Here is a 64,448-nt window from a genome sequence, read left to right as displayed (position 1 = left end):
ATCTGTTCCTTGTAACACCCTACCAAGGTATTCAACTTTCTCTTTACAAAACTGCAATTTCTCTCGGCTGACTTTATGGCCATTTTCTGCAAGCATGTTAAGCACTGCTAGTGAGTCCTTCCTGCACTGCTCTCTGGTTGGGCTACATATCAATAAATCGTCAACAAACTGAATTAAAATGCTAGAAATGTCAATCGAGGCCAAGTCTTCTGACAACACACGGTTGAAGATAGACGGGCTTTCACAATACCCTTGTGGGAACCTTGTATATGTATACTGCTTACCTTCGTATGTGAACGCAAACAGATGTCTTGAATTTGGATGTAAGGGCACACTAAAAAAGGCTTAACATAAATCTATTACTGTGTACCACTTTGAGTCTTCTGGGATATTTGACAGGAGAGTGTGCGGATCAGGCACTACAGGTGTCTCCGCTTGTACTACTATGTTGACTGCCCGTAGGTCATGCACAAGTCTCCATTTGTCAGAGTTGGTCTTCTTGACAGGAAATATGGGGGTGTTGCAAGAGCTGTTAGTTGGAATTAGGACGCCTGCTTCAAGTAACCCTTGAATTGTAGGTCTAATTCCCTCTCTTGCCTGTACCGACAATGGGTATTTCCTTTGGAAAGGTAACCTAACATTGGGTTTAACCTGAATTTGGACTTGACCTGCTGATTTAACTAATCCTACATCAGTCTGATGTTTTGTCCACAATATATCTGGCACGCTTTCTAGCAATGATTCATCTTCATTGGCTTCATTCTTTGTCCTGAGTGTTAATGTATGTGATGACAACGGCATGTGCCTCTCTATCCATGTGTGTGTAGCTACCAGAGGTGGGAGTAAGTCACACATGTGCAAGTCACAAGTAAGTCTCAAGTCTTAACCTTCAAGTCTCAAGCAAGTCTGAGTCATTTTTTGTAAGAGTCAAGTCATATCAAGTCAAGTCATAGCTTTATGTCAAGCAAGTCAAGTCAAGTCGTAGCTTGAGTCAAGCAAGTCACTGGCAAGTCATACAGATGTTTGATGATTTAACTAAATGTATATATTAAACAAAGTTATAACTACAGTATTTATGGACTATGAGAGTTTTATTTGCAACAAAAATGATTATATGCATTTATTTTTAAAAGGTGTCCACATACAGGTGAGTTCTAAATACAATAAAAATCTAAAAATGAATAAAAATCTAAAAGATCAAAACTACAAAGAATAAGATGTAAATGTAATTGAAATAAGGCCAACATAAAAGCATGAAAAGTTTCAATATGCCTCAAACATGGCAGAAGACCATGGAAAAGCATATATAAAAAAGTACAATGGTTTCTATGCAACCAAATGGCATTTTTTGTACAGGCATTCACCTTTTAATGGGACATGAACACATCCTTAAATTAGATCCTTCCTTTTTAACAACAGAATAACAACAACAATCAATCACGTCAACCAAAAAATGTAAATTATTGAATCCCACAAACCTTGAAGTGAATTAACTATGGGGGGGGAGAGAGAGAGAGAGAGAGAGAGAGAGAGAGAGAGAGAGAGAGATGATTGAAGTGAGTGTAATTTATTAAAGGGATAGTTCACCTAAAAATGAAAATTCTGTTATCATTTTCTCACCCTCATGATGTTACAAACCTGTATAAATTTCTTTGTTTTGATGAACACACATGTAGATATTTTGAGGAATGTTTGTAACCAAACCATTTATGAGCCCCATTCACTTCTATAGTGGGAAAAAAGAATACTGTAAAAGTGAATGGGGCTCATGAATGGTTTAGTTATAAACATTCCTTAAAATATCTTCCTCCGTGTTCATCTAAACAAAGAAATGTGTACAGGTTTGTAACATCATGAGGGTGAGAAAATTATGAAAGATTTTTATTTTTTATTTTTGGGTGAACTGTCCCTTTAAATTGAATGTGTGTGCGTGTGCATGCGAGACAAGAATATGACTGTGCTTGCAACTCTCAAGTTTTTTTTATTTTTTTTATTTTTATATATGTGCATCCCCATATACGATCCATACGCTTTTCACTCAAAGCCTAACACTGAAGACCAATTACAAGTGCTATTGCAAAACAGCTGACATTCCCAACCATTTACACTACATTGTGCTTGCAAAAAAATTTACTTTGATAGAACTTTGTCATTCAATTGTGAGCGATGTGGTCGCATTCTGCTGTTCTTCTCTTCTCCATCTCGCACAAAATCCCGATACCTGAACTTAATTATTTTTGGTGTAGCGCCTTCCATGTTTCGTCACAACTGTTAAGGTTTATTAGTTAGTGCGCGCGCTCCCTCTGCTTGCCTGCTGTGTCACGTGGTTAGATTACGTTCTTGCGTGCGTTTAAAAACAGATTTAAAAACAAGGTAAAACAAAAAAACAAGTTATTTCGAGTCATTTAACTCAAGTCCGAGTCAAGTCTCAAGTCATGAATGTCAAGTCAAAGTCAAGTCGAGTCTTTTTTTAATATTTGCCAAGCAAGTCTCAAGTCTCAAATGTGCGACTTAAGTCCGACTCGAGTCAAGTCATATGTCTCGAGTCCCCCATCTCTGGTAGCTACCACGCTATCTACTGCCTTTTGTGAGATTCGTGTGTACTTGCCATCTGGCAAGATGTGAATGTAGGAATTATGCGTCGGTTTCCACTCTCTGACCTGCGTTGCATCCCTAATCATTGGTCCTAAATCTTTTGATTCAAATCCTTCTGCTACCATGAGAGAGATATGTGTTTGGAATGTGATGCCATGCCTCTAGCTCATCCTTTAGGATTACCATGGCGGCCACTCCTTGTGGGCCTATTATCACATCTGTTGTCGTTATCTCGAACTGTTTCGTCTCCATCAATCCATTCCACAATTGTCCATATTCTTCATTCTCGCTGTCATAGTCATAGTATAGGGTACAATGCAATTGGCTTCCTTGCAGTCTGGCCGCATGGCCTGTATCCACATTTTCTATTTCATGTAGGTCTGGTTTAGTCCAGATGTGTCAGGGGTGATGTATTCCAGCCAATACATTGTATCCTGTGTCCTCTTCTTGTTCGTTTCTGTTAGTAAGTGTTGACCTGCCAACGTTTCATCTGGGAAAGTTACCCAGACTCCTGTTGGGCTGCAGTGTATTTTTGCTGCTAGTCTGCACAGTAAATCTCTTCCCAGTAAGTTCACTGGGGATTGGGGTGAGTACAAGAGTGGTGCCACTATCGTGGTGTCTTCAACTGTTAAGGTCTGAGGCTCCGTGAATTTCAATATCTGTGTTGTCCCTGAGAAGCCAGTAGTTTTTATTGAGTTGCATGAGAGGGGGAGTCCAGAGCCTTCCTGTCCTATACACGAGAAAGTGGCACCAGTGTCTATCATAAAGGGAACTGATTTCATGCCGTTAATAGACACCCAACTTGTTGGTTCCTGCCTTGGATGCAGTGTGGTGATGTACTGCATGTTCTCCCCCTCCGGCTTCTCTGGGCATCCTCAACTCCAATTCGCTGCAGGCCCTGTCCAGGGTCCTGCTTGTCCTGACCATTGGTTGGAACCTGATGGTGTCCCTTGCTGACCTCTGTGTTCCGGCTGTCCTGGTTGACTTTCCCATGGATTGACCCGACAGTTTCTTCTAGTGTGTCCTTTTCCGCCACACCCCCAACATTCAAGTGCCTGTGCTCGTGGGTTGTTTCCACCAGCCTGGGGATTCCCGAACTGTCTTGGCCCTGGGCCTTCGGGCCATCTTTGCCATCTTCCTGGTCCTTGTCTCTGGCCCGGTCCCCTCATAGGACAGTTTTTTGGTGCCCCCTGTTGAGTGCCGAGGTGGACATGTATTGGGGGCATAGCTGCTTGCGATAGCATTTGTTGTTGCGCACTTGGGGGTATTTGTGCTGGAGGCAGCATAGGCTGTTGCACATATGTCTGTGTTGTTACTTGGGGTGCTCGGGTCGGTGTCATCTGGGTTACATTTGATGTAGCAGGTACCATTACTGCTGCTTCAATTGTTGGGGCTTGCAGTGAAGCTTGTACCTTTCCTGTTTTTTCTTTTTCTCTTCTGGCTTTGGTGAGCTCTCCCAGTTGAGTTTTGTATAGTTGTGTCATTAGTGCTTCAGTTGCATCTTTAGCTTCTCTTTTCTTTTTCCTGTGTTGTTCTATGTGATGTACGAGATGAGCTTGGAATGTTTGCCAGGGTAGGGTATTCAGGCCGACCACATTTTCTAGTGCTTCTTGTACTGCTGCTGGCATGCATCTTTTCAGCATCATTTTGAACAAGCCTTGGTTTGTCTCATTCAGGTTCCAGGCTGTACCCGTCTCTTCTAGCCATTTGGTCTGGAAGTTCTGGATGAACTTTAATGCATTTTCTTCTTCGCCCATTGTTGTGGCTTCTAGTTTACCTGGGTCCATCTTGGTGGGGTACATGTCACGTATTGCATCCCACACGCGATTTCTGTAGGCTCCAAAGGCAAGGTCGTCGTCTCTTTCTGAGTCCATCACATTCTTCAGTCCTGCTTCTGACAGTATTTCAGTGGCCTTACTTTTTCCTATCACTTGGGCCAGTATGGCCTTGATATCTCCGATTGCCAGCAGGTGGCCAGTCATTTTTTTCTTCAAACTTTGTTATCCATTTTTGCCCTCCCTGGCATATGTCTGGGAGTTGGTTTGCTAACCCAGTCATATCCATGAATGACCAGGGCACATAACGCACTTCTCCTCCTTTGGCTATTAAGGGGCACTGGCTCACTTCCGGTTCTTCCATCACAGTCGTTGGTAGGTCTTCTTCTGTCCCATATCTTCGTGGAGCCCTTATCATTCTTCCTGACTTTCTCTGTTGTGCACTCTCCGGCTTCTCCTGTTGGCCTTTCCGGCGTCCACTACTGGGCCAGTTACTCTCCCAGCGCCTGCGGTTCTCTTTCTTTTCCAGTTCGGCTAGGTTGTCGTCTTCTTGTTGAATTACTTCTTCTATTTGTCGCATTCTTTCTTCCATTTCTGCAGTACTTCTCTCCAGTGTCCTTTTAGCATATGCATCAATTTCCTCAGTATGTCTCAACTGTTGTTCCAGTCGGTTGAGTGAATTTACCAGTTCTTCATGCAGCCGTTGATCTTCTTTTCTTCTCAACGCTGTGGCTTCTGGGTCTATGTACAGTGTTCCCTTCACTCTTCTTTCAACAAGTCCACTTGTGTTTCTTTCGCCACTGTTATCTGGTGTTGTCCTGATTCTGATGTCTTCTTCTTCTGATAGTTCTCTCCATCGTCCTTGTTCTGTGGAGTGTTCTCCATTTCTGGGGTTGTTAGCTTGACATTCTTCTTCCATCTCGCTTTCCTCTGGTGCCGAGGGTGTGCTGGTGGAGAGACCTATTTCTTTCAGATAATTGTTGCTTTCTTCTCTTAGTCCCTCCAGCTACAACTTTCTTTTAGCTATTATGGGTGCATCTCGATCCTCTGTATTACTTTCCAGCTTCACTCTTCCAGTTATTGTTCCTTCAATTTTCGTCCATTTCCCATCGTTTTCTTGTACCACCATTTGTGTTGCATTTGGATACAGTTTTCTTGTGTCTGCAGTCCATGATGTGTCGCATAGGGTGGGGGTTTTTCCTCGCTGCACCCGTCTCCCTCTTGTCGTCTCTTTTCTTCCTCTTCTTCTTTCTGTATCACTTTCTGTATTTCTTCTTCTCTTCTCTCTATTTCTTTGCCTTCTTCTTCAAACCAGCTAAGTATTTCGAGCCTCTTTATCCTCTTTCCTCTCGTCTTATCATCTTCTTTCCCTACTTTCCAATGTCGCAACATTTCTTTCACTTCTTCACACCTTTTTAGTCTAAATGTCCCTTCCTTAGGCCATTGCAACACTCCCTGCGTCCTGTCATGCCATTTCATCATAAACTTTTTAATGTATTTCTCATCTGTTTTGTGTTTAGCTATCACCACTTCTGCCGGTGTTGGCTGACTTGTTTTTATTACTTTTCCCATGACACACCCTTGTCACGCCCTGTGGGCACTGCTTCTTTCTCCTAAGTTTTGGTTGTGTCTTGACCAAACCAAATGTATGTTTATCTGCTTGACAGTTATCGCTGGCCTGACTGTTTTTTTCCTCCTGTATACTTCTGATATCTTAATGATGTCTTTATCTTATCTATCAATGCAGATACTGCCAATCCTCTTTCCAAATTTACACTCCTTAACTCTACAGTAACTATTGCTGTAAGTCCTGAGCAGTAGTTGTTTTCTTTCAACCCCACACTTATCCTTAAACGCTCGTTCGTCCCAAAAGTGTGTTCTTATGCCTTTCGTCTCTATAAGTATATCTTGTGGTGCCATCAACTATTTAGCTTGTCCGACACAAGACCCTCAACCTCCAGAGGGAGCCAACAGTACCCAGTGAGAATTACTCTCACAGGGGCTTTACTCTGCCCGTCCTTTAGATACTAGTTTCTTCCGGTGTCTCACTATTTCTACAATACAGGCAGTCATAAAACTCAGTAACTACCACTATGTAGCCACCTGGAAAATACTGGAGCTTAAATCTTCTAACATGTCGGCCTTCGACGTAATACTGGGTGATTATTAAGTCACGACCTGGATTGGTAAGGAGTAGTAACACTAGTGGGCTGTCAGCCGACACCATCAATATTCTTGGGGAAACCTGGCTCCTATATTCTTCCTCAAATCTCAAGAAACTTGGGTATAATGCTAGGACGGTGTACCACCATGTAGTCATACATAGGGGACTTGATTATTCTATGTTCAATGTGGGTCCAGGTTCAACCATACGTTTTTTATTGTGGAGTATTACCTTAGGGGTTCTTCTTCTGGTTCAATGATGCTTTCAACGTATCTTATCACTAGTCTATATTGATTGTGGAATCTAATTAATTTGTATCTTATGAGGTGTAGCTTATCGCCCTCTAGTCTGTTCTCCATTAAATCATAAGTTGAGTTTTCCAACAACAGCTGCACAATTGGATGATTAGGAGCTACTGTGCGATAGATTTCTGAGGCTACGTTAACGTTATCACCTTCTTCAATGCCTACACAGCATGGAACCAACATGTGAAGCGTCATTCGGGGCAGTTTTTACTCTATCTTAGTCCTATTAAATGTATTTTACAGTATTATATTCAACACGTATTTTGTTTAATCTTTATATTTTTTTCACTTTTTCTACAATCTATTACTGGGGCTCTTTCAGGAGTCCCTTTGCTCAGATTGCTTTGAGCACTTAAATGTGTGTTATACAGTTCTATGGGCCACTATATGTTAAGCAAGGGCTATTTCTACAGCAGCCAACAGAACTGACAATGCTAGGCGGGGGCACTGGTAATACACCAACACCTACAAAAGCAAATAAGACAATATTCCTACGCTAACACACATTAGGAAATGCACTGGTAATACACCAACACCTACAAAAGCAAATAAGACAATATTCCTACGTTAACACACATTAGGAAACACAATGCAGGGAAATCAGCTTAGCCATACAAAATCACACACAGCAGGGAGATCAGCTTTTTGTCATAAAAAATCACACACAATACTCACACATGGCCATGCACATCCACTCTCCTCACATAAACATACACACAGTAATGCAGATCTGCTTTTGTCACATAAAATCACACACACAGCAATACAAATCAACTCCAGCTCTTTTTACACATAAAATCATACACAGCAATGCAATTCCACTTCAGCGCTCTCTCGCGAGCTTTTTTAACACAATATCTTCACACTGGTCTGACCACACCGTCCTGTGCCTTTCACAGCGGTATTTCAGACCCTTCCGACCATGCAGCCCTGGGACAGCTGTTTATACAGAGAAGTAAACACTCAGATTACTGTCTCGCTTGACAGTCCGCAATGAGCCTTTTCACACACTCCTTTCTGCTTTGCTTTTTCCTTCTCTATATAAAGACAATGAATCTATTTTTCTCCTCTATTCACCATTGTGCTGCAACGTACCCCAGCAATATCTTGGGAAACCTTAACTCACACTATCTGCCCGTTCAGACCTGTCTTTACTCAAAGACAGCGGTAGCCACAGATTAAACAATCACGCAATCTGCCCGTTCAGACCTGTCTTTACTCAAAGACAGTGGTAGCCACAGATTAAACAATCACACAATCTGCCAATAATCTCAATTCTCAATTATCAATAATCTCAATTCTCGAGAAACCTTAACTAACTCACACAGCCTGTCCGTTCAGACCTGTCTTTACTTCAAAGACAGCGGTATCCACAGGTGAAACAATAATCTCAATGTGCACATACATTTATCACTCGCGATCTCACATATACTTTTCCACCAATCAATGTTTGCAAACTTCACACAGTCTCTCCCAAATCCAGTCTTTATATCTTCATGAAAACGCGCAGTAATTTTGGTTTTATGAATCAATCACAACTTTTAGTAAAATCTTTTGGATCTAATTAATTAAGAATTTCTTTGTTAAAATCCTTTGGATACTTTTTAAGTCAATCAAAACTTTAATACATCTTTTGGGTTTTTTATAAAATAAAACTTCTTACTAGGTTCTTTTTTAGGAGAGTCACGGAGCTGATCCGTCCCAAACATGGGGCCGCTCCGACCGTACAGACCACACAAGACTATAGCAGAAACTTTGATCTAACAGGCCAAAGTTGTCTGGTCTGGACGGCGGCGCTACGCTTCCCCACGTTCAGGGTTCGGGGTCCCCGTGGACTCTCCTGGCTGGCTCGCCAAAACAATGTAGGAGAAAAATCGCCTCCACCCTACATCGGCCCAGGCTAGCTCCTGCAATCTGACTATAAGTTTAAACAATAATTCTAAGTTAAAATTCAAAGAAGAAATGATCAGCCAAACTCAGGAAGACTGGATTCAGTTGAGGTAGGTTTATTGACAGTCGTATAGACAGCAATCAACCAGCTGGTACCAGGGATACAAGTTTGTCCAGTAAACTATTCTTGCACCGAAGCACTGCTGATCCAATCCTAATATCCAATCATAATACAGCTCACGTACGCAGTTTTGCTCGCTTTTGGAAAAATACCATTATCTCCAGATGGTCAATGTTTACCTATGCATTAGGCTATGCATTAGGCCATCTAAGTTCCCATTATCTTCTAACCGAGGGGCCCCATTCCTATGTCTCTTAGCTCACAGCCTACGTCATCAGGTCATAAAGCTTTTAAGTTTTGTGTGCTTTTAGACTTTATTCTCCTTCATGAGGTCTTTGTCAACACAACTCACTTTCTCCATGGGTATGTATGGGTTTCTTGTACTTTTGTTCTGTGTGCATTAGCCATTAGTTTACTTATTAACCCAGTGGCCAGAGGCTGTATGTGCTTACTGAGGCCTTATGGACTTGTGTGATGTGTTCTAGCTTCAATCTCTGCATGGGTCGCCCAACTTTTGGATGAAACCGACCTTTCTACTCCATCACCTACTGCTGATCTTCTCACTGAGGTCATTACTCATTATATCCAGGATATGGAGAGTCGTGGTCGACCCAGTGACACATCTGCTGTTAAGGGGGTCGAGGGGGCCTTTTACCTTTTAGGGAAGACGTGCTCGCATCTAATGGCCTGTGCATAATATAACATTTGACTCTTAATGGATGCTTCTTCTCCCCCTCTCACCTTTCCCCTAGTTCGTGGTGTATTTAGCATTATTTTACTAAAAAATTCCCACACTTGAAGGTGAAGTCAGTGAAACAGGAGCCAATATGATAATCAGATTAATCTCAAAATGTTATTTTTATCTTTTAGCTTTATTGCTTCTGAACCTTTGCTTAACTGCTAAACTATCCATTTTGTTACAGTGAATCATTTTTGGCATATTTATGTGCTGGTACTTCTTATGATGTGCACATGAGATAATTCATGATAATGTTTGATATTTCTTAGGAGGTGCACATATTAGGGGCATGTAATGAGAAAATTCAATGCAGATTTTGGCCCAAATAAATTTTCTTTTTACATAAAATCAGGTCTGGTTTAGGACTTAAGCTTAGGATCTCTTGCTCCTAGACCAATTCCCCTTGCTCCTAGACCAATCTACAGTGCCCCTACTTGCATAGTTGTAAACTGAGGGAAGTTCACTGTACACTTCGAAAGTATGTCCATGCTATTCTGTGGGTTTACGTTAAACTTTTCAGTTCACAACTATTGCAATAATTTCACTAGCTACATTCTGAAAGGATACATCAACAAGCAACATTCTTGGGTAAAAACATAGCTTCAGTATCCCTGCTTTGATTTTGAGCACAGGATATTTCATGTGTGTAGTTTTGCACATACATTGTAAAAATGTCTGTAAAAAAAAGTTATGGTGAAAAGCTGTCAAATAGCAACAGTAAAATATTGTATAAGTCAAAAAAGTACATTACCGTAGCAGATTTCACTAAATTGCACTAAATTAAAAAACAGTACATTTCTTTCATTTTTACTTTCATAATATTTAGGAAACACAGAATTTTACTATAAAATATAATATGTTGCTAAAATTAATGGTAATATACAATAATGTCACAAGTAAGTAATTGAGTTCGTCCCATTTTTTCCCACCAAAATAGCAATGCTATTGTTGTCAGGACAGTCTAGCAATCGAGTGTCCTGACACCTTTCTATTAGTAACAGTGTTAGACTTTTCAGCAATTTGAGCTACAGAATACACAGGCCAGCCTTTACCCCCTCACATACATCAACGAGCTTTGGCCACACTTGACCCTGTCACCAGTTCACCGGGAACATATCCTACAAGAGCTGCAGTTTTAGATTTTCTAAGGCCACGTTCACACTGCAGGTAAAAGTGGCCCAAATCTGATTTTTTTGGGGTCAAGTGACCAGGTCAGACTTCTTCAGGAGTAGTGTGAACACTCAAATCTAGCCCAGATCTGATTTTTTCAGTCCCAAATCTGATTTTTTCCAACGTGGCCGCAGTGTGAACAACCAAGGCGGATTTGATGCGACTTTTACGTCAATCTACATCGACATTCGTCACAATTATGCGCCAGCGAGTACGCACACAAACGTGACTACGCCTGCAAAATGGATCAAATAATCAAAAGTTGCCCTCGACATCCGAAAATTTTCAAAACTCTACGTCTCTGTGCTGCCATTACACAAAAATTTAGAAAGAAAAGCGAAAATGCTTACTTCCTCCATAACCTCGCCAACTTTAGCGCAACGGCGTGCTGCGTGTGACGTCATTGTTATTGTTCGTTTGCGCATGCGGGCCAGTTCGAAACAGCAAACAGTTCACACTGGTATCTGATATAGGCCACATTTTAAAAGGTAATGTGAACAGCCAAACAAAAAAATCAGATCTGAGCAAAATATCCGAATTGAGCATTAAGACTTGCATTGTGAACGTGGCTTTAGATCCAGTAGTCTAGCCATCACAATTGCAATATCTTGTTTCAGTGGAACCTGGAAGTCAGTGGGATATATTAGTCAGCAAATGAATATTTTTGATGTTGATGTGTTTCGAAACAGAAAAAATAGGCAAACATCAGGATTTTACTGACTTTGACAAGGGTCGTATTATTAGGCCTACATGATTGACAAAGCACACAGTGCATTACTGTTTTGGTCGCAAAAGGGTGGACCTACTCAATATTAGGAGGGTGGTCATAATTCTATCACTGATGGTGTATATAAATTAACATTTACTGTATATTTATATTCCGTTATACTCCATATACACAATCCATAGTGTTGTATCTCTGTGTTTGCAGTGTCAGAATACCAAACTAGGGTAAAGTATTTTTTATAGAGTTTGTCTACACCATTTCTCGTTATCACACTAAGGTGAGGTCAATTTTAACCAGGTTAACATACTTAAATTATTGTAACTATTTAGGTTATCAGGGCATTTGGGACCTAAGCTGGTAAGTTGGCTGCTTATTTAAAATATATTTCATCACAATGTATACCTTATATTTTCATTGTGAAATTCAAATATTGTTTCCATTCCTGCAGACTGGGCCAAACACGTCAAGTGGTCCCAAGATTAAGGTGTCCTCAATCGAATGCTTCTCAAAATTAATGCCTTTCCAGGTAATTATACTTTTTTATATAAAGTATATGTAACCAGGTTAGAAAGATACAGTTTAAATTTGATACATCTCGTGTGGTGTGGAAAAGCACGAGATTGTTTCTCAAAGAAGTGTAAGTGATTAAATATAATGAATATAAGAAGAGTTTTAAGACAGTTTGGTGTATAAATTTATGTGGACCAGTGATATTGAAACGTGTTTATTATGTTTAATCAAGAGCTGAGAAAGTGCTTCGTAAGCCTTCTGTGTGTTTCTGGGTGAGCGTGAAGCATCAGAATAAGTGTTGTTCACTTTTAGTAATTTCACAAAAGGGGTTCATTTGTCATGTACATGCATGTTTTATTGAAATGAGTGCAATTATAGTAATGCTTTAATGTCATGTGTTCCAAATGTAAAAGGAAAGTTCTGTATTCTGTTTCTTTAATATATGCAGAGAAAGAATGAGTCCGTCATATGCAGTGATAGTGTGTGCATGTGCCAGAGTGGTGATAAAAAGTAAGTTTGAGACATTGTAATTAATTTCATTTAATTAAACTAATTCTAAACTCTCTATAAACTCATTTTGAAGTTGAAGTATTGTGTTGTAATACCCAGGTTTAAGTGGGTTTAAGTGAGCAAGTGTTATGTTGTGTAATGATATTTGTAATGTTTGAGCTGTATTGTTCATTAATCACACACAATAATGTAACATGTTATAAAGGACTGTATTTTCATGTACTCTCATGTTACTTAAGCAGCCTTATTTAGTCTTCTGTGCATTCAGAGGTTATATTCATGTGTCTGTTTTCTAACATCAGTGACTGCTACCGTTATCTATGTCAGTTGGTTGAAAAAGGAGTTTTGTGCCTTACTGTTGGGACTGGGAAAAATGATATACGCACTGTGATGAGGGAAGCTGACTTTTTGATTGTCAACAAGTTTATTCACTAGTCCTACCTTTCCAGCTCCATCTTAATCAAATGTAGTTTAATGTAGCTTAATGTGCAGTCTGAAATAAAAGATCCCTGTTTAAATTATATTTCCTTTGTCCGGTGTCATTACTAATCCATCTCCCAGGCTACATATAATACTAAGTATAATTAAGATATATTCCTGTAGAAAGTAAATCATTAAATTGGGAGAAATTGTCTGACTACTACTTTCCTAACAGCATAGTCAAAAGCTACTATGTTTCACTCAGCCCTGTCCTGCTGCTGGATGTTCGCTCTGTGATCCTTCAACGTGGACCTTTGTGATTGATCTTATACAAACAGGTTTGCCATCAAACTCATTTCAGTACATACTGAACTTATTGTAGAGATGTCTATCTAAAAACTAAAGTAAAACTTGCTCCAGTTTGACTTTGTAAAAGGTAATTCAACTGTTTATCATAGATATGAACGTTTTCATAGCCTATTGCCTCTATTCATTACTGACTTAACTGGAAACAGTGCTGTAATTGTTTTGTAGGAGAAGTAATTATAACCCCATGACAGGATTTATTATAATAAAAACATTTAACTAGGTGCTTGTACATGTCATTCATTCATTCATCTTCTACCGCTTATCAATCCTCATATTCACAGATTGGAGTTTCCCGAGTCAATAACTCCTGAGCTAAGCGCTCTTTTTACATAAATAATACCTCTTTTATAGTAGTAATGTATAGAGGCAGCTACAACTCAAATTACCTCAAAATCAGCTTTCCTCCACGTTGGACAAAATACACAAGTCTCTATGTGCAAACACCTAAGAGACAGATTCCAAGGGACCATCTGCAAAGTGCAAAACCCGAAAAGCGTATACAAAAAACAGTAAATAACTGTTTTTTAATATTCACTGTAATAACAAACAGTCAATAACTGTTTTTTAATATTCGCTGTAATACACTGTACTGTCACCAGATTCAGATCACACATCACTGATGTCCTGACATCACTTACAGTGTATTACAGTGAAGTTATTGATTTTTTATTATTATGAAAAATCATAAAAATTAAACAAAAAGACATTTCCCCCAAATAAGTGTTGTATAACTAAGGACATCATTGATGTGTGATCTGAATTTGGCCTAAGCCTAAACAATGAAAATATAAGAATAATATATATATATATATATATATATATATATATATATATATATATATATATATATATATATATATATATATATACACACACACACACTGTAGAATGGAAAATAATGTGCATGAATGTAAACTGTAGTTATAAATATAAGATACACAGGGATGTACAAGAGGCAATGTGCATTTGTGCATTAAACTGTAGTCTTAAATATTAAGATACACAGGAATGTGCACGAGGCAAATGTGCAAACAGGTTGGCACTTTCAGTATGTCAATGTGAGGTAGTGAGAGATGAAAATCTTAATGGTAAAGTGAATATTAAGTGGAGACATGAAGATGTTAAGAGGCTGGTTTTGAGTTTAGGAGCCTGATGGCCTGGGGGAAGAAACTTCTTGTCAAGGTTATGGTTATGGATAATAGACCTGGAGCAAAGGAAGAGCATGGCTTTAAAGAAGGTGTGGGTGCACATTTGCTGGAAGGCTAGTTGGGGTTGGTTTAGTTCATTGGTAAGTATTATTAGACAGAGCTGTCTAGATGTTGAGAATACTACAATTACAATTAATTTTTAATATCATTTTTGGTTAGGGTGCAGGTGGCAGTGAAATGGGTAATGTGCATAGACATAAGCAGGTGATTAGTGTTAGTTGATTACTTTCTATTAGGAGTGAAGTTGGTGTAGGAGCCATAAAGTCAAATATGTATTTAGTACTGTAAATATAATGTTTACAATCTCAACGTTCATGTTCACTTGTTTATGGTGTTTTGTGCTCCCCCTGTGGTGAATGGGAAGAGTTGCACCTGCCTTGGCACTTGCTGTAAGTAGCCATATTAGACAGGAAGTGATGTGGGAAGGGAGACTGTTTTTTGACCTACATACACAATATGGTGTTGGATGTATCTTTTTGACTGGAAATTAAACTCTTTTGAATAAATCATCCTCATTTCAACTATGAAGTAGTGTCAATTTTACTTTCCCACCAGAAATGGCTAAACTCAAAGGAAGCCATTACAGTTGGATTAGTAAGTAAATGCCTGCAACTACTATTATACATGAGTTGAATAGGGCAGAGGCTTGGGTTGGGCCTTCTTTGGCTGAAAGAATTCAGAAGTTTAGACCAAATTGGGTGGATTTTCCAGTGGTGGCTAAAATAATTCTTATTAGGGGAATAGTTATATCAAAGATTTTTTGCAGGGTTTCTTGGGAGCTAAACTTTATTGCAATTCAGTCTATGGCTAGCATTAGTCCCACATCTACAACTTGATTATAAATAATGGCTTGGGGGGCTGCTGTATTAGCGTCAGCTCAGCCGTGTCACCACCCAGTTAGTAGGAAAGACATAATTCCAACTCCCTCTCAGCCGTTAAATATGTAAAAGCCATTAAATGTAATTATGTCTACTAGGAATAGTAGTAAACATTTGGTTAAGATTTGGTTAAGGTAAAAGTCAGAGTGTATACAGTGCATCTGGAAAGTATTCACAGTGCTTTATTTATTCCATATTTTGTTATGTAAAAGCCTTATTCTAAAAATGGATTAAATTCATTATTTTTCTCAAAATTCTACAAACAATACCCCATAATGACAGCATGAAAGTCATTTGTTTAAAATCTAAAAAACAAACAAAAAAAAAAAATCAAATGTACATAAGTATTTACAGCCTTTGCTCAATACTTTGTTGAAGCACCTTTGGCAGCAAATACAGCCTCAAGTTGAGGGTCCCTATGAATTCAACCAGAGAAGCGGCATGGGGTTATCTGGTTTGTTGTAGGATCCAGACATTCTGGAGCCAGTCGTGTGTGTGTGTGTGTGTGTGTGTGTGTGTGTTTTATGGTTTGAGGGTCCCTGTGAATTCACCCAGGAAGGCCAGGGGTTATCTGGTTCTCAGGGTGGTGTATGTGTGTGTGTGTGACACTGTAGAATGCAGCCCCCCCTTCAATAAAATTGTAAACTGGGTTGCTCATCGGTTGATTGAAGGTTAAGAGGGATGCCTGGGACATGAAATCTAAATGACCTGTACCAGACGCTACACTTTGTTTATAGGTGTTGTGACGGCCCGTAATTATTCCAGTCGGCATGCTATGCATTGTGTATGGCTGCAGTGCTGTCCTGTCTCCAGTCCTGTTTAAAAGCCTGTTTCCAATTCGGTTTCCAATCCGGTTTCCAAACCTGTTTCCTGTTTCTTTTTGTTTACTTTTCTTTTGTTTTTGGCTGTTTTATATTGTTTTGTCTGCTCTTTTTAGTGCTATTAATATTTTAATTTTGGAAGTATTTCATTTGCAATTTTGATTATTTTCGAATCTTCTTTAGTTTGCTTTTGTTCTTCAGTTGCATTCGAATTTGTATTGCTTCTGGGGTTTGAATTGTGGTAATTCGGATTTTGTGATTTCTTATTTGATTTACTTTCTCATCAATTGTATTGGATTTCATTTTTGATTTATATAATTTGTTTACAAAGTTTACTTTTCTTTTTCCTTTTCTGATACATTTAATTGTATTCTGTTAACTGATTTGTTCAAGTGACTATTTATTGGTTGCAAAAATGTAATTTATTTACCCTTGTTTTTGAGTTGATCTTAGCTCATATAGCACCTGTTCTTTCTGATTCAGGATGTTTGATGTCTGATGTCTCTTCTTCGTACTGTCCCAGCCTGTCTTCTCCTGGGGCTCCTCCTACCAATGTTTCAGGCAGCACATATAATGGCGCAGAAAGTGGGTCAGATTGATGGTGACCTTTCTTCTTGCATTTCTTAGGGCTGTGCTTCTCCATTTGGCAGGTCTTCTGCTGGTGAATCTTTATTGTCATGTGTCTAAGTCACCGGCAATCCTGCAATTACTTGATGAGCAGATCTAGGGCCACGGGTGCAGTTGGGTCTCGTGCATGTGTGCAATGTTTGAGGTGGTACCATCTAGCTTTGCCTTCTACTTTTATAGCTGTTGGTGTGACTAGCGTTTAAAGGCTCTGATGTGCACCCAGTCTCCTGGTCCCACTTTTTGTAGTTCATTGGGTAGGCCTATCGCTCTCGCCTCTTTTACCTTTTGAAACAAAGTTCTGTGTATTTGGGTTAGATGTTTTACGTATGATGTTTTTTTTACGTAGTGAGGGCCCTTTATAGGGACCCCTCAAGTATGACACAGGCATTGTTTCACCTGTAAGCAACTCATGTGGTCTAAAATGTGTGATGTGGTTGATTTGCATGCACATGCTCATCAAAATTGGGTGCTAGTGCTTGCACCCAATTTAATTCTGTCTCTGCACAGATTTTAGCCAATTTTGCTTTTAGTGTTCTGTGAGCTCTCTCCACCATTCCTGTGACTGTGGGTGATGCACAGACCAAACCTGTGTTTTATTCGCTTGCATTACTTTCTGAGTGACCTTGCTCAAGTGTGAGCCGAAAATGTGTGTGTGAAATGTGTGTGTCTGCCGAGCTATCTGTGCTATGAAATTCTCGCTGGGCCCAAATAGGGCCATATAAGCGACACACTTCTTAAGCATATCCAGAGTCACTGTAAATTGTGCAGGTTTCAATCTGCAATCCAATGTAATGTGCATGCAGCCTTCAATGCCTTAAGTTCTACCAATTGGGCTTAACAGGGTTTGACTAACAGGTAGGGATTGAACAGTATCAAATGATGAGAGGTCATGGTTGGGGGTCACAATTGCATAGCTTGCTACATTCCCTTTTATTCCCGTAAACCATGATCCGTCTCTGAATTATGTTAGAACGTGGCAGTGGCAGATTCTCAAGATCATGATGTGCTTTTAAATGTTCATTTGAGACTACATGACCGTCATGTGGCTCGCCTTCAAAAGGGGTCACCACTCTGTCTACTGGTTTGTCACCTTTGTATTGTTAATTCAGGTGCTGAAAGAATCACATCATATCCTGTTTTCCATGCACGGGTGATTACAAATTCTGGACTTGTTAACAGGGCATGAAGTGCATGGGTTGTGTACAAAGATGTTGGAAGGCCCATGGTAATTGAGGATGCTTTTGGTATGAAAAAGCGGCTGCTGCTAACCCTGTATGACAAGGAGGCATTCCCCTCTCTACAGTGATAGAAAGAATCAAGTCGTATCCTGTTTTCCGTGCCAGTGTAGCAAGTTAATTTTGAAATGTCAACAGAGTTCTGTTATAACATTAAGACGTATTAATTTTTGTGTTAACTTCAGCAAAACTTATTTGAGTTACATTATTTGGTGTTCCTACCATTTGTTGTAGGTGGGGTCATTTTTAGCATAACACATTGGGGTGAAATATGCCGCTTGTGTTAGCGCGTGCTCAGAGGCACCGCGAGTAAGCAAGGAAGCGGTGGGTCATTTCACTCTTTCATATTTTGTGTTTATTTAAACGTTAATTGTGATAAATCCTTCGTGTTTATGATAAACACGGTCTCAAGGTTTATTTCTAAAATATTTACCAATGTAGTAATGTTTTCTCTGAAGATGGCATTTGTTTTGGTTAAGTAATGTAACTTAATGTGCGTTTGGTTCGCACTTTTCCCAATACAGGGATGAGAGAGTGTGTTTCCGGGTGTGTGACTAATTATGCCCTATTCTACTCCGTTAAAGGTACGTTGTTATCTTGTTTATTTTCAGTTTAATTGTTTAAATATGCAACCTGTGTTTAATTTTGAGTGTGTTGACATAATATTAATGCCTGTGTGGTGTTATATTGTGCACGGTGTGTATACCTGTGTAAAGCCAGCTCCAGTACACGGTGTTTTTGTAATATATACATTTTTATTGCATATAGGACGCTGGATACATATAAGTCGATGCATTTGATACAGCTTTATGTATAAATCTTAATACTTTTATTTGGATGTTGTATTGTATGTAATTTTGAATTCATTACATTTAAGTATTAACACCGTTATATTTGCACAATTTAAATTACAGATTGTTAGTCTGCATTAACTATCTGTAATTATGCTAATATATGCCGCTTTGGTTAGCGCGTGCTCAGAGGCACCGCGAGTAAGCAAGGAAGCAGGATGAGAGAGTGTGTTTCCGGGTGTGTGACTAATTATGCCCTATTCTACTCTGTTAAAGGAGAAATAAATCCAGTTCAAGCTAAATCTGCATCTGGTGTGTCGGTGTGTTTCTGGTGTCCGAGAGGTGTCATTTGGAGTCTGCTACATAAAACTGGTGCCGTGACCCGGATCACTTGGTCAGCCGCAGCCGATCGCCAGGGTTAAACAGTGTGCTGTGACATCAAGGTGCTGTACTATGTGATCAGAGTGTCTTCACAACAGATATTCAAGTGATGCTATTCGGACGTTCGCGTACACACATACTTACCAAACCGTTGTGAAGTTTGCTGAAATCACAGACTGCCACGTTCGTTACGCGTGCACTTTTTGGACATTCACAAACATTGGACATTGACATACATTCGAGCACCCTTTAAAGGACTGCGGGTTTTCCATAACACAATTTTGTTAAATATTCTGGTCATCTGTAATCTATATATTTACACCTCATAAGATTTGGTTACTTATTTTGGTTGTTTTCGTTCACACCATTGTACAAGATGGCTGGTAGAGGTGAAGATAATTCTGTAGTGTACACCCCGTTAATAGGGAGAGGGAGGGGTCTGGGTAGCCCAAGAGAGAATACAGGTGCAATACCAAAGCTGTTATTCCCAGGTACCTTACCAATGCCCGAAATAAGTCCACGGCCTGAGTCAGTACACCCAGCATGTTCCACTCCTACTGGCGACTCTCCTGTCGCTACACAACAGTTACAAGAATTAATAGGCAGACTGAGCAGTCAAATTGGCGAGTCAATAGCCAGCCATCTGTTAGCTAGTCAAAATATAACAAACCTGTCACCTGTCAGCCCCCCAGAGATCACAAAGACTGATTTCCCGTCTGATTCCTCCAAAGTAAACGTCATAGTGAGGTCTGATATTAAAGAACCACCTCTGTTCAAGGGAGATGAGAGTGACAAATACACAGTCCAGGAGTGGATAGATGTTATGGAACTGTATCTACAGAAAAGCCGTTGCCCTGAAGCGGAAAAAGCTGACACCGTCATGAGTCATCTTTTGGGCCGAGCTAAAAGTATAATTAAAGTGGGTCTAAGGAGCACGGCCTCTTCTGGTAACACTAATGTCGAAAAGATTTATGATATGTTGAGGCGCTACTTTAGCGATCACCCAGTGTCTCTTCTGCCTTTGGCCGATTTCTACACAACGCAGCCTAAACCTAAAGAAAGCCCTGTAGATTATTGGGTAAGACTGAACTCTGCAGCTGAACGGGCTAATAGCCACTTAGGACGTAGCGGGGGTAGCATGGAGAACATGAGCGTAGAGGTAGCCATGATGTTCATACGAAACTGCCCTGACCCTGAGCTGTCTAGTGTGTTCAAGTGTAAACCAATGAGCAAGTGGTCCGTGGAGGAGATACAAGAAGCTATTGATGAACATCAAAAAGAAAGTCAGTCTCGCAGGCTGTCCAGTTCAGTTAGACCCCGTACCTTACAAGTATCAACAGCTACCACAGTTTCAAACGTTGCAGTCACAGAAAGTGAGGCCTCTGATATCAATGTAGCTGCGTGCGTTCCAGTTAACCACTCTAAGACATCTGCTTTAACTCCAACCAATTCTGATGCATTAGAGCATGTCCTTAGCATGTTAGAGAGAGTACTAGAACGAACCAGTCAGGCAACACCCAACCCCGGGGTATTTCCACACACATGGAGCCCGTAATCTGACTTGTCGTGTTTGCGGAGACGCTACCCACTCCACTCGTTCACACTGCATGCGAGAAAAACGGTGCCTTATCTGCATGAAAATAGGACATCAGCGAAGAGAATGTCCGAATGTTGTGAATTCTCCTTCCCAGCCGAATGTTGCATCACACTCTCAGGGAAACTAGCTTGCTTGCATCGGGGGGGGGGGACGATGTGAGCTGGAGAAGTGAAACCCTCAGCAGCGAAGATGATCTTCTGTTATATGAAGAAAGTTGCAAAGCAATCCCTGATAAAGACATTCTATATCAGAATGTGATGAAGCTAGGAAGAGCTGACAGTTTGTTTTACACCGACGTTGTCATGGCCGGGTCCCAGGTCACTCTACATGCACTACTTGATAGCGGGTCAATGGCCTGCACCATAAACGAGGAGGCTGAACGCAAACTGGAGAGCGCGGGAGTCACAGTCACACCCAACGAAATGCATCCAGATGTTGTTCTCATTGGTTGCGGTGGTGTCAGTATTCAGCCCAAGAATATCCACCAGCTTGAGATGGAGGTGTACAGATTTCCAGTTAGTGTCCCAACTCTAGTCGTTCCTGGTCAACGAGATGAAATGATTCTAGGCACAAATGTTATTAAGTACGTTATCAGACAAATGAAGAACACACAGGGATATTGGCGTGTCTTGAGTCGTCCTGAAAGCTCAGGAAATGATGATATCGTGGATTTCCTGGACATGTTGTCTGGCCTACACCGTTGGAAGGGTACTGAGATGCCCAATAAGGTAGGGACAGCCAAACTAACCCAAGCTGTAGTGCTGTGCCCCCAGCAAGAATACCTCGTCTGGGGTAAGCTACCCGCTAGTGTGCATGTCTCGGTGGGAAGTGCTATCCTTGTTGAATCGGCAAAGTCACACAAGAGTGTTGTTATTGGACGTGTCGTGGCATCCATGAATGATGACAGATGGGTGCCAATCAAGGTGCTGAACGTGACTGATAAACCCATAACTTTGAGGAGGAACACAAAGTTGGCAGATGTGTTCCCTTGCGTATCCTTGGAGGATTTAGACATCGGTCCCCGACATCCAGCCAACCATGAGTTGAAAGTAATGAACCAAACGACACACGGCGCAGTTGTTGACAATACGCCCCATAATACAAATCTCTGCAGTAAATTGGCTGATTTGGGACTAAGCGATCTCGATGTCGAGTCATGTGAGGTGTCACGACACTGGAAGGAGCAGCTTATAAAGCTAGTATGCAAATACGAGGGTGTGTTCTCAAGGAATAAACTAGACTGCGGCAAAGCAAAAGATTTCGTTCACAAGATACATCTTGCGGATAGTCGCCCCTTCAGGCTTCCATACAGACGCGTACCACCAGCACACTATCATAAGCTCAGACAGGTCTTTACAGAAATGGAAGAGCGTGAGATTATCCGCAAATCCTCTAGTGAGTGGGCCTCACCGTTGGTGCTCGTTTGGAAGAAAAGCGGGGATCTGCGCATATGTGTCGACTATCGGTGGCTGAATGCCCGCACCAGTAAGGACGCACACCCCTTGCCACATCAAGCGGACTGTTTAGCCGCGCTCGGGGGCAATGGCATATTTAGCACAATGGATCTTACCTCGGGATTCTATAATATAGCAATGGCAGAGGAAGACAAGAAATTTACTGCATTTACAACGCCCATGGGGCTATATGAGTTCAACAGGCTCCCTCAAGGATTGTGTAGCAGTCCCGCAAGTTTTATGCGTCTCATGATGGGTATATTCAGGGACCAGAACTTTCTGACCATACTTAGACGACCTCATGGTCTTCGCGCCAAATGAAAGTTTGGCATTGGAAAGGCTTGAGATGGTATTCAGCCGTCTGAAAGATCATGGTTTAAAACTTGCCCCCAAAAAGTGTCATCTGTTACGACAGAGTGTTCATTTCCTCGGTCATGTGATTGATAAGAACGGAGTAACAGCAGATCCTGACGGTCCGAGCTATCACAGCAATAACTGAGCAAGATCTTATGATGGAAGATGGGGTTACGCCTTCTCAGAAAAAGATAAAATCCTTCCTTGGCATGGTCATGTTCTACCAGCGATTCATACAGAACTGCTCTAGCATAGCAAAGCCACTATTTATGCTGACTGCTGCACCAAAAGGTCAGCGAAATAAAGAGACAAAGTCACCCACCTTTAGGAAGTTGAGTCCAAGTGACTGGGGAAGGGAACAGCGCGATTCCTTCAACCAGATGAAGTCTGCTCTCTTGAAGTCCGTAGTGCTCGCACACCCAGATTTCAACCGCGCATTCATTCTGTCGACCGATGCCTCCTTGGATGGATTAGGTGCGGTATTATCGCAAGTCCCCGAAGGTGAAACCAAAGCTCGCCCTGTTGCTTTCGCAAGTAAGGCCCTCACACGAGCTCAAAGGAACTACCCTGCTCACCATTTAGAATTTCTGGCATTGAAGTGGTCCGTCTGTGACAAGTTCAGCCATTGGCTGAAGGGGCATCCATTTACTGTTTGGACAGATAACAACCCCCTGACTTACATCTTAACAAAGCCGAAGCTTGATGCATGTGAGCAAAGGTGGGTCGCCAAGCTTGCACCATACAACTTTAATATCCAATACATCCCCGGGATCAAGAACATAGTAGCGGACGCAATGAGCAGACAGCCCTTTGTCCAGGGACGTGCAAGTCAGAGGTTAGTGACCGAGCCCTACGAGACTCTGCTGAAAGAGGCCAACCATTTCCAGGAAGACGCAGTACAGCATGCTTTTCGACTGAGTGCTAAGTGTCAGGATGTCCAAACACCATCCCTGGGGCAAGAACAGAGTAAGTTTTCCCTCTCATGAGACAATGTGTCTGCCATTTTGATGAATCAGCTAGAGTGGAATGCAGGGCCAAAGGAGGAAATATATAGTTGCTTGGCTCAGGAGGTACATAACCTGGTCCCAGCTGGTCAAAGTGTGCTGCCAGTATTTACACTGGGAGAGCTTCAGGATAAACAGTCGGAAGACCCTGTCTTAGCTCGAGTTCTTTCATATGTCACTCGTGGCAAGAGGCCATCAAGACGAGAGAGGACGAAAGAGACACTGAAGACCCTGAAGATTCTTAAACAGTGGGAAAGGTTAAAAATGCTAGATGGGATTCTGTATCGTGCGTCCAAAGATCAGTCTGCAGGAAAGAAACGTTGGCAGTATGTTGTACCTGCATCGCTGATTGAACAGATCTTGCAGGGAGTACATGACGATGCCGGTCATCAGGGCCAAGCCAGGACACTCCACTTGGCAAGAGAAAGATTCTTCTGGGTAGGCATGGAGCGGGATGTCAGGAGATATGTAAGATGCTGTGAACGCTGTGTGGTTAGCAAGACACCGGAACCAGAAGCGAGGGCACCCCTCGAAAGTGTGAAGACAACAAGATCTTTGGAGCTCGTCTGTCTAGATTTTTGGTCGGCAGAGAACAAGAAGGGCGGAAGTGTTGATGTATTGGTGATAACAGATCACTTCACTAAGATGGCCCACGCCTTTGCATGTCGTGACCAATCAGCTAAGCAGGTAGCTCGCCAGTTGTGGGACAGGTACTTTTGCATCTATGGGTTTCCAGAGAGGATCCATTCGGATCAAGGTGCGAACTTTGAGAGTCACCTCATTCAGGAGCTGTTGCAGATTGTGGGAGTCAAGAAGTCGAGGACCACGGCTTACCATCCAATGGGGAATGGTCATACCGAGCGGTTTAACCGCACGTTGGGTAGCATGTTACGAGCCCTACCCCCGAGAGATAAACAAAAGTGGCCTCAGATGTTACAGACTCTAACATTCGCCTACAACTGTACTGCTCACGAATCTACTGCTTACGCACCATTCTACCTAATGTATGGGAGGATTCCCCGTCTGCCCATAGATGTAATGTTTCACTCAGTTGGGAGAGATGGCGACATCACAGATTATGGCAGCTATGTTGCAAAGATGAGAGACGATCTCAAGGAGGCTCTTAGCCTAGCCCAAGCGAATGCCAGTGCAAGTCAGCAACGTCAGGCAGAGTTCTACAACAGGAGAGTTAAAGGACGTGACATAGATGAAGGAGATAGAGTCCTGCTTGCTAACAAAGGCGAAAGAGGCCGAAGGAAATTAGCGGATAGGTGGGAATCTGTGCCCTACGAGGTAATCTCTAAAGACCCTAGATGCCACACTTACCGAATCAAGCATACCATTACTGGCCAAGAAAAGGTAGTACACCGTAACCTTATGTTGCTAGCTAACTTCCTGCCCCTTGAGGGAAAAGAAACCGAGTCTCTCTGTGATGGATCCTTAACTAGCCGAGGACAGTCAGATGGAACTGAGGATGATCAACTTGAACCAGGACGCACTGCAGAGTGGGTGGCATCCTTACCGGACACTGATGATCTGTTAGAGAGACCTGATACAGAAGGCAGAGGGAGCATAAAGAACTTTGAGGAACCTGAAAGTACTGCGAACAATCCAAGCCCAGAGCCAGATAGTGATCACTCTCAGGTTGAACCTAGTGTTGTTTCCTCCAAATCAGCAAATGCTCAGTGGAAAAGGCATGGAGATGATTCCGTGCTCAGTGCGAGAGAGGGGTCAAGGTCAACTAGTATGTTGTCCATCTCCAGCATGCCCCCTAGAGTGCCTGAACTAGTGACACAGGTGCGAACTCGTGTTGGCAGGTTAATCAAACCCGTGAATAGACTGATTCACAATATGACTCAGAAAACTACCCATGAAACAGTTAGAGATATCACCATGCCCCTTCCCCTTTAGGAATTTGAGATACATGGTCTAATTATAGAATTTGGAGATAACTGGTGAATAGGCATTTGTGTCTAATTGAGATTTGTATAAGGCACCCTTTATGCAAGAGAATATCTGAGAGCCTGATCAACTCTCTTTTGTTCTTTTTCCCATGATATGTGGGTAACATGAATGTTGTGTGATGTATTGATGTGGACATAACAAGTGACATGCCTTAATTATTCTGTTGATTGAACCAAAGGTGTATGAGCGCAAATTTTGTGAAGTTAAGAGGGGAGTATGTAGCAAGTTAATTTTGAAATGTCAACAGAGTTCTGTTATAACATTAAGACGTATTAATTTTGTGTTAACTTCAGCAAAACTTATTTGAGTTACATTATTTGGTGTTCCTACCATTTGTTGTAGGTGGGGTCATTTTTAGCGTAACACATTGGGGGGAAATATGCGGCTTGTGTTAGCACGTGCTCAGAGGCACCGCGAGTAAGCAAGGAAGCGGTGGGTCATTTCACTCTCTCATATTTTGTGTTTATTTAAACGTTAATTGTGATAAATCCTTCGTGTTTATGATAAACACGGTCTCAAGGTTTATTTCTAAAATATTTATCAATGTAGTAATGTTTTCTCTGAAGATGGCATTTGTTTTGGTTAAGTAATGTAACTTAATGTGCGTTTGGTTCGCACTTTTCCCAATACAGGGATGAGAGAGTGTGTTTCCGGGTGTGTGACTAATTATGCCCTATTCTACTCTGTTAAAGGTACGTTGTTATCTTGTTTATTTTCAGTTTAATTGTTTAAATATGCAACCTGTGTTTAATTTTGAGTGTGTTGACATAATATTAATGCCTGTGTGGTGTTTTCTCATGTGTCGTGGTCATGTGTATGAAACTATATTGTGCACAGTGTGTATACCTGTGTAAAGCCAGCTCCAGTACACGGTGTTTTTGTAATATATACATTTTTATTGCATATAGGACGCTGGATACGTATAAGTCGATGCATTTGATACAGCTTTATATATAAATCTTAATACTTTTATTTGGATGTTGTATTGTATGTAATTTTGAATTCATTACATTTAAGTATTAACACCGTTATATTTGCACAATTTAAATTACAGATTGTTAGTCTGCATTAACTATCTGTAATTATGCTAATATATGCCGCTTTGGTTAGCGCGTGCTCAGAGGCACCGCGAGTAAGCAAGGAAGCGGGATGAGAGAGTGTGTTTCCGGGTGTGTGACTAATTATGCCCTATTCTACTCTGTTAAAGGAGAAATAAATCCAGTTCAAGCTAAATCTGCATCTGGTGTGTCGGTGTGTTTCTGGTGTCCGAGAGGTGTCATTTGGAGTCTGCTACACCAGGGTGAATACGAATCCTGGTCTTGTTAAAGTACTTGTAAAAAAAATACTTTAAATCACCATGCCTAGAAAAGAAAGCATCTGTTTGAGGTTTTGGGGCAGTGCATACCTCCTCCACATGGGCTGGAGTCAGAGACCTGTTTGTCCCTTGTAACACTCTTTACAAAACTGCGTTTTTTCTCCGCTGACTGTTCCTCTGTAACAGTTCCTCACACTAACAAATTGTACCTACTGTAACTACGGATGTTTATTGAGGCTAAATCTTCTGTTAACATGCAGTTGAAGATTGACGGACTTCTGCTGAAATCTTCTGCTAACATGCAGTTGTATACTGTTGTACAATGTATACTGTTGACCCTTGTACGTAAACGCTAACAAATGTCTTGAATTTAGATGTAATGGCATGCTGAAAAAAGCTGAACATAAATCTATTACTGTGTACTATTTTGAGTTTTCTGGATCAGGCACTATGGGTGTTTCAGCTTGTACTACCTTATTGCATGATCATAAATCTTGCACAAGCCTCCATTTTTCAAAGTTTAGGCTACTAGATGCTTCTGTCAATACTCTTGGGGGCTCCTGGACCCCAATTTCTCCCTCAACTAGTAGAAAGCTTGAGTATAGTGCAAAAACAGCGTACCACCATGTAGTCATGTGTAGTTTGCTCTCAGTAATATTTTGGACCAACTCCTGTATAGTTAATTGTCATGTTCTTCTATTCTGATTAAGTCTAGATCTACATTACCACAGTATTACTTATGAAGGGACTGGTACCTCTGGCTGCCTTATGTGTTTTGCGATTTCTACTTTATTTTGGCCTTAAATCAACCTGTTTTTTTATTTGTTCTTTTCTACTGGCTCTGAGATGTAGGTCTTCACGGGTCGACTTAGATCCGAAAACCCAAGGTCCGACCCGAGACCTGTGCGGGTTCGGGTCTAAAAGTTTCACGTGTGCCTCGGACACGGGTCGGGTATAATAATAGCGGCATCGGGTCTCGGGTAATTTAAAATGAATGTGTTTTTACCGAACGGACCCGAGAAGACCCGAACTACTGTATCTCGTGTAAAATATATTAATTAATACAGTTGTATGCAAAGGTTTAGGAACCCCCTGACAATTTCCATGATTTTCATTTATAAATATTTGGGTGTTTGGATCAGCAATTCTAATTTGATCTATCAAATATCTGAAGGACACAGTAATATTTCATTAGTGAAATTAGGTTTATTGGATTAACAGGAAATGCGCAATATGCATCAAAAGGAAATTAGACAGGTGCATAAATTTGGGCACCCCAACAGAAAAATCACATCAATATTTGGTAGAGCCTCCTTTATCAGAAATAACAGCCTCTAGACGCTTCCTATAGCCTGTAATGAGTGTCTGGATGAACATATTTTGGACCATTCCTCCTTACAAAACATCTCCAGTTCAGTTAGGTTTGATGGTTGCCGAGCATGGACAGCCCGCTTCAAATCCCCCCACAGATGTTCAATGATATTCAGGTCTGGGATGGCCATTCCAGAACATTGTACTTGTTCCTCTGCATAAATGCCCGAGTACATTTTGAGCAGTGCCTTGTTGAAATATCCAGCCCCAGCATAACTTGAACTTTGACTGATTCCTCAACATTATTCTCAAGAATCTGCTGATTAGAGTGGAATCCATGCAACCCTCAACTTTAACCAGATTCCCAGTACCAGCACTGGCCACACAGCCCCACAGCATGATGGAACCTCCACCAAATGTTACTGTTGGTAGCAAGTGTTTTTCTTGGAATGCTGTTCTTTTGCCACCATGCATAACGCCCCTTGTTATGACAAAAAAACTCAATCTTTGTTTCATCACTCCACAGCACCTTATTCCAAAATGAAGCTGGCTTGTCCAAATGTGTGTTTGCATACCTCAAGGAACTCAGTTTGTGGCGTGTGTGCAGAAAAGTCTTCTTTCGCATCACTCTCCCATACAGCTTGTGCAAAGTGTGCTGAATTGATGAATGATGTACAATGACACCATCTGCAGCAAGTTGATGATGTAGGTAGTTGGAGGTGGTCTGTGGGCTGTTTTTGACCGTTCTCACCCTCCTTTGCCTTTGTCTCTCCAAAATTTTATGTGGCCTGCCACTTCTGGCCTTAACAAGAACTGTGACTGTGGTCTTCCATTTCCTCACTATGTTCCTCACAGTGGACACTGACAGCGTATCTCTGTGATAACTTTTTGTAGCCTTCCCCTAAACCATAATGTTGAAAAATCTTTGTTTTTCATTCATTTGAGGGTTGTTTTGAGGCCTCCATGTTGCCACTCTTCAGAAGAGTCAAATGCCCCTTTTCCACCAAAAAGAACCGGGTGCTGGTTCAGAGCTAGCACTTGTGCTGGTTCAAAGTTGGTTCCACTGGCGAACCTTCTAAGAACCGGTTTGTCTTTCCACCAGCTAGAGAGCCGTCACAGGGCCGAGTCTGACGTCACTGTATATGTGTCATGTGTGCCAGCAACGTTAGCGCAGCAGCGGCAAACACAAACACATCAACAATGGCGGATGTTGTTTTACTGTTAATGCTCATGGCATTGTGAACCTACATTAACATCCAAACACGGCGAATCCAATGTGTACGTGCAGCTCCATGTAATCTGTATAAACGGAGTTTGTAATCGAGAAAGTACATAACGTTATTTTATCATTAACACAGAAAAAAGTTAGCCTTAGCATGTAGCTACTTACTATCATGTGTGCTGATAATGTATCATATCGCGGTAAAGTAAAAGTGTATTAAACATTAGTATAGTGTAAGGTACATTATCAATGCGCTAACAGTAGCCCCGCCCACAGCTCCTGACACAAGCGGTTCTTAAGTCTAGACCAGCAACGTTTTGGTGCTATTTAAGAACCACTTTTCCTGGTTCAGAGCCGGTGCTTTGGCGGTCGAAACAGAAAGAACTGGTTCTAAATTAGGCTCTGGCTCCGAACCAGCACTCAAACTGCCTCGGTGGAAAAGGGGCAATAGAGAACAACAACTTGCAATTGGCCACCTTAAGTGTCATATTCTGCCTGCTCACTCGGCTGTGTACAGCCACTTACGGGGCGGCAGCCATCTTGGCTGTGGCACTTCCGGGTTAATACCTCTTTATACTCCGGCAGACTATTTAAGCACGCAGCCAGCGGACACTCTTTGCCAGATTGTCTCATCGTGTAATTATGTTACCGCTCGAGCATGCCTTTTGCTACCTGTAAGTTTCAGTTTTGTTTTGACCAATTTCGTGTCGGATTTCGGCCGGGTGTGTCCCAATTCGTGGATTTTTCCTTTTTTGCATACTTTTCAGCCCAGGCTCTGGATATCTTGTTTGGATTATTTTTGGATTATCTTCGCAGGACTAAAAGACCTTGTTTGGATTATTCATTTGTTTTTTCTTGAAATTTTTACTGTTCCTGGACTCGCCCTTCTTGATTTTTCTGTCAGGTTTGTTTTTTGTTTGTGGAGCCCTGTTATCTTGTGAGGAGCATTCCTGTTTTTGCCCTGTTTTTGCTGTTAGCCCTGTGACTGATATTCTGTCTTGCATGTTCCTGCTGTTATTACCGAACATTCTGCTAATTAAAACTATTTCATTGGAAGTCGTATGCGTACTGCATTTGGGTCCATTCCCCCCCACACCCTGACATTAAGTACCTTTTCTCATGATTGCATGCACCTGTCTATGAAGTTCAAGGCTTAATGAGTTCACCAAACCAATTGTGTGTTCCAATTAATCAGTGCTAAGTAGTTACAGGTATTCAAATCAACAAAATGCCAAGGGTGCCCAAATTTATGCACCTGTCTAATTTCGTTTTGATGCATATTGCACATTTTCTGTTAGTCCAATAAACCTCATTTCACTACTGAAATATTACTGTGTCCTTCAGTAATTTGATAAATCAAAATGAAATTGCTGATCAAAACACCTAAATATTTATAAATGAAAATCATGGAAATTGTCATGGGTTCCTAAACGTTTAATAATTAATTTTTTGTTATTAAGTAAACTTTACTGGTACCATTCCTCAAATCACAGATGCAGTTAAGTTAATAAAACTTAAATGGTTTAAGTGAATGTGAATCTGAATACTTCTAATATATTAGTAATTATGATTTAAATGACACTTGATACAATAAAGTTAAGATTACTTAATTGAATTAAGTTAACGAATTTACACAATTTAAGTAAACTTTTTTTTTTTTACAAATTACTTTTTACAGTGCTGCTAATGTGGCCTTATATACACTTCAGACATGCCCCCCCCTTTCCACTCCTGCCTTCTTGTTTACCAATCACAATTCTGCTTATGTACTAGGTCCAAAAGCTTCGAGAAATTCCCCATTATCTCCAAATAATCGTTATTCTTCTGACACATCTTACCACTTTCATTTCCCGTTATCTTTTATACAAGGAATTCTTTTAAACTCGTAGGCTCATTTTTACGTCATCATACAATAAACTTATAACTTGCGTTGTTTTCTACTTTTAATATTCTTTTTCTCTCTGAGTGTTTCTCTGGACACAGCCCTTATTTTGTCATGGGTACGTATGTTTTCTCTAAAACTTGGAAGCTAATGATTACCAACAATGTTTCCTATATGATTCTCTTTCTTTCCATTGTCCTTGTTTCTTTAGATAGCCTTCCTGTTGTTACCAGTTGCTTATTAACTGAATATACAGGCCCTGTGCATTTAAGCATGGTCTGTATATTCTGTAAGGTAATTCACTGTTTTTCCAGCTACAATTTCTCTATGGGTTGAGCAATTTCTGGGCAAAGTCAGCACTCCTATTCCTCCATTTGTTGTTGACCCTCTCAATGAAATCATGATTCTTTATACTAAAGATTTGGAGAGTCATGGGCTACTTATTGATTTTTCTGCTGCTGAGAGGGTTGATGTCTACCCAGGCTTCTACTTTCAATACAAGTTTTACAAACTCCTTCCTTCTCATCCTCATCCACAAGCACACAAGCAATTCAAGCTCCATGGCATGTTAACAGAAGAACTCTACATCCTGAGTGATGTATTGTTAAACCTTATTACATAAAGAAGAAATTATTTCGATAGATTAAATTTGATGTTCAGCATTGAGCCTTATCCCTATGTGTCTTTATTTTTCCATATACATGTCCATACCTGTGTTCCTCTGGGCTCCCTACAAACGTAATGGCCTGCTTATCGTATAATGTTTATAACTACCTTATATCTAGACCAACGAGCCTAGATTGAATGAGTGTTAGCATGGTGTTCTGTAGGCTACAATCCAAGGTCCAAAGGCTGGGGCACTAATTTTCAGAAGAATTCTCTAAGGGATTTGAACCTCTTTGGACCTGTCGAGATACAGGTGGATAAGCGAGAACCGAGTAAGAAGTTCTTGCCAGTAAACAAAACATGCCAAGATGTAACAGTTCCAGTAAACTGTTCCCTGTGTTCCTTACTTTTTTGTTAGTTGTAATTTTACTCCCTGCCATTAGAGGGCAATAGGGGTCATTATCAGGGAGATTTCTCCAGGTTAGGGGTAAAAGAAGGGAGGAAATGTGAGGGAAGATACCTGTTAGCTGGGAGTGTTTGCTCTCCTCATGCTTTGATTCTTGTACACCCTGGTTGAGGAACATTCATGTTCTATATCTCAATAGGATTTATGTATCTACTGGAGTTTGAGGACATCTCATCTGGCTCAAGATTTTGATTTGTGTTTCTCTTCAATTTGGGAATATATCTGAGCTCCCTTGCAAACTTCGGATAAACCGGTTATGGGTGAGCTACAAGATCATGCTCTTAACATCTATAATTGAGTGAAGAACCAAGGACATTTGTGGTAACTCAGGACTTTAATGTTGGGTGGACATTTATGAGCACTTGCTTTCAATGGTGAAAAGATTGATAATTCTGCTTTGTCAAAACATATATGGTGCACGAAACTGTATATTCTGATAACAAGGGAAATACAATGTTGATATGAGTGGTGATTGATCCCTCCTCATTTATTTGACTCCTTTAAAATTGTTACAAAGATACTTGGTTGATGTGAGGAGCAAGAGCCCACTCCCTAACCGAACAGCCATTCAAGAGTAACGGTAGTAACGTTCTTGCTACTTCATAGGATGTGGACATTATAGAGCAGGGGTCGGCAACCTTAAACACTCAAAGAGCCATTTGGACCTGTTTCCCACAGAAAAAAAAAAAAACAGGGAGCCACAAAACCCTTTTGACATCTAAAATGAAGATAACTGCATATATCATTTTTTACCTTTATGGAAAGTAGACGCTGGGTTGAAGGTTACTTTCAAATAAAATGTTCAATGTCTAATCGAGTCCTCTTTGTATTCATGACATCAAAATTTTAACTTGCCGGCTGCAGCAAACCGAAAATGTGTCTGCTTCTGTGTGTCGGATTTCACAAGTTGACAGTTATGACGCATATTTTACACGGTTTTTAATGTTACAAGAGCATCATAATCTTAGAATTTAGAATTACATTTTTAAAAAAAAACTAACTAACTAAAATAAAATAAATTAAATATTTATTTTCCAAATCTACAGGGGGCCGCAACAGAGGGATGAAAGAACCCTGTCATAGAGGCATCCTATAAGATAATTCACTGCATCCTTTTTTCCAATTAAAAGCATGTATCTTCTGTTTGACTTGCTGAAGCTCTAACTATGTTTACTTTGTACTCATCTATCTGCAAGATACTCTGTTTTTTTATGCTGGATCAGGGTTGCAAATGATTATTTTCCTGCACTGTGCATTTTGTGATAAACAGACTGGCATCAGTGTGCTCCTGTTTCTATCACATCTTGACCATTGCTTACCAGCATGCTGCATCTTCTAATATTATAGTGAATCATTTTTGGCATATTTTTGTGCTGCTAGTTCTTAGGATGTGGACATCATAGAGGCATCCAATAAGATAATTCACTGCAGCCTTTTTTTCCAAGTAAAGGCATGTCTCTTCTGTTTGACTTGCTGAACTTCTAACTGTGCTGTTTAGCTGTCACATGAAGTTGTGTGAAGTAGAGCATGCTATACATATAAGAAAAAAACTGATCAGGGGAGAGTCAATATGCTGCAGAGAGCTCTCTCTGGTGTTTAGAAGGGGGAGATTGTCACGAACAAATTACAGCTAGTGTCATAAACACTGACAACTAGACTCATGTGACAACTAGACTAATGTGGCATTTATATGCACATTCTCTAATTTAGAAAAATCTCTCATATCCATCATTTTCTACAACCCCTATTGCAAAAAAAATGAGACACTGTAAAATGTAAATAAAAACTATATGCAATATTTGGCAAATCTTATAAAAAGCAATTTTATTCAAAATAGAACATACATCACATCAAATGTTTAAAGTGAAGAAATGTACCACAGTACTCAGTCACTGTTTATTTTGTACTACACATAGTGGAAATGACATGTATAAAACATCTACACAAAACTGGATTAACAGTCATCAATCTACTGTTACCGTGGTTACCATTAACATAGATTAACAAGTAAAGAACAGAGTTTGGAAAGAAGACATTTTTAAAGGAAAATATATAAATCAGTATCAATTGTGAGTCAATCATCTGTGGAGAGAGAAATGTGCTAAAAATAAGGAGGTAAAAATAATCTATAAACATCTCAAACACATGGATGTGTATCTGCATAATCAGTGTGATATCTCTGTGTTGTGTGTAGATGCTAAATGATTTAACTTTGGATTGTAATTTATGTTAAAGTGTGAAGTAGCTGAGTGGATAAAAGGATGTGATTAATGACAGTTATTGTTATGAATCTTCTACATCTGAATATGAATGATTCAGCTCCCAAACTGCTGGAAATGTGGGACATGGTCTAATGCTTCACCACGAAAACTTATTTATCCTGAAAAAGAGGAAAGACAGAGAAGAGATTCGATGTAACAAACATCAACAACATAAACACACACACAAACAAAATATTTAGTATTATACATTTCAGTAGAGTAAAGACACAGTAAGTCAGAAACTCACTGTAGTGTCTCCAGTTTACTGTGTGGATCCTTCAACAGATCAGAGAGCAGCTTCACTCCCGATTCTCCTGGATTATTATAATACAGATCCAGTTCTCTCAGGTGTGATGAGTTTGACCTCAGCGCTGAAGCCAGAGCAGCACAACCTTCATCTGTAATACTGCAGTCTCGCATCCTGCAAGAAAGGAAACCGTCTCACACTCAACACACTCAGTGTTTTTATTGAAAACATGAATTACACCTTATATACAGTACATTTATTCTCCATCTCTCACACACAAAAAAACAGAGGACAGAACTGAATGATGTAGAGTTTATTAAAACTGTGTGTGAATGTGTGTGTGTGTTCTCTCAGACTGTAGGAGTTTGAGCTGAGAACTGAGTACAGAACTGTACAGCTTTCCTCGGTCAGATTACACTGTAACAGACTGGAAAAGCAATGATAAAGTGTTTGATTTATTTCTCTGATAGTGAATTGAGCTGTTTCCATCAGTGAGAAATAAAATGTCTATCTGAACACAAGGTTCTAATGTCAGGATAAAAATATAAAAGGAACTGTGTAACCTTTAATCTTTGTAATTTGTAATCTGTGTAATCTTTGACTGCTCTTGGACAGATCCATGTGTCTCAGTTCATATGACATGATGTATTTAACTTTCTGAAAGAAGATAACAGAGGTCACAAGACAAAGAAGACAACAGAGGAACAAACACATCTCTTTATTTCATAAAGTATGTTCAGCAGCTCTGGGGAAAGTTCTGCTGGAGAACATTTACACATTTGCACACTGTCCTTTACTGCTTCATTACAGTATGTTCAATGTGTAGATCTGTGTATATTGTACACACTTTTACTTTCTGTTACAAACATTTTCAGGAAACAGGAACAGAAACGGGTCTATAAAATGGTACCAGCTCCATGAGGACAGATAACACCAGAGAAATTAATTTGCTGACAGAAGATTTAGAGCACACTGAGAGCTATTTATGTTTATGTTATGTTTCTGGAGGATAAAAGCTGGTTTATTAATGACACCTGTTTGTTATGACATCTTTTTTAAATGCTGTTCAACACAATAGTATGACTAGAGTATTAGTATGTTATTAAATGTGTGTGTAATGTACACTGATCTGCACACTGTGAAAATAAATGTACTTTGGTTCTGATGTGAGAAGTGATGTAGATCTTTCAGTATTTTCACAGAGACGGTAAAACTGTTGGTGGTCATGTTTTTTTTCCCTACAATTACAAATGTCACCTCACAAAACTGTGTTTTTATATGGGTTTTTGCTAAATCTGGACCTTATTCTAATAACCTTCACACACAGAGACACATCACATAATACCCTCAACACACAGATAAAATAAATAAATCTCAACATTAGAAATTCACACCACACAGAAAACACATCACTTTTGACCCTGTTTATGCTCTTTGGATTATTGCTTCTTCAGATGTGATGTGTTCTGCTCATGGACTGTTTGGTACTGTTATTTCAAACTGTGCCTGTTTTTTACCCTGCCTGTTGTCTCATTTCACTGTGTACTGCAACAGCTATATATGGTTGAAATGACAATAAAAGCTTCTTGACTTGACTTATTTTCATTCCCTTCAACACATTCACACCTAATCCTGTAAACTGTTTCCAGATTTTGGTCTTCATGTGCTGTTATATTAATAAGTCACAATAAGTCCCATTTCCTTTTATAGAGTTTTAATATCACTAAATACAAATGCTCTGTGCTGTGCAGCATTTGCATTGATTGTAAATGATCTGTAACTAAGTTTCAGTTCTGATCACATTTTCATTCTTGTTCTTCTTGAACTGAGTGCAGCTTTTGATTCTGTAGACCAGGATATACTTCTAAACAGATCTGAACACTGGGTAGGTCTCTCAGGACCAGTACTAAACTGGTTCAGATCATGCTTGTGTGGTAGACAGTTTTAAGGTAAATTGTAAAAGTCACTCATAAAGACAATATGATATTTCATTTGGAGTTCCATAAAGATCTGTTTTAGGAGCCTTGCTTTTCTCCCTCTACACATCTCTTGTTCAACTCATTCAAAAACATGAAATCAGTTTTTATAGTTATGTAGATAACGCACAAGTTTATACATTAGTGTCACTGTGTAATCAAGAGCTAATTAACAAACTTATTCCATGCTTGAATGAATTATCTAACTGGATGTCACAGAACTTTCTACAGTTAAACCAGGATAAAATTGAGATATTATTTGTAGGAGATAAAGAAATAGAGAATACTTATTGAAAAATTAGCTAGAATACAGGTTAGAAATCTGGGTATAATAGTCGACTCTGACCTCAGCTTTGTTCCTCACATCAATAATATCTCTAAAGTCACATTTTATCATTTGAGGAACACTGAAACAAGTTTGTCCATTTTAATGTAAAGAAGATAAAGAAAAACTTTTTCTACATACATTCATTCCAAGTAGATTAGATTAATGTAACACTCTCTTTTATGTATTTCACAAAAAAACTGTTATCCATTGCAGTTAGTACAAAATACTGCTGCTCAGTTTCTAATAGAACTAAAAGAGAGACTATATGACTCCTATTGTACAGGAACTGTACTGGTTACCTGTGACATCCACAATCAATTTAATGTAATCTCAAATATTTACTTATCATCAACAAATGCTGACTTCTTTAAGGTGAATTTTAATAAGAAGAAGCTTCAGTCGAACTGCTGTTAGTGTCGCTGCTCCCAGGATGTGGATCTCACTCAGTGTATATCCATCAGTTACCTTCATTAAATACATTTACAAAGCAGCTTAAATGTGGTGTGTGTGTGTGTGTGTGTGTGTGTGTGTGTGGCTTTGTGTGTACCTCAGTATCTCCAGTGTACAGTGTGGATTCTTCAGTCCATCAGAGAGCAGCTTCACTCCTGAATCCTGCAGATCATTGTAACTCAGGTCTGGTTCTCTCAGACTGGAGAAGTCTGAGCTGAGAAGTGAGGACAGAACTCTACAGCTTTACTCTGTCAGATTACAGAGAAACAGATTTGAAGAGAAATGATGAAATATCAGAAGTACAGTCCGAAGACATGTATGGTAGGTTGATTGGCATCTCTGGAAAATTGGCTGTAGTGTGTGATTGCATGAGTGAATGAGAGTGTGTGTGCCCTGCAATGGGTTGGCACTCCGTCCAGGGTGTATCCTGCCTTGATGCCCGATGATGCCTGAGATAGGCACAGGCTCCCGTGACCCAAGGTAGTTCAGATAAGCGGTAGAAAATGAGCGAGAGTGAGAGTGATCTCAAACACCATAATCCAGCTAAAGTTGAAGATGTAACAGAAAGTGTGTTTCTGTCACACACACACACACACACACACACAAATCAAAGGACAGAACACTCCAGGAATAGCTGTTACCACCCACCAATACTGAGGCCATCATCAGCCTTGTGTTATGTTCCAAAAAATTCTTGGAATAATTCTCATTATAATCAACAACAACAAGGTTGTTCACACTGGACATCATGTTGTGACAGTTGTGACAGAGAATGTTTTCAGATGTTATTTTGTCTCCACTACAATGGCATGTTACATTGTTTTAATCAGTTAACTTACTTTAGTCAGACATTTGTTAAAAAAACAATCATTTGATCATCAATGTTTGTGGACTAATGGATTGATTGATTGACGGATGTGTTTACTGTTTAGAGTATAAAGAGAGAGCAAGGGATGCACAAGTGTTATAGGTTTTATGAGATTTTCCAGTACATTGTTTGCAATACACTAGTGATAAAAGTGAACCTCATTAGCACATTTTAAAGGATAAAATCCATGCTTTAACACGGAGATCATGCGAGAGAGATAATTAAAATAAACCAACAGATTGGAATTAATGAAATTATTGCAAAAATAACTGAGCAATGGTTCAAAAGTGATAAAAACAGGAGCACACTGATGGCAGTCTATTTATCACAGAATGCACATTGCAGGGGAATAAAAATCATTAGGAACCCTGATCCAGCAGAAAAACAGAGTCTCTTGCAAATAGATGAGTATAATGTATATATGCAGTAGCAGATAAGTTTGTGTACTACCTCGTGCAAACTTTAAGAAAAAATAGGCGATTTAGAATGTATCTGACTGACTGCTATGAGGTTACAGACGTAATTGGTGAATTCCACTCCACACAACTTCATGTGACAGCTAAACAGCAAAGTTAGACCTTCAGCAAGTCAAACAGAAGAGACATGCTTTTACTTGGAAAAAAGGCTGCAGTGAAATATCTTATTGCATGCCGCTATGACGTCCACATCCTAAGAACTAGCCGCACAAAAATAGAGCAAAAATGGTTCACTATAAAACTAGACTCTTGAAAAACCGTTCGATTAGGTAGCGGGCTCTTGCTTCTCATGTCAGCCAAGTTTCTTGCTGTATAATGCTCGATGTCAAGAGCTTCTTACTCGGTTCTCGATTGGCCACTTGTATCTCGAGGGGTCCAAAGAGGTTCAGAATTCTATTGAATTTTAGTGCCCTAACCTTTGGTCGTTGGATTGTGGTCTATTGCCGGACACCACGCTAACACTCATTCACACCTAGGGACAATCCAGTCAAATCAGCTAGTGGCATGTTTTAGGGACATGTAGAAGATGTGCAAAACTACACACAGGAAATAACGTGCATGAAATCAAAGCAGGGACACCAAAGCTATGTGTAGGATATTCTCATCTAATAGATTAATTGGCTGCTTAATTTGATATCTTTGTTAACTACAGCTAATGTAACAGCAAAAATATATACCAAAAATGATTCACCAAATAATAGAAACTGCAGCAGGCAGGTCAGCAAAGGTTCAACAGCGATAGAAACAGGAGTACACTGATTCCAGTCTGTTTATCACAGAGGCAGTGTTTCTGCAAATGCATGTTGTGGGGAAAAAAATTATTTGCAACCCTATTAGAAAAACACAGAGTATCTTGCAGATAGATAAAGCGTCCAAAGTAAACTCAGAGTTTCTGCCATTTAATATGGGCTTGATTTGTGTTTTATGCACAAGGTCGTAAGTATCATCTCAATAGTCATTTTAATTCACCTTTGTTCAACTATTTAAATAAACCACTAGGGATGGGCGAGTACAGCATTATCTGTATCTGTATCTGTATCTGTTAACCATGTGAATTATCTCTATCCGTATCCGTACTCAGAGTGGGTGGGGCCTAACCCGGAAGTTGGGGCTTGTCTTGAAATGGGCGGGGCTTTAACCGGTAATAATTAATTTGTAATATTTATAACACTAGCTTACTACCTTTATGTTTTTATTTAATACAGCAAAAACGTGTCAGACACTCAGTGTCTGGTTGCTGGTTAGAGACAGGTGAAGGTTTAAAAAAGAAAAAAAAATCTCTGACAGGCAGAGACACAATGTGAGTCGCATTCTACCAAGCAAGCACCACGTCTGAACGAACCCACGTTTACCAGAACTCTACTGGTTAGTAAGTACGTATTATTAACGTTACAACCAGAAGTAAAAAGCTGAAGAAACCCTAAACGTTAACGGAAAAGACCCGCAAACCCAAGTGACTAAGGGAGAGACAGAGAGCTGTTCTGTGTGTGACTGTGAGTGAGCAGAGCGAGACACAGCAACACAATACATCTGTATGTGTGTAGGGGAGGGGCGCTGTGACTAGCCTATCACAGAACGCTGACACAATCAGCTACCAAATGATGATTTTCCTTCAATCCGAGCACAGATATTGACTCGTATTACTCGTATAATAATCGTACTCGGCAGAAGTGCTTTATCCGTACCGGATACTCGTTTCAGCCGAGTATCCGGCTCATCTCTATAAACCACTGATCTAAGACAACACAACTGGATGAAATACATAGGCTTATTTTTTGTTTCTTTTAAACAATTTAATAGCACTCCCCTATGTTACCTGCCTCGTTTTATAATCTTACTCAACCCTCAAATATAGAACATTTTTTATACATGTAAGTCATGTATGTTGAGTAAAATCTCCTAATTACCCTGAACATTATTCAGTTCCCCTTTATAAACGCTGGGTTCTGGAGGCTGGATAATGATTCTCTCATGGTACATGCAATATATAATTCTTATGATATGATTCTGTTCTATAATGTCACTACTATGTTTTTGTTTTTGTCCTATGTGTCAGTGTCAGGAGTTATTTTTGAGGCACATGGTGAGGCACACGGCGAGGTAGATGGGGGAGCAAGGCACATGGCGATGCAGATGGGGGAGCAAGGCACACGGCGAGACAGATGGGGGAGCAAGGCACACGGCGAGACAGATGGGGGAGCAAGGCACACGGCGAGGCAGATGGGGGGATCAAGGCACACGGCGGCGCAGCCAGAGAGGGCAGAGCGACATCCACAGCCGAGTAGAAGAGCCAAGCAAATGTCCACAGCCGAGCAGAAGGGCCGAGCGACGTCCATCGCCAAGCAGAAGGGCCAAGCACAACCCCCGACACATCACGGCCAGACCACGTCTCGAAGACCAGAATGGGAGGGAAGGAGAAAAGATCCTCCGCCACAGACCTGCAACACCCCCTGTGGAACAAAAGTGAGGCGACGTCCTCCACGGAAAACCAGGAAGGGAAGTATCGTCCCCCACCAGAACAGGTGCGGGGTGATGCTACAGGACACCAAAAAAAGGACAAAACAGGGATGGACATCCTCCGCAGGGAACTGGAAGTGGAGCGGCATCCCTGACAAGGTAAAATGAGGAGCGATGTCACGGAAAAAAGGAAAAAGTCCTGGGGGAAAAAATATGCACCCAATAAGCCAGTCCAGGGTGGTAGCTATCCTGCTGGGTCTGAGTTTGCAAGGAATCATTCTGTCACATCGGGAGGAGGAAGACAGACCCAGACACAGGATACAGTAGCTTCAAATAAATAGGTTTAATAACTTAAAAATACAAAGAACAGGAACTAAGACCAAAGGCGGGGCAGACACTTGACACAGAACATAAACAGAAGCACATGGCCAATAGTCTGGGCTGAACTGTAACAATAGAGAGAATGTGATTAAATACTGTGGTAACAAGGATTAAAGATTAATAAATTGAACCAAGGGCCTACCCTACTTGTGGGTTTCTCTGTATTTTCATAGAATAATGGTAACTAATAAAACTAAATGAGTAAAGATAGTAATTAAAAGTACCCCAAAAATGCAACCAATTTAATTATAAAAAAATATAATTGACATTCATCTTTAATTGACATTAAAGATATATATATTTGACATTATATATAATATATAATATTTGATTATATATAATTGACATTATCCAAACTACCTCGGGTCACGGGGAGCCTGTGCCTATCTCAGGCGTCATTTGCATCAAGGCAGGATACACCCTGGATGGAGTGCCAACCCATCGCAGGGCACACACACACACACACACACACACACACACTAGGGACAATTTAGAGAACATGCAAACTCCACACACACAAGGTGGAGGCGGGAATTGAACCCCGACACTGGAGGTTTGAGGCGAACGTGTTAACCACTAAGCCACCGTGCCCCCCTATAATTGACATTTCATATCCTAAATATGTTTTTCTTTTACAGTATTTCTGTTCTCACTGATAGGGGGCACGGTGGCTTAGTGGTTAGCACGTTCGCCTCACACCTCTAGGGTCGGGGTTCGATTCCCGCCTCCACCTTGTGTGTGTGGAGTTTGCATGTTCTCCCCGTGCCTCGGGGGTTTCCTCCGGGTACTCCGGTTTCCTCCCCCGGTCCAAAAACATGCATGGTAGGTTGATTGGCATCTCTGGAAAATTGTCCTTAGTGTGTGAATGAGAGTGTGTGTGTGCCCTGCGATGGGTTGGCACTCCGTCCAGGGTGTATCCTGCCTTGATGCCCAATGACGCCTGAGATAGGCACAGGCTCCCCGTGACCCGAGGTAGTTCGGATAAGCGGTAGAAGATGAATGAATGAATGAATGAATGTTCTCACTGATTTATAGTGCTATTGGGTAAATAAAACTAATTACAATTGTAATAACACTTCCAGTAACTTATATAAATCTAATTTAATATGACAATTGGTGGTGTTGTGTTCCTAAAGATGAGTGTTCTGTTTTGAGACAAGAAGATTATCCCTGCACTCAGATCTGTATCAACACCATGGGCTAATACTTAAGCTGGGATGATGATCAGCACAGGTGTTTGTGAGTTTGATTTTATCTTGGTTTTAGCCTTCCACTAGTCCTCCGATTTTCTGGCTCTAACTAAGACCTGATATCCACACAGAACGCTGCTACACCGGCTGCTCAGGATATGATTTTACAAAGAAAACAAAGAGGAATGAGCTAAACAAGGTAAAATGATTATTTATTTATTTATTTATTTTTCTTAAAGCGGATTTTGTAAAATTGAATGTGGGATTCAATTTATTTTAATCTGCCTGTGTATCTGTGTGAAGTAATTAACTTCTAACATATGTCTTATCACTAATTTATCTCCTGAGAGTATGAGTGTGTCTTATGGCAGGGGCTTTCGGTTTGGCCTTTTCCCCTCACAAATTCACTTTTTCATCTAAAAGTGGATTTTGCAAAATAGGTATCTTTTATAGAGTGATTTAATAAAAGAAACATACATAAACTTTATAAATAATGTTTCTTCATAAAAAAAGATTGTGCTGTGTAGTCACATGTTGCACAGCATGCTTACCTTGTTCAGATAACTGGGTCAAATGCTAAAGTCACACCGTCAGTGAATTTATATCTCTTCCGTTTATCTGATAACTACTATAGTGCATGAACAGGAAATGGCTTCATATCTCAAGAAAGCACACATAAAAAAGGCTTTTTTTTAAAACGCTTTCAAATATGCTTGAACCTCAAAGACATTCCTTTGTCATTACATTTGTTTTTGTTGTTGGTAAGTGATTCTTATCTTCTTATTCCGTGTCTGTTTAGTGTAGTATGCGATTAAACAATTAAGCTTCTGTTTTTTTTGTATAAATGTATTGTATAAAGTGATGACATATTTAATAAGTACATCATACAATGCAAATGATTAATGGGTACTTCAAGTGTTCAAATTTAGTAATTCCATCTGAGTTGCATCTGGCTTTGCACCTGAACAGACACAGAAATTGCATTTCTGTATTTTTATTGAAATAATATATCTGAAACTTCAGCTCTAAAGGTGATGTGAAATTTGTATATATGTATTGCTGTAATATGAAAACCCAAAGAAGTGTATTTGTGTGTTCAGTAATATGATAATTATTTTTTGTTAATTGCCAGCTCAATCAAATGACCATTTAAACACTGTACAGCATCTGTACAACAAAGCCAATACACTGTACAGCATCTCAGAATTAACCAGTTTTATTTCAAGTTATTTGATATAAACACCTGGATCTAAGTTGAATATGCAGATTTTTAACATATGCCTTTAATCTGAATTATTTTTTCATACATCTGTACACAATACATCTGCATCCATGCTTAAAAATGGTTATTTGGCATATACGGCATGAACATAATGGCACAAGGCACATTGTTATGAGCCTTAATATCCAATTATAAAAACAGCATAAATATTAAATTAGTCAAACATCACTGCATATCAACAGTAAATGAGCAATCTAAAAACTCTAAACACTTTACAATGTCTCACACTTACACAACTTTCATAACAGGCTAACAACTTTCATAACATGCTATAAGGACTGAATAATAAAGCCAGATGTTATACAATTAACTGCTAGGTCCATAATGGGAAAAAAATGTTTAATGACTCAAAAATAAGCTGGAAATTAAAAAATTAGCTACACAATAGCATTGGTGGCGAATCATATGCTTGATAGTCATGACTTTCAGATAACCACTGTAAAGAAAATGCGCATGAAGCATTACACCTGTATTGTTCAGGGCAATGGTGGTTTAGTTCTTAAGGTTTGCCAGGTGTCTTTGTGCATTTCAGGTAGGTTCTCATGATTACCAAACTCTTCTCAAAAAAAAGGTGGATTGGCTACAAATTGCCACTAGGTGTGAATGACTGTGTGTATGTACAGTATGGATCCCTGCAATCCTCCCTAAGCCTCCCAACCCACCCTGGCCAGGATAAAGTGCTTACTCAATGAAATTGATGAATGAAATTCATCATTAATAATGTTTGTAGAAAAAAAATGTTAACCTGGTGTCAATAGGTTGAATAGACCAAACAGAACAGACAATATAATAAATACTAAAAGGAAAGTAATGAAAGTGTGTTAAGTAGTAGAACATCTTAGCAAAAGTAGCGATCTTATCTTATCTGTTCCACCTTACATAACATAAAGCTTCCTGTTTTTGTCAGTCTCACACACACACACACACACACACACACACACGCACACACACACACACACACACACAGTTTTTTAACTTGAGCATGACATTCACAAATAAACACGTTAAAAGAGAGTAATGTAATGTAACTATGAGAATATCTGTCTTTTAGACATACTCTTCATGCACGTTAGAGGAGATGACCCGTCCCCTGTACAGGAAACAGGTGTGAAACAACTTCAGAACTCTGATGTTTATTCCACTGCTATAACAAAACATGCATTTCTGATGCTACAATGCATTCAATTATGTCCTTATGTTTAAAAAAGTCACTTACCTCTCTTCATTTTCCACTGAGCCTTAGAAATGAAATATGCAGGAATAGGAATTGGTGTTGGTATATTTCTATCAGTCTGCTTCATCGCAATAAAGGTGTACATGATCAAAAGACACTTGCTGGACAATGAACAGTCAGGTACGTTTATTACACACAATCAAGTGCATATTTTCCCTCTAACATACTATTAATTCTCCAAACTAATATTAATATTCCTTGTTTTTTAGAGGATTCAATGAGAGCATGTATGCGGTAAAGAGTTCTTCACTTATTCTATTGTTTCATTGTTTCTGTATGTTATTAGAAAGATTATTACTATAACTTAAACTATTTACATGTAGCCTATGTATACATATAATATATATTTCTTTTTATAAGTGTTGAGGTTGAAAGCAGAACCTGACCAATGAAGCCAAACCTGTTCACAGAAGGGAAAGCTCTGGCTTCAGAAACAGAATTTTATGCTATGTAATGTTTGTAATGTATTCAATGCTATTGTCTTATTCATTAAACCTGTAGAACATTTATTAGTATATTTTATTTAGTGTAATCCATTAACTATTCAATATGAGATCTCCTAAATGTCATTGTGATTTTTGATTTTATTATTCTTTTTTGTGCTCATTTACATCACCTAGAGATTAAGCTTAAAAAATTAGGTTCAGTTAAGCCTTTACAACACACACACACACACACACACACACACACACACACACACACACACACACACACACACAGTTACTGCATTCAACTTTAATGAAACTTTAAGCACACCTTTCGATCTTTTATTTTTGAATACATTAAAATCATTTCCATACAGTTCCTATCATATAGGATGTCAAAACCATTGGAATAATGTTCTGAGAGTTAGAAAGCAAGCTGTGAAAGAAAATCAGTCACATCATTAATCACATCTCATTAAAAAAAAAAAAAAGATAGCATTTGTTTTACCATTTAATGTTTCGGAAGCTGACAACAGGACATTCCCAAAAGGACAGTTCACAACATTAAGGATTTACTGTTATATCATACATTATCCAGAAGAAGGCAATATACACTCTAAAATGCAGATCCTAGGCAAATCAGTTTATAAACATTGCCTCCATTTTGGAATTGCAAAGTATTTAAGATTAATTCATTTTAATCAAGTTGTTTTGGCAGTTAGTTTTGGATCATTTGATGTATTTGCAATGTGTTGTGGTTCATTGTCTTACTGCATGTTGAAGTTCCTCCCAATTAGATTGGATGCATTTTCTCTGTAAATTCAAATTTGCAGACAGAATGTTTCTTAGACTTCGTAGTTCATTCTGCTGCTACCATCATGAGTAACAGATCCAACATGCATCATCTGAATTTCCTGAACAAGATGTGAAAAGTGAAAAAATGTTGAGATTTTGACTGATAATGCCACATACAATGCCTTTCATAACACCCATGTTAAATAAATTACAAACTAAAGGTAAATTAATAAGAATCTTTTTAGCAAATTATTTGAATGTCCTCATGCTATTAGCAAAAACTCTTGTAGCCCTGATGTTGCTCCTGTCAGCAAATAACCCTTGTAAAATGGGATTTTTATCTGAGGTCGGTCAAGAACTTGTTATAATGGTTAGATTGGAAAAAAAAACAACTCGATTTTTAAGAATTACAAGCATTAAATGGGACTGCAGCCTTGGAATCACAGAATGTAATTTCAGCCACCTGGACAAGAAGTGTGTGACAGATTCTGGCAGATTCAGTCTGATTCTCCTGATATTATAAGCCTGCAAGAGCTGAAAGTAACTCCAATATATTCTGTAAAGTACAATTTGTAATGGTTGCAAAGCTGAACCAAGTTTCAACCCTGTTTCTGTACAAGTCTCCAAAACTAAAAATATGGTAGTCTTTAACTAAAATCCTGTGCCAATTTAAGAAATTATGGTCTACTGAGGGCATTCTGTGTGTGTGTGTGTGTGTGTGTGTGTGTGTGTGTGTGTGTGTGTGTGTGTGTGTGTGAGAGAGAGAGAGAGAGAGAGAGAGAGAGAGAGACTGTGTGTGCCTGCATTTGAGTAATAGGAGGAGGAGTGAGGGAGTAGAAACAGAACATGCCCTGACTCATGTTTCACAATGGAAAAGAGGAGAAACAAAAAGAGACTGGATGAGTGCCCTTCTGTGGCGACACCAAATCTTTTTTATGGAGCCAGTCAGACTGGAGAATGAAGATCTGTGCAGGGTTAACAGTTTTCCTGACTAGTGTTTTCTTCATAGGTAAGAAAATTCTGTTATGATGTGAAATTACCTTATCTTAGCTAGAGTATCATTAAACCAGCATGTGTTCTTCAATGAGTCTTTATTGAATTAACTAAACCTTTTTTAGTTTTGTTGTATGGTTCTGCTAGAAAGTATCAAAATAAAGAAACTTAAATTTCACTGAAATTCATGTTAAAACAGTTAAAATTTTAAAATGCAAAACATACTGACTTATTAAAACCCTGCAAAAATGCAAGCAAAGCACAGAAAGATAGAAAGGGCAGTTGCTGTTGACTTTGTTGTGGTTTGTGACTCCTCCCTTACCAGAATACTGTATTTACCACAATGTAACTCTCGTGCTTCAGCAAAAGTCTTGTATGTAAGTAAGTAAGTAAATAAGTAAGTAAGTAAGTAAGTAAGAAAGAAATAAAGTAGGCAAGTTATGTATGTAACCATAATATGTGATACTATATATAGCATTAGGTCCTCTTTAAGCCTTCTGTGTTTATTTTTGAATGTGCTTCTAAAAAATGTGCTTACTGTCTGTGGAATATTTGTGAAATAGCAAAGCCAGATGTCTGAGCTGATTCACAATACATAACACTACACTGAAAATGTTACTATTTAATCACAAGGATTATATGTGTCTGAGGTCCAAAAAACCTTCCATATGGTCTATAATTTGTGTTCACTAAGTAGAAATGTTTCTGCAATGGTGGATTTCAAGGAAAAAGCAGGCAAGAGCCCTATTTTTATATTTATTCATTTTTATTATTCAGTAATTATGGTTATATACTTAGTGGGGAAAAATTAATTTTAATATCCAACAGCTTTGAAACACCTTTTCCTTAACTAAGCTATTACCTAACTTAACTAAACTTTTCTGTATCTCTAGATGATTGCACAGCCATTAATGCCACGGTCACACCATCTCCATTCTGGGTGGCAGTTGAGGGTGAGAACGTCACACTTTCATGTAAAGTGAACCAGTGGCACAAATCAGACACTGCTCTTGTGCTACGCTGGATTTTCCATCCTGTGTCTGGAGGAGACGAGCAGCTCCTTGCCAAAGTCAATATGAGAAGGGCAAAATTCTATGGAAACTACACCAAGAGCTTCCCCAAACCCAAGATTAAGTTAATAGTTGTGAAGCAGGGCAAGATCTACAACCTCTTGATCATCAACATTACCAGAGATGACATAGGCCTGTACAGCTGCAGGGTGCATGAGTTTAAGAAGCATAGGGAGAGATGGAAATCATCTGCCAACTCCACAGCAGCTACAGAACTTAAAGGTGAGACCATGAAGACACATTTTTGCATTATTTACGTACATACTGTAGCTGAGCTCAGGGCCTTGCTCATGAATGTTCAAGCTTTGAGCCACTAGCACAGAAAGTTATACTGCTTTTCCCTATACATTGTTTTGTCTATTTGAAATGAACCTTTGTGTGTGTTTCCCCTTGATGTGGTTCTTTAGGACAACATAACTGGCAAGAGAGCATGTAAACAAGGGCATCTTGATCTGCTTCCAAGAAAACTATAACTTGCAGTGAGAAATAGATATTTACTGCTAAATTCTGACAGCCAGACAGACAGCCAGACAGATAGATAGACTTGTTTTTTTACCAACTGGAATATTATCCTATAGTATTAGCCTAAGTTAAACTAACTCAATATACAGTGGTGTGATAAAGTGTTGGCCCCGTCACGATTTTTCATTTTTTTGTTTGTCACACTTTAATGTTTCATATCATCAAATAAAATGAAATATTAGTCAAAGATAACACAAGTAAACACAACATGCAGTTTTTAAATGAAGTTTTTTATTATTAAGGGAAAACAAAATCCAAACCCGCATGGCCCCGTGTGTATGAGTGCTTTAAGTTTATAAAGCTATTTCTAAAGCTTTGGGACTCCAGTGAACCACAGTGAGAACCATTATCCACAAATGGCTAGAACATGGAACAGTGGTGAACCTTCCCAGGAGTGGCCAGCCGAACAAAATTACCCCAAGAGCACAGCAATGACTCATCCAAGATGTCACAAAAGACCCCACAACAACATCCAAAGAACTGCAGGCCTCACTTGCCTCACTTAAGGTCAGTGTTCATGACTCCACCATAAGAAAGAGACTGGGCAAAATGGCCTGCATGGCATATTTCAAGATGAAAAACGCTGCCGAGCAAAAATAATTGAAAAGGCTCATCTCAGATTTGCCAGAAAACATCTTGATGATCCCCAATACTTTTGGAAAATACTCTGACTGATGAGACAAAGATTTTACTTTTTGCAGGGTGTGTGTCCCATTACATCTGGTGTATAAGTAACACTGCATTTCAGAAAAAGAACATCATACCAACAGTAAAATATGGTGGTGGTAGTGTGATGGTCTGGGGCTGTTTTGCTGCTTCAGGATCTGGAAGACTTGCTGTAATAAATGGAACCAAGAATTCTGCTGTCTACCAAGAAATGCTGAAGAACAATGTGCGGCCATCTGTTCGTGACCTCAAGCTGAAGTGAACATGGGTTCTGAAGCAGAACAATGATCCATTAACACCAGCAAGTCCACCTCTGAATTGCTGAAAAAAAAAACAAAATGAAGACTTTGGAGTGGCCTAATCAAAGTCCTGACCTGAATCCAATAGAGATGCTGTGGCATGACCTTAAAAAGGCAGTTCATACTCGAAAACCCTCAAATGTGGACAACAATTCTGCAAAGATGAGTGGACCAAAATTCTTCCACAGCGCTGTAACAGACTCACTGCAAGTTATCGCAAACGCTTAATTGCAGTTCTTGCTGCTAAGGGTGGCCCAACCACTTATTAGGTTTAGGGGGCAAGTACTTTTTCACACAGAGCCATGTAGGTTTGGATTTTGTTTTTCTTTAATAATAAAAAACTTCATTTAAAAAGTGCATGTTGTGTTTACTTGTGTTATCTTTACTAATATTTAAATTTGTTTGATGATCTGAAACATTAAAGTGTGACAAATGTGCAAAAAAATAAAAAAAATAGGAAGGGGGCCAACACTTTTTCACACCAATGTAGCTCATTATGTCTCATCAAAACAGCAATGACAATGAGCCATTAAGCATTGGGTCCATCTATAGAAGTAATTTATCTGTGTTTTGCCTATCTGGTTAGGCTTAGGTTTCTGAGTCGAGTTAGAGTTTTAATTACAAAACTTCAGGGAAAAACAACAGATGACAAAATAAGCCTGATTGATGTAGATGTGTATAAGAAAAAGAGCAAGCTCTCATCACTCCGCGCACTGCACCCCGCACCCTCCGATCTACCAGCACTGCTCGACTGGTTCCACCATCTCTCAGAGTAAGAGGCAAGTATACTACAAGACTCTTCTCTGTACTGGCACCAAGGTGGTGGAATGAACTTCCCCTACAGGTCCGGACAGCTGAGTCACTAGCTAATTTCAAGCGGCGGTTGAAGACCTACTTATTCAGGAAACACTTCAACTAGCACTTCTTTCCTTATCTTTTGCATTTAAAAAAAAAAAAAAAAAACCTTTGACACTTTTTCATTGTAACTATGAACAAAGGTTTTAAACTCATGGTATCTTATCTATGTAACTTAGTGAGCCAGCATTAATGTATTCAATGCTAGAGATTTAAGCACTTACTGTATGTACGTCGCTCTGGATAAGGGCGTCTGCCAAATACAATTACATTAAATGTAAATGTAAATGTAAAGCAAGAAAGGGGGAATGAATGTAACATATCAACCATCCAGCCAACTAACAGTAATCTTAAATGATTTATTCTGATTATTCAGAATCAATTCAAATCAGGCTGCATTACATCACATACAGGATAGTGAGCAACATGTAGGGTTGCCACCCGTCCCATGAAATACGGAATCGTCCCGTATTTACAGGCAAAATGACGCTGCCTTATTTGTCCCGTATTTTACATAGGTCCACATTATACAGCATCCCATGCAAATCACCCCACCCGCATTGTGTGGAGACGCGTCTTATTCTGCCCCTGATTGGGTAATACTCGTTGCCATCGTTGGTTTGATTGGTTTGTTTTAGGGTTACGGGCCGTGAATCACGGCCAATCAGAGTCAGAGGAGGGCGGGACGCCGCCTCGCCGGTTCTTTTGACAGTCAGAGTGACAGAAAATCCATATGAAGCTGAACCTCATCCAAAAAGACAGCATGGATGAACTTTATGATGAATGCACCACAGCAAATAGCATTCTGAAGGGGCTCAGAGTGCAGAGGATGAATGGAAGTCCAAAGATGTGGCTGCCAGGTGGGTGGCTCTCTTTCAAGTAGCTAACCTGCCTAACATGCTGTCCATAATCAGCCACATCTTAAGCATCCCAGCATCCACTGGTTATGTGGAAAGGATCTTTTCTAGAATGGCCAACAAATGGAGTGACAGCAGGAACAGGTGCTCTGTGGAGCTCATTAGGAGTGAGCTCTTGATCACTTTTAACTTTGAGCAGTCCTGTTCAGATTTTTACTGTAGCTGTTTGAAAGACAAACAGCTTCTCCGTGCTGCACGGAGTGACAAGAAGTACACTTATAAAAGAAAGTAGGCCTGACATGCTCCAATACTGCACACTACTACTTCTAGTCCGCTGATATTCACTGATACACTGATATACATCCACTGATGTTATGTTCATGAAGTTCATGGAAGATCTTTTGCAAGTTTGCAAGTTATAATTACTAAGTTATGGATCTGTTAATTTAATAAGTTAATAAAATATGGTTCACATCTCACAAGTTCCTCCAAAAGCTTATTTTTGGCGTATATTTATTATTGTCATAGCTGTGTATTCAATATGACCACTTAAGTTGTGATAGTGAGAGACTGAGTGCATCTGTTCACACTGATTTCAATAGCAGATATCTTATTATAATGTCCATTGGTATCAATCTTAATATTTTTATGAATACATGTTTTAAGTTATTATATACCACCACTGGCACGCCATCGGGACTGTGGTCATCGTGACCCCGAGGGGTGTGGCGCCCGCTGCGGCAGGCGTCCCTTATTTTTCTGTATTGAAGGTGGCAGCCCTAGCAACATGTGACAATTTGGAAAACCTCTTTGTTTATGTAATTTAGCTGAAATTATAAATCTTTAAGCATACTGAACCAACAGCAAATATGGTACATCACATGACCTTTTCCAAAAGCCAGGTCAGTTACTTGTAAATAAACAGTCACATGAAAACGATCTGACCCTGAAAGGATTGACAGGAAACCACTAAGGTTTTGTAAGGAGCCTTTGTGTTTTTATATAGGAGAGTTTGCTGTGGTGTAGAGGATGTGGTCATGATTTAAATGCACAGTAGCAGAGAGAGTGGAGGAAAAACCCAACAACATTTGTGGGCAGGATAACAACATAAGGATGGCATTCTGTGAAAGACAAGAAGTCAGGAAGTTAACCTAGATCCATTGAAGGCTGAAGGATCTAAACAACGTCTATTTTTGAGATCTACATTTTTGGTTGTGCAAGCAAATACACGAAGAGCATTTGCGGGTCGGATAACAACACACTGTAGTGATGGGGTTTGTGGAAGAATAGAACTAAATTTGAGAGCTGCATTTTTGATTAAACTTAAAAACTTGATGTGATGGAAAACAAAAATAATGAAACAGTCAGAATTTTGCCAGCTAAAATACACAACCGATTTAGTTTGTAGATAAATGGTGTATACATCCACCAGCTAGACAAAGCAAAGAAAACAACATTAGGGACAAAATACACTTTAGAATGACTAGAGTAATTTTTTGCACATATTAAAGTTGTTGATTCAAGATTTTTTAAGTTCACATTCTGATGACAGTATTGGTGAACAATAAAAACACTTCTGTGCACTGTGACATGGTACTTTTACTGAGTATAAATATACTGTATAGCTACAACTGCTTAGCTTTTGAAAAAAGCATTTTTTTAATTAACTGCTTTTCATCATCAATTTAGCTCTGACTGTGATTGCATGATTGAGCAGCAGTTTCATTAGCTAGATAGCTAAAATAGAGACATTCAACAGAGACAGCCCTTTTGGATGTCTCTGAGAAACTACATGCTGCTAGATCAGCCAAACTGTCATCCGTCCTTATCCTCCTTGACCTTTCAGCAGCGTTTGATACGGTCAACCACAAGACTCTCTTATCCACCCTCAGGAGTCTTGGGATTTGCGGATCAGCTTGGGAATGGTTCGCTTCCTACCTATAGAAGGACGCTCATATCAGGTAACATGGAGGGGAGTGACATCTGCTCCATGCAGACTCTCCACTTGTGTCCCACAGGGCTCAGTACTTGGTCCTCTTCTTTTCTCCCTGTATACTCACTCTCTTGGTGAAGTTATTTCCTCACATGGGTACTCTTACCACTGCTATGCTGATGATACACAACTTATCTTCTCTTTCACACCCTCAGATACCACAGCTTCTGATCGGATCTCTGCATGTCTAGCAGAAATTTCATCATGGATGACTGCTCATCAGTTAAAGCTCAATCCTAGCAAAACTGAACTGCTGTTCATCCCAGGTGATTCTTCCCCAGGTCATGACCTTGCTATATCCTTGCACAACGATCTGATCTCCCCTTCAGCCACAGCTCACAACCTTGGGGTAACCATGGACAATCAACTGTCCTTTTCCTTTCATGTTGCTAATGTGACTCGCTCATGTTGGTTTCTTCTATTCAACATTAGAAGGATTCGGCCATTTTTGTCCTCACAGGCTGCTCAGGTACTTGTTCAGTCTCTTGTCATTTCTAGACTGGATTACTGCAACGCACTGCTGGCAGGTCTAACTATGAACGCAATTCGTCCTCTGCAAATGATCCAAAATGCAGCTGCACGGCTTGTTTTCAACCTGCCAAAGTTCTCGCATACCACCCCACTGCTGCGATCCCTCCACTGGCTTCCGGTAGCTGCACGCATCAGATTCAAAACACTGATGCTAGCCTACAAAGCGAAAAAATGGACCAGCTCCCTCTTACCTCAAAGCCCTCATCACTTCTCGCCCTGCACCCCACACCCTCCGATCTACCAACACTGCTCGACTGGTTCCACCATCTCTCAGGGTAGGAGGCAAGTATACTACAAGACTCTTCTCTGTTCTGGCACCAAGGTGGTGGAACGAACTTCCCCTAGAGGTCCGGACAGCTTAGTCACTGTGATGTTAGAGATTTAAGCACTTATGTACGTCGCTCTGGATAAGGGCATCTGCCAAATGCTGTAAATATAAATGTAAATGTGAAATATAAACTTTTGTTGATTGGTATCTGATAATACACATCTGTGGGGCTAATAGACAGAAATGCAAATTACAGAATAAAACCATCACTCTTACACACAAGGAGTTAGCTGATAGCTGGTATTAGGCTGCTAATTAGCACAATGATTTCCTAAAATCCCGTGGGGGGCACGGTGGCTTAGTGGTTAGCACGTTCGCCTCACACCTCCAGGGTTGGGGGTTCGATTCCCGCCTCCACCTTGTGTGTGTGGAGTTTGCATGTTCTCCCCGTGCCTCGGGGGTTTCCTCCGGGTACTCCGGTTTCCTCCCCCGGTCCAAAGACATGCATGGTAGGTTGATTGGCATCTCTGGAAAATTGTCCGTAGTGTGTGAATGCGTGAGTGAATGAGAGTGTGTGTGCCCTGCGATGGGTTGGCACTCCGTCCAGGGTGTATCCTGCCTTGATGCCCGATGACGCCTGAGATAGGCACAGGCTCCCCATGACCCGAGGTAGTTCGGATAAGCGGTAGAAAATGAATGAATGAATGAATTTCCTAAAATCAAATCTTTCCAGAGGTTTTATTAAAATTAGTGTCCATTTTAGTTGTGTCTTGCTATAGGTCAGGGGTTTGCAAACTTCAACACCAAAAGAGCCATTTTTCCCCTTAGACACATAAAAGGGGATTTGCATAAAATTCACTCAGAGCCACAAAAACCATTTGAAGATAGCACAGCATGTAAAGTTTTATATCCAGTTTTTCTAAATACCAAACACGAAATTGCACCAGCTTTGTACCTTTCAGCAAATGCTGTGTATTTCTGGAAATGTCTTTCTACATTAGTTTATTTTTGTTGTTTGCTAATTTCTTCCCACATATCAAGCAAACCAGCATTGTCAGCAGTGAAGGCAAATGAATATGTTCATGAAGCATTAAACTTTTTTTCTTCAGAGGTTTCTACTTTGTTTTAAAATCATTATGTGACGCATATTTTGTTGACAAAATATAAAAACACTTTATTTTGTGTTTGTAAATGTACCAAGGTCACATTGATCTGGAAAGTAAGAGGTATTCAATTGAAAATAAAACAAAATAAAAAATAGGCTTTATTTAATCCCAACATTTTTTTCAAAGCTACAGGGATGGAAGAGCTGCATGAGGCTCAAGAGCCGTTCATTGCCGACTCCGGCTATAGGTTTTGGTTGAATAGTTCATACATTCTGAAATTATGACAGTCATCACTTAAAATATTTATGATTCAGATTTATGTTGCATTCAAATTACCTCAGTTGTGGTACCTCAGTTTTCATATCATTTTCACAATATATCTTTCTGACATCACAAAGTGGGCAAAAACATAAATGTTTCCTTATTTGTTTAACTTTGATGAGCGATGTATATTGGTAATATGTCTATGTTGATTGATGTAGAGCAAATGCTAGTATTTTCAGCATAGCTCATTTTAATAACTTCTACTGTTAACTGCTGATGCTGTGAGAAGGCATGTTGATTTGCTGAACTCAACATTGAGGAGACCACCACAAATTCCCAAGTAGGAATAATAAGTTGTTTTCTTTGGCTTTTCCTAGTTGGAGGTCAGAAATTACAACCTTCATTTGAATGCAGCATGATTCCAAAATGTAAAAAAAAACTGTTGCAGCTGCATTACTGTGTCTTACAGAGCAACTTCTGGCATCTTCTCATTTTTTCCCTAATCTTCATACCGAATGAATGCTGTGGTAATCCATTCTGTATCTGGGTTTTCTTGTCCAACTATGTGCTGTGTGACTGAAGAGAAAGTGTCTCTATTCATTTTCCAGTTCTGTCATACATAAATTAGAGCCCAAAATAAGTGCATTATTAAGCAGGCCACAAATAGTGACATGTACTTTGTTTATTAAATCATTTTTAGAGACGATTAATTTCTTCTAAATAACTATTTCTGAATTCATTAATAAATCTTTTGTGCATCTAAGTAAAAAATATCACATGAAATAAATGAATATATAATTGAATATAACTTGTGGGTTTAATAATAAATATTCTGCCACCAATCCAATTTCATGCTTGAAAATAAGTTATTTTAAAAGATACAGCAAGACTAATGACTAAACAGTGAACTAAGTCTGTAAAGCATTAATGTAAAATTGAAAGCGGTTATGATATAGTAACAATAATATATAATTTAGTAAATAGCTCATTATTTTCTGTATTACCATGTTTTTTAAGAATTAATAAAAAAAACATTTAAAACATTAGCTAATACAAGATTTAGAAATCAGAAAATTATTAACTATACTAATAATTACAATGATAACCAACATAATAGTTAATATTATGTAACAATTATTATGTGATAATGTGATTAAACACTGCATAACAATGTATTGATTTACATAATACTTATTTACGAATTGCATTTAAGAAAAAGTCTGTGCAATGCCATCATGAACCTGACTGTCACGGCTGGAGAAGCATCTCAGGAGTACTAGCCACTTCTGGACTGCAGTTCCCACAATACCCGAACCGGGCTAATTACGCCGCCAGCTGTAGCCTATTTCCCACGCTACTTAAGTGCACTTGAACTTGACCCCGGTGCGAAGTCTCGATTTGCATTAGCAGTCAGTCTGAGCGTTTCCTTGTTTGTTTTCTGTTCTGGTTTTGATTCTGTTTCTGTCTTTGGTTTCTCGATTGTTTGCTGCCTGTCCTGACCTTTTTGCCTGTTTTCCCATTTACGATTTCTGCCTGCTCTACATTGTTGTGTTTAATAAAAATAAATAATATGCGATTAATAAAAAAGCTGCAAATGGATCATTAGCCTTACGACGCCTCATTACACTGACACATTCATATTATTATTATTATTAGTAGTAGTAGTTGTAGTAGTAGTAATAGTAGTAGTAGTAGAAGTATATTTCTACATTATATTAGTAAATTATATTACATTATATTAGCAAACCTTTTTTCTTTTTTTGTGCTGAAGTTATTGTTGATTTGAATATGTTACTGTCATGCTGAGAAGCTGAAAGTCCTCCTCTTCATATTCAGCTTTCTAGCAAATCTTAGCTTAACCTGCTTAGCCAAGAATGAGTGCATCCATAGAAAGTGATAGACTTCATGCTGTCATCCCACACACGACAGCCTCTAATTAACTTTATTTAACCCTGAGCACTGTGCAATTACCAGGCCTATAGAGCTGCAGTGATGATTGTGCACTTCCCCTTGTTCTTTCTACAGTGTCCACCAATGCCAAGGGCGGGCTTTGGAGCCTGTTTGAAGGTAAGCCACAGATTTATTCTTACCCATTTAAACCTAGATAAAAATAAAACAGAGCTCTAAATAATGTATCATCCATGGAAGGGGAAGGAAAAGCTTCTCTTCTTTTGAAACCAGAGAAATTAAACTTCACCCATTCACCCATTCTTTCCGGAGCTAATACTTTCGTTTAAATGATATGATTATGAGAAACTTGTGTGGTCATTTGATTGAATCTGGAGCCATGGATCATGTTCGAGTTCATGTTTTGTGTATGTTTCAGATGTGTATCTGTGTGCGGTGCTGATATGTTGTGTGGGGCTCTTGTGCATGTTTATGTTTACCATGGCTGTAGGCTGCCAGTATCTGCAAAAGAAGAGGCACTTAAAAGGTACTGTACAAGCTGTTTAACTTTACTTCAGATGTCAGTGTGTTTGAATATGAGGTGAGATGATATGACAAGGTTTTTCTGCAGTGGGAAGTTTTAGGCTTTAGGGTAGTGTCTTTTCTAGCTTTATAGTTAGAATATGACTTAAAAGAAACCATATAGAAACTGTACTTTTGCATTAACTTTAGCTAAAGCTTGTCCTATACCTGCCTGAAAACCATTCCACAGTGGTCACAATTCTTTATTTACTTCTTTACCTCTACAACATTGACTAGACTACTACTAATTACCAAATTTATTAGTAACCCCTTGAGGATTACTAAAGTACTCTCTACTCTACTCTACTCTACTCTGCTCTGCACTGGTCTGCTCTACTCTGCTCTACTCTACGCTACACTACTCCACTCTACTCTACAACTAATGCCACAACCACCACTACTACTACTAGTACTACTACTGCTTACACCACACCCACCACTACTACTGGTACTACTACTACTACTACTACTACTAATAATAATAATAATAATAATAATAATAATAATAATAATAATAATAATTAAGTATATCGTGTATACCATATTAATGGAGCACTTGTCTATCAAAACCACATCACATCACATGCCACATCACATTCAATTAACATGAAAATGTGGTCTTTTTCAATACTATTGGGCATGAAACCTATTGTGTTTTTATTGCCTGTATATGAAAGCAAGAAGATTTGGCCATGAAGTACACCACACTGTACTTGTGTTTTTGGTTGTTTTCTTTATTATAGGATGAGTTCCCTGAAGTTAATTTGTAAATTTAACTGGTAAATCTTGGTATACAATTTTTTAAGGAGCAAAAGTTTAGGAAAATTTCAGTTTTTTCAGTAACATGAGCTACAGTGAAAAACAACTTCCTACTTACAGAAACCTTGTAAATCATCAGGCCTAATTTGTTGGCTAATGTAGCTTCACATATTCCAATCTATGTCACTATAAGAAGTTCACCATATGTTTCCTTGTTACTTTGTCAACACTATGATTAAACACTGTAATTATTAGATCCTTTAGATAACATATGTTCTATGCTACAGTAATTACCCCTGTACACTCTATGTTTTCAAACCAACGCTGCTAATTTTTTTCTTAATGTTAACAGCTACACTACAGTAATAATACAGATACAAGCTACAATTAGGCAGCCAGACTTGTGGAATCAACTTTTACACATATGTCATTTGTAAGATATACAGAACCTTACACAGCTTAGCAGTAAACTGGAGTGGTCTCTTTATATTATAGACAGAACTTTTTGTTATCTAGCAATTTATCCTACTGAATGTCATATATGTCCTAGATGAAATCTGTAATTATTCTATGATTTTCATATAGATGTTGTTGGAGGCGGTTTTTAAGCATGTTATTTTGTAGACCAGCCTTTATTGTACACAATAAATGCAAATTCATTTGTACTGTGGGCAAAAACTGAACAGTGTGAGTGCACAATTGTATGTTGTTTTTACTGTAGAACCAGGATTGCTGATACATTTACTGCAAATAACTGTACTTTACTGTAAATACACTTTACAGTTGTTCACTGTAAACTCACTCACTCACTCACTCATTTTCTACCGCTTATCCGAACTACCTCGGGTCACGGGCACTGTAAACTCTTGCCTGTAAAATACAGTAAAACAATTATCTGGAGAATGTAGCTCATATTGGCCAGATCTAATTTTGTGGCAAAGTACAGTCTATGTTTCAGATAAGATAGCATGTTTAAGAAAATAAACAATAAACTTTTTATTCCTGTCTAAACAGATAAGTTGGTAATTATTTATCAGTTTCTATTTCCATTTGTATTTAAATCATTGTTATATTCAAAAGGTGTGTGCCATACCAATTTCATGAATCTTGCAGGACAAGAAGTAAAGCCTTGTCAATGTTTTATTGGAAGCAGTGGAAACAAGTTTACAAGCTGGTCTTGTATTGATCCACAACTAATGCCACTGTGCCATGTGGTGATTCAGATGTCAATATAGAGTAAAAATTAAAAAGACAAATTTTCATAATGTTTCATACACATACTGCTTCCACGCTGTTATTTTAACTTCTTTAACTTTTGATGGATTTTTTCTGTTTGTTCAGAAAGTTACCATTTGGTGAAAAGTCCCCAAAACAGGTAAGTCTTTAATAGAAAATAAACCCTGTTAGTGGAAGATTGCAAGCCATTATCATTAATATAATTCTTGTTTTTGCTCAGCTCTGGAGAAACAGTCACAAGTGTAGTTAGCCTCTCTCCGGCTCTTCCCAAGAAGCAAAAGAACTACAAGACAAAGAGAAAAGTACAACAGGTGGAGGATCCACCAGAAATCCCAGCTAAAGGTAAAAGTGGCACTTCTCTCTCTTTCTAAGTTTACTGCTCAAATGCTTAAATATATCTAATTTAGCTCATAACTCATAAAATCCCCACTATTTTATTTCCTAGCACCCATTGCTGACAGACTGAGAAAGCCAAAACTTTTAAAACCTCAGACACGAAAGATAATTCTGGTAAGTCATGTGAAGCTACAGTATATCTGGCTAAACCTCATCTTCTTTTTACTAGCAATGGATTACCTTTATAAGAAAACTATTTTAAAAAACCAAATAAATCTTTAGCTTAATAATCAGTATATTAATCTAAAATCACTGCACTACTAAATTGTAACCTAAGCAATATAATAAGAAACAGGCTGAAGCAAAGTTAAAGAAAATCTTATTAATTCTAATATAAAATAATATAATCAAGCTTTCTACATAGACACTTCTATGGAAGATTCTCCATTGTTTGTTCTGCAAAACATTCAGTAGGCTTTCCACCACAGCACCATGGGTCTCAGAAAGGAGGTTGTTCTAACTATAAATGTACATATTTAAAAGTATGATGTGACATTTATTAATAAATTAAAGCTGTAATTGTTGGTAAATCTAGTATATGTGGAATGACAGATCCATCCTGTTGGAAAATAAGCAACTTTGGAAAATGGTAACAGTAATGCGGCTTCATGTGGTGTTATTAAGTCATTGATTGTTTTTGTAATAGTATTGATTTTATTATGTGTTGTTGGCGAAGATTTCTCAGTTGCCATGGCAACTAGCCACCATATTAACTACAAGAGAAAGGAAAAAGTCTGAATAACTGAAGAAATATAACTGACCAAAACGCAATTGCCATTTTTTAAGTAATAAAGTAATGCAATTGTTATCAAATAGTTCTGGTAGAAGAATAAAACACTGTTGTTGAATTCTATATAATGAATATGCATGGGTTATACTGCAGTTATTGGACTGTTGATTACATCACAATCTCTCTGACTTTACAGCCAAAGATTACAGAGGAGAGTTTAACTTATGCAGAACTTGAACTGGTTAAACCTCTTCCAGATGCTAAAACTTCCAAGACAGGAACTGTGTATGCCCAAATCCTTTTTGAAGACCAAATGGTGTAATGAAATCATTTAACTTTTTTTATTGATTATTTATAATGCTCAATATTATTGACAATGTCTAGTAAAATTTTGCTACCAGATATGTAACAACATTGACTTTATTTAATTATTTGTATGTATTGTGTTTTATTGGAAAAACCCTTGGCATATAGACTGCCATACAAGACCCTGTGCAGACTGACACAGATAGTGCTAAAGAACATTCTGTGTTTTGTATGACACATCTCATAGCTGTATAAACAGGCATTTTTAACCATCGCCTCCCCTGTAACTACTCCTGTTATCAGAGGATCCACTTTCATCTGCCTGCCAAGTTTAAATATCATGCACAAATTAGTGATCCATGGTAGACCTTGATTGTTAGTTAGAGCTGGAGAACCAGACATGAGCAAAATACTGAAAAATCAAGTGTGCTTTAATCACTGTATGCTACATTATGTTTATCTCTTTAGTGCATGTTAAACTAATGATCAAAATACTGACTGAAATAATAATAATCAACAAAGCTGTAGACACGACCCCAGCACAATGGAAGGCTATTCTTTAGTACCCTTCTTTTCTGAGCGTATAATAGTATTGTAATACAACTTGATGAGTGTGGTGAGTGTGAGTAGAAAAGATTTGGCCTATTGCACAGCATTATTTAAAAAAAAAATCACACAATAAAACAGAACATAAATAAGTACCCTTGTCAAAAAATAAAATATAATTTCAGTTGGTCTTTAAGATATTTGATTTTAAGAATATTATTGAAACTATACCTGTATTTTATTGGAAAAAATGTTGTTACATTAAATTACAGAGAATTTTTTTTATACTGAAATATTTTATTTTAAATAACAGTATTTCCTTTTATAAGTTAGAGTATTCTATGCTATTACTAATATATACTATTCTGTAAACATCTTAAATGTATTCTTCATTAATAGAACCCATTAAAAATTCTGCAGAAGTAGATATATCTACAGGGTTTAATGTCCTTGACCTAAAAGTTGTTTTCTCTAAATATGATAGAAATTCAAATTAGGATCCTGTACTTCAAAGTTTCTTAAAGAAATCTTTTATGATCTTTTTGACAAGGATAATTTCTTTTGCATAAATGTCTATCCATTGTAAAGAGTAAATAGTATTGAAAACCATAAAGATTGACAGAGGGAGTTAGATAAATTGCACTATTCCCAAGCAGCTTAACTGAACTTGTCTGCATGTTTTTCTATGTTTCATTTATTTATTTTTTAATTAAGTGTATTTTATGACTGTTGGACTCTACTCTGTAAAATGCTTCACCTTCCAAATAAGCAGAAAGCAACATGAAATCCCTCATGTTGCACAGAATTATGGGATGCTGATGATTAACTCCTTCCGTACTTAGATTGCAAGAAATCCTTCTCTGGGAAAGTTTTTTAACTGTGAAAACTCAGACACTCCTCCAAACCACAGTGAGTGTAATAGGAGAGCACTGTGTGCACCGCTAATAAGTTCCATCTGTGAATTCAGCTCAACAAGGCCATCCTCAGCTCACACAAGCAGAACATCCATTTCTTCTTTTCCAGCATTACACTTACATAATCATAGTGCAAAAGCTTTATTAAAGAAGAAGAGGAGATGTGCAATTTGTGTTTAGATAATTGTGTTACCTTAGATATGTATTGTTTCTTATTTTTATTGTTTTTTCTTAAATAAAATATGAAAAACACAAATGGACATGTTTGATTCATTGCCAAATTTACAAATACAACAAATGATATCAATATCTTGAATACAGTTATATTTATGTAGTATTTCTATTTAAATAAACAGAGAGATTTACCGATGTTCCACAGCATTAAATAAAACTATACCCTTAAACACAAACGATCTAGATGAGATAACAGCATAGGCACTATCTTCACTAGCACCTTAGACACTGTTGCCCCACCCAATTAAAGAAGGTTAAAGTCAAAACACCTGCACCTGTCACGATCAGCGCACCTGCCTCACTTCCCGACCAGCAACGGAGAGAAGCGTCTCCGGAATATTAACCGTTTCCGGACTACACATCCCAGCACCCATCACGAAGTCTAATTGCTGCACCACCTGTTTCCTATCAGCCGGCGTGTATAAATACGAACTTGAACTTGACCTCAGTGCGAAGTCTCGATTTGCTTTAGCAGTCATTCTGAGCGTTACCTGTTTGTTTTGATCAATGGCGTAAGTTTGATTTTGTCATTGGTGGGGACATAGTTTATTTGTCATTGGTGGGGACATAATTTATTTGTCATTGGTGGGGACATAATTTATTTGTCAACTATTAAAGTGAGTGCATTAAAGTGCATTAGAGTGCATTAAAG

The 64,448-nt window shown here is 39.0% G+C and overlaps 2 protein-coding genes across 6 annotated transcripts; both read left to right on the top strand.

Moving 5' to 3' along the window:
* Window positions 1-43,610: 43,610 nt before the first annotated feature.
* Window positions 43,611-46,069, top strand: LOC132841494 (transmembrane protein 273-like). 3 transcript variants are annotated; one of them, XM_060863829.1, is made up of 5 exons: window positions 43,611-43,807; window positions 45,380-45,433; window positions 45,566-45,682; window positions 45,772-45,796; window positions 45,923-46,069. In XM_060863829.1, the coding sequence occupies exons 1-5, from the start codon at window positions 43,756-43,758 to the stop codon at window positions 45,945-45,947; spliced, it is 273 nt and encodes a 90-aa protein (XP_060719812.1). In that variant the 5' UTR covers window positions 43,611-43,755; the 3' UTR covers window positions 45,948-46,069. The 3 variants fall into 3 exon arrangements, with proteins under 3 accessions (XP_060719812.1, XP_060719811.1, XP_060719813.1); XM_060863828.1 differs by having other exon boundaries at window positions 43,612-43,807; window positions 45,920-46,069; XM_060863830.1 differs by having other exon boundaries at window positions 43,626-43,807; window positions 45,572-45,682; window positions 45,920-46,069.
* Window positions 46,070-46,221: 152 nt separating this feature from the next.
* vstm4b (V-set and transmembrane domain containing 4b) lies at window positions 46,222-63,818 on the top strand. Of its 3 annotated transcripts, XM_060863826.1 has the most exons (9): window positions 46,222-47,791; window positions 48,473-48,510; window positions 48,669-49,067; window positions 58,232-58,273; window positions 58,533-58,640; window positions 60,776-60,809; window positions 60,891-61,012; window positions 61,116-61,180; window positions 61,993-63,818. In XM_060863826.1, the coding sequence occupies exons 2-9, from the start codon at window positions 48,486-48,488 to the stop codon at window positions 62,116-62,118; spliced, it is 921 nt and encodes a 306-aa protein (XP_060719809.1). In that variant the 5' UTR covers window positions 46,222-47,791; window positions 48,473-48,485; the 3' UTR covers window positions 62,119-63,818. The 3 variants fall into 3 exon arrangements, with proteins under 3 accessions (XP_060719809.1, XP_060719810.1, XP_060719808.1); XM_060863827.1 differs by lacking the exon at window positions 48,473-48,510 and having other exon boundaries at window positions 58,605-58,640; XM_060863825.1 differs by lacking the exon at window positions 48,473-48,510.
* The last annotated feature ends 630 nt before the right edge of the window (window positions 63,819-64,448 follow it).

This window comes from Tachysurus vachellii, chromosome 2 (assembly GCF_030014155.1).
Source record: "Tachysurus vachellii isolate PV-2020 chromosome 2, HZAU_Pvac_v1, whole genome shotgun sequence".
In the NCBI taxonomy this organism is placed as follows: domain Eukaryota; kingdom Metazoa; phylum Chordata; class Actinopteri; order Siluriformes; family Bagridae; genus Tachysurus; species Tachysurus vachellii.
This window is presented reverse-complemented; position numbering and strand designations above follow the sequence as displayed.

Bases quoted from the DNA above. Each gene is read 5' to 3' on its own strand.
- vstm4b (XM_060863825.1), top strand. From the start codon at position 47,740: ATGAAGATCTGTGCAGGGTTAACAGTTTTCCTGACTAGTGTTTTCTTC. The intron at 58,274-58,532 runs GTAAGCCACAGA...TGTATGTTTCAG, and splicing joins GCTTTGGAGCCTGTTTGAAG to ATGTGTATCTGTGTGCGGTG. The intron at 60,810-60,890 runs GTAAGTCTTTAA...GTTTTTGCTCAG, and splicing joins GTGAAAAGTCCCCAAAACAG to CTCTGGAGAAACAGTCACAA.
- LOC132841494 (XM_060863828.1), top strand. From the start codon at position 43,756: ATGCTTGAACCTCAAAGACATTCCTTTGTCATTACATTTGTTTTTGTT. The intron at 45,683-45,771 runs GTACGTTTATTA...CTTGTTTTTTAG, and splicing joins GCTGGACAATGAACAGTCAG to AGGATTCAATGAGAGCATGT. The intron at 45,797-45,919 runs GTAAAGAGTTCT...ATTTCTTTTTAT, and splicing joins TCAATGAGAGCATGTATGCG to AAGTGTTGAGGTTGAAAGCA.